This window comes from Jaculus jaculus, chromosome 2 (assembly GCF_020740685.1).
Source record: "Jaculus jaculus isolate mJacJac1 chromosome 2, mJacJac1.mat.Y.cur, whole genome shotgun sequence".
NCBI classification, from domain to species: domain Eukaryota; kingdom Metazoa; phylum Chordata; class Mammalia; order Rodentia; family Dipodidae; genus Jaculus; species Jaculus jaculus.
The window spans coordinates 136820112-136892200 of NC_059103.1; the positions used below are offsets into that span (position 1 = coordinate 136820112).

General features: G+C 40.6%; 1 protein-coding gene across 1 annotated transcript; it reads right to left on the reverse strand.

Annotated features, from left to right (window-relative positions):
* Positions 1-490: 490 nt before the first annotated feature.
* Positions 491-39942, reverse strand: Vcpip1 (valosin containing protein interacting protein 1). The gene is made up of 3 exons (XM_004653307.3): positions 36933-39942; positions 18344-18430; positions 491-6175 (listed from the first exon to the last, which is right to left on the reverse strand). The coding sequence occupies exons 1-3, from the start codon at positions 39631-39633 to the stop codon at positions 5304-5306; spliced, it is 3660 nt and encodes a 1219-aa protein (XP_004653364.2). The 5' UTR covers positions 39634-39942; the 3' UTR covers positions 491-5303.
* Positions 39943-72089: the final 32147 nt, after the last annotated feature.

A 72089-nucleotide genomic window follows, 5' to 3' on the forward strand; every position in this document is an offset into this window, starting at 1 on the left:
CAAGTTCTCTTTATTATAACATGCTTTTGTTTTGTTTTAAGGTATCTAGAAAGCATTACATGACCCAGTTGTTTAAAGAAACTGCTTCTATTCTAAATGGATCCATTTCATCTAATATTCAAGTCTGCCTTAGGGAAGAAATTAGTCCCTGTATAACTCAATTAAGGAATGTAAATTTTTTTATTTATTTGCAAGGAGAAAGAGAAAATAATGAGTGTGTCACTGCAGATGAACTCCAGATACATGCACCACATTGTGCCCTTGGCTTTACCTAGCTACTGGGGAATTGAACCCAGGCCTTCAGGCTTTACAAGCAAAAACCTTTCACCATTAAGCCACCTTTCCAGCCTTAAGGAATTTTTAAAACATTATTCTAAAAATTCCTTTGTGAAACTGGCCTACTTGTTCATGCATTATGTTAAAGTCTAATTCCAGGAAATTAAAGAATATTACTTTAAAAAGCCAATGTGGAAAAGTTGAAAAATCAGTATATATTAACTTAGTTTTATTATTGGTATGAAACTTAAAATACTGTACAGTGAGGTGTGCTGAAGAACAGTATACACTGTTATACTATTACCAATTATTCATTACTCAATTGTGGTATGTACAGCAATCACAAAATCTAAGATAATAGCGATAGCTAGTGCCTTTAGGTGATACATGTATACAATTTTACCAAGTTGCTAAAGCATTTGTTAGCATTTATAGTAAGTACACTATTCTTGTTTTTACAAGTGCTAAGCAGCATTTCCCTCCAAAAAGTAGACGACTTTCCAGTTCTTAGTACTAATTCTTAAAGTTAAATAAACCTGAAAATATTGATAATCTTTTCAATCTTTTATTGCTCTACCACAGGCATAAAGGCTCAGGAAAGAGTTTATTCTAAAGAAAAGTAGGCAATACCTTAAAATGTAAAATACTAATTAATACAAGCAGATAATATCAACTAAAACTTTTTCCTTTACTAGTTTTTCCTTTTCTTTTTACAAGAGTATAGTCAATGTGTTAATATTATACTACAAAAGCATATAGACTCCATAATTAAAAACTTCTGACTGTCAGATATACAAGTAATGGCATTTTCTCCAATAATTCAATTATTACAATTTCTATTTTAGAATAAACATTAAAAATCCCACAATTTAAATATCATTAACTATGACTTGAAAACACTTAGCATCTCAAAGAATGACAGAACTATTAACTCTGTAACTCAACATTGCTATTATTTCTTAAATACACACTTTACTATGGCATATTTTCACGAGTTGCTCTAGTTTGAAAAAATTAACTTATGTTGTGGAGAGCTTCTAGGTTATATAATTACATTAAATTATGTAACCTTGAAAAGTAGGACATATGTAGCCAACTTAGAATATGTATCTATTCCTGTTATAAAAGGTCACTTTAAATTTATGTTAAAATAAGTAGAATTTAAACCAAGGCTTTACTTTTATAAAAATCTTAAGACAGAGACCTTGCTTTGAATCATGAAATGAGAGACAAAGAGAGGGAATGAACACCATAAAACTCTCAAAATTTGCACTGCAGGACAGCACTAACTACTGGGGAGACTCAAAATTCATCAAAGTGCCAAGGATATGGGAATGTTGAGTGCTCAGCAATAAAGGAAGCATCTATATCACCCTCTCCAAGGCTCTGGGGACACTGTAGAAGTGGTGGCAAAAAGAACCCAAGAGCCAAAGAATGGGAAGGAGTGTTTTGGAATGCTCTCTTCCAGATATGAATTGGACACTGTATTCATGACCTGTCTGCAACAAGACCTGCACAATACTGAGATCATCAACATTTTGTCATGGATGATAAAGGACCAAAAAAAAAAAACCAAAAACGTAAAACATCAAAGTAAAGGGACTAGTTAGAAGGATATGGAGGACAAATGCAGGTAACAGGAAAGGGATTATGATCAAAATAGATTATGTACATGTATGAAAATTGGCAACCGAAGTTCTTTTTTTAATTGCACTGCAGTATTTTAAATTTGGGCCAGTTAAATTTACTATTGCAAAATGAGGACAAAACTGTTGATACTAGGAAATAAACACTATAATATTATTACTACATCAACAAACTGAAATATAACTAATGATAGAACGTACAAGTTTTATTTCATACCCAAAGGTTACTTCTTACTAAGGTCCTAAACAGCAGGTAACTATGTAAAACAATACTGTTACAAATTTTGCATTTAGTAGCTAACATGTGATATGTCAGTATAATTCTCAAAAGCCTGTCATTAACAGCATGAGTTAATAGCAAAGTGATCTTCCCTGAGGTAAAGAGACCATTTGTAAGAGACACTGTTAATATCCAATGAAGTTGGTCCTTGAAAACAATGGCAATAAAAACCTGTGGCTGGGAACCACAGAAACATTTCAGATTGGGATCTTAACTGCAAAGCAGAAAGCTTGATTGTAAAAAACAAACTGAAAGTCAAGGACGATACAAAGCGATCTTCAGTCAATAGCATTTGTTAAGTTTCTCAGGCCTCTTTCCTTATATTTTTCAAAAAACACTTAAAACATATTTAAGGGGAGGTGGGATAGGATGTATAGGCTTGCTCTTTAGTTCCTGAGTAACCATTCCTTTGGAGCTAATTATATTCTATCTCATAATGCTTGGCAGTGTCTTGTTTCTTTCAACCAGTATACTAAGCATATACCACCTTTAACTACATGGACTTTGGGTCATCAACTCAAACTTGGTATGAATATAGAACAGATTACTGAAGAAAAATATTTACATTACAATATTATTTCAACACTCAGTTAAAGACTACATATAGAATTGAATAGGATTGGATTATAGTTATGTTACTTCTAGAATTAAAAAGTACTTTGATTGACATTTTTAGCTTGGACTCAAAGATGCAGTGGTATCACAAATGTTTTTTTTAAACTTACAGATATATAAACAAATACAAGGATGACATTTTTAAAAAATAACCTGTTCTAAAACTTTGTGAGAATGATACCTGGCCTACCTATAAAAATTATCCCATGCAAATTTTTCAGCTGATTTAAAGTAACTTCAAGAAATTCAATCACATCTCAGAATCAAGCCTTTTATTCTTTATCAAGGGAGAACCAAACTGTTATTATATTATTTACACCCAACTAGTTTCTAAGTAGCATTGCTGTCACTAGAGACATTAATAAAGTATTGTCAGAGATTAAGCCCATCTTCGGATGTTCACATGTGCATTATAACTTACACTAAATTTAAGTATTTAACAGGGAGACATTTTCACTTTAAAGCTTTGAGATCTTGTCATTAACTAAATATACCACACCACAAGTGAAGAAGGTATCTGTTAAAGAAAGGTGATTATACAATTTACTTCAAAGCAATACATTTTGTTTGTTGAGTAACTTTCCTGTATGTAAACAACAACAAAAAAAAAATTAAAGGAAGAATGTTTCAGTGTCTGAAAATTTCAAAAATGATGCAGTGGTTAATGAAGTAACTTTTTTAAAAAATAATTTTTAGTTTAATACACAAGCAACAGTGTTAAATATATTTGGTAGTTCTCTTATGTGAAACTAGTGCACAAAATGTTCTAATTTTTTCTGCTATTTTGATTAAAAAATGCTTGAAAGTAAATTTAGAAGTAGAAGAATGGAGATAAAATATTGCAAAGTATGTGACATGATGATAAATAATAATCTAAATACATATGTGTGTATATAGATATACATTTTAAGCTCAGATACACTTGTCAAATGTCTGGATTTTCCATTCTTTCCCTATTCAATGAAATGATTCAACAAAATGGGGTAATTAACATGTGGGTTCAGTTAGACACTTTCATAGAAAGAAGACCAAAACTTCCCTTACCTAGAAAAATAATAAGTCAAATATGAACTATATCTTTTATGAACCAACAGGTAGAGATTTTTTAACACCTGATAATATACCTTCTGGTGTACAGTTTGAGAACTGCAAACAGTTCTGCATCTGTTACATGTGCAAACAGAGACAAGCTTTGAATGCTCTTAAGTAAGTGATTGTATTAATACACACTTGTCTTTATCATTCAAATTCAACTTAATTTTAGTGAACATAGGAAGAAGATGGACTGAAAAGTACATTTCCAATACACAGTTGCAGAACAGGATAAAATAGTGCAACATCAATCTCAGGATAAACACTCTGCTTTTAAGAAATAAGCACAAGAGCTACTTCTTGAGAAAACTGGCACTACAGATTTAATGAATGCATTATTTAAGCAAATGCTCAATTGCTCATGGTATGTGACAGTAAAACTTGTATTCAAACCTAAATGAAGCCAACAAATAAGGAAAATATTCTAGACTCTAAGAAAAAAGAAAACAATTTGGTTCAAAGGGTGGTTCAAAAGACACTTAGCATATACAGACTTAAATACCATTGATCAAAGTTGCAGAACAATGTAACTCACTCATAAAGATCAATTCTTAGAAATTCTCTGTGAATCTGACATACTCTAAAAATTAGAAATTAACTACTGCTACCATTATTCTTAAAATTTCTACCACAATTTCCAATCAACTTTTATGCAAGATTTAAAAGAAGTAGATGGAACTTAACTAGGCCAGGATTCAAAAAAATAATGGCAATATATATATCAACAGAGCGCACAATTGGCCATGTTGGCTCAGACCAACTAACTGAATCACACTGGCTTTATCATACTAGAATAGGTATTTCTCCCAACTTTGTTCAGATTGGGAAACTGTTATATCATTGCACTGTACTCTCAAGATATTTTTGCCAGGAACAGCTAGCTATTAATGTGTGCACTGTCAAAGAGTGTAACAAATCACTTTATGAATATTAAGATACAATTTAGTTCAAATAAATTTGAATTGGCATAAAATTTTGACACTCCAATAAATATGTAGGATGGCTATTGTGATAACATGAGCAAAATCTCATTTTGTCCCCAATTCTGGTCTTTGTAGAAACCTAACATATTAGCAAGAGAATTTTCATGTTTGAAACATTAAGACTTTCATGAAATTAAAATTACAACGAACTTCCAATAAACCACATATATAGAAAAAAAATCATTTCAACATATCTAACAACTAATTTATAGGAATTCAGAGCCAGCCTGGGCAGCAGTATATTAAAAGCTATTGCCAATCACACACTTGCTATCATGCACTGAATAACAAGATATAATCTTTGAATTATATACGTACAAGATTTTTAATGACTAATCAAGTTACGTGGCCCAGCCATCAAATATTACATATTCACAATAAACATTCGCACTTTATTAGCCTCTAATTAAATCAAGAGTGATCCATTGGCTCAATTGTGTTAGTCATCTCAGCATCTTGACTATCCATTTCTTCAGGCTCCTCCACAGAATTTTCTTTTTGTGCTTTTGACTTTGTAGCAAATGCTGCTCCCAGTGCATCTGCCACACAACTATCAGTTGTTTCTGTATTCAAATTTTCAGTGCCACCAGTTAAAGCAAAAGATTCAGGCAAGCCAGTCTGAAGGTTCCCAGGCCTCACAGAAGAACTTACAACTTCTACTTTTCTTTGAGGAAGATCAGATGGTGACTGCTCTGTACTTTGATCCCGTAAGTGCTTGTCCATTGAAGCCTGAATAGAAGAAACCATTTCCTGCAATTTTTTTCGCTGGGCCTCAACCACATCAGGATCAAGCTGCCTGCCGTCTCTCATTGTTACTACTCCAGGAGCCATTCGAATAAGCTCACTGTTACTAGGAGCAGCTGTGAATATAGGAGGCTCTGTTTTAGTGGAACTATTACTAAAATCTGTCCCTGTATTATGCTTTCTTACACCTGGAGTTTCCCTGGCTCTGGGATCAAGGTGTAGGTTACTGGATGCAGTTCCTAGAGAATGCCCCTTTCCCTGAAAGGCAGTTACATTATGAAGTTGTTCAGACTTCTTTTTCACTACTCCACCACTACCTAGTTTTAATAACCCATGTGAGGGACTCGATTCCCTACTTCTCGTAGAAGCCTCTGCTCGAACCTGACTTACAGCATCTTTAACTAAATCTTCAACATCAGGACCAATGGGGAAATGTCCAGCAGCATCCACACACAACTCCAGTCTGTCTTCAGAAGCATTATAAACAAAGGTTTTGCCAGGAAGATGTGGAAAAGTACAATGCTTGCCATCAGCCATACCTAGATAAATGGAAAAGATATTGAACATATTAAAGTTTTATTTACAGTATTAGCAAAGGTACAGCAAAAACTAATGGTTAAAATGGTAATTTCTCTCTCTCTCTCTCTCTTTTTTTTCTTTTTTGGTTTTTCAATGTAGGGTCTTGCTGTAGTCCAGGTTGACCTGGAATTCATCATGTAGTCTCAGGATGGCTTTGCATTCACAGCGATTCTCCTACCTTGGCCTCCTGAGTGCTGGGATTAGCATGCACCACCACGCCCATCCCTAAAATAGTAATTTTTCAATAGCAATGGACAGAAAATAGCCTTGAAAACAAGATTCATTATAAAATAATTTTTCTACTAAAAAAAAGAATATCACCATGAACCTTAAAGTAGTTCCCCCACCAAGTGTGTATGTGTGTGTATTTCTGTAGCAAAGTTAAGGAAGAAGCTTGAAACATTTGTACTACAAAGAAAAAAATACAGACCAATAAGAAACTGTATAAGTATTTACTAAAATTCAAAATATACTTTGAGATTAACATTGATTTCAATAGTAAGTAAAGTAGCACCTTAGTGTTACTTTCTTGACATACTTCTAGCACAGACAACTGACAAAAAGATATGCAAAACTTTAAAAGTTGCTGGAGATATATAGCTCAGTAGTAGCCTGCTTGCCTACTATGTACAAGGCCTTGTGTTCAATTCTTTTTTTTTTTTTAGTTTTTTGAGGTAGGGTCTCACTCTAGCTCAGGCTGACCTGGAATTCACTATGGAGTCTCAGGGTGGCCTCAAACTCATGGCAATCCTACTACCTCTACCTCCCGAGTACTGGGATTAAGGGCATGCACCACCACACCCAGCTTTGTGTTCAATTCTTAAGACATAGCAAAAAAAGATTTAAAGTCAGAAATTTGGTCTAAGTAATACTTCGGCCAGCTGCAGTGGTTCATGCCTATAATCCCCAGCACTCAGGGCTACAGACTGAGTTTCAGGTCAGCCTGGGTTAGAGAGACACTGCTTCAAAAAACAAAAAAAAAAAAAAAAAAAAAAAAAAGAAAGAAAAAAGGAAGAAAATAAAATAAAATTTAATTTTTAAAAAGGAAAAAGTATTTAATTCGAATTGATAATAGCAATCCCAGGAATTTGAGTATATCTTCCATGTAACTGACAATAACTTCCCTCAGTTGCTTTTTATGTGGATGGGAGTTGGGAAATGAAAGGATGAAGGTGATGGTTTTATTTCTTCTAATTTGGACTTTGAGGCTGATCTCAAACTCACTATGTAGCCCATGTGGGCCTTAAGTTCATGATCTGCTTGTCTCAGCTTTTGAGTGCTAGAATCACAGGCTGCATCACTACACCTGCCTGTTTTCTTCAAAGTTTTATGTTTCTAGTTTGAAATTATTTTAAAAATGTTAGCTATAGAACTGAGGCTAATATTTTCACCAAATGGTTTAGGATAAATTAATATCTACATGCAAAAGAATGAAGTGGCTTTTTGCAGGGAGGTGGATAGGGAAATTGAGACAAAGTCTAGAAGTCCTGGCTGGTTTTTAATTTACAGCAATGCTCTTACCTCAACCTGGAGTTAAAGGTGTGAACCACCACACACAGCTTTAAATACTAACTTTTCAAGACCATTAACTGGAGGCTATAGGTGAGCTCAGTTGGTAGAGTGCCTGCTTAGCATTCATGAGAATCTGGGTTGCCTCCTTGGCACCACATAAACCAGACATAATGGTGCTTTGTTTGTAACCTCAGCAGCTGGGAGGGGGTAGCAAGGGGATTAGGAGTTCAAGATCTTTTTTTTTTTTTTTTTTTTTTTTTTAATAACTACAAACAGGAGGCCAGCCTAAGCTACATGACAGCCTATCTCAAAAAGAAAGCTGGAAGTAGTGGAGTACACTTTTAGTCCCAGCACTGAGAAGCTGAGGTAAGAGGATCACAGTGTGGGGCTTCAGAGTGAGTTCCCAGTAAGCCTGGGCTAGAGTGAAACCCTGCCTTGAAAAAAAAAGAGTAACAATAATTAATACACACACACACACACACACACACACACAGAGAGAGAGAGAGAGAGAGAGAGAGAGATGAAAAAGGCTTGAGACAACCACAGCTGGGGACAGAAGATCCAACATCCAAGGGAGAAGAATTCAAGAAGCTGAGACAGGTCCATAGGAAAGAAAAGCTTCAGGAAAGGGAAGCCTGCCATATCAGAAGTAAAGTAAGAGTTCTACAAGTGTAATGTCACATTATGATCTGAGCACCCAGGAGTCCAGCCAGCCTGAACTACAGAATAAAACTACCTCAAAAAACATATCACAAAGTACAATGAAATAAAAGAAAATTTAAAAAGGATTCAAAAACAAAATGCTTACAGAAAAAATACAGCTGTTTATACTAAAAATAAAAATCTAAGATCACTAATCGGAGCTTCTATTTAGAGAAGCTAGAAGGAAAAAACTAAATTAAACCCAAAGCTTCTTTTTTTTTTTTAAATTTTTTTTTGGTTTTCTGAGGTAGGGTTTCACTGTAGCCCAGGCTGACCTGGAATTCACTATGGAGTCTCAGGGTGGCCTCGAACTCACGACAATCCTCCTACCTCTGCCTCCCGAGTGCTGGGATTAAAGGCGTGCGCCACCACGCCCGGCTCCAAAGCTTCTTAAAGAAAGAAAAATAAAAGCTAAAATCTGAAAATTAGAGAAAAATCTATAAGCCCAAAAGGTATCTCTTTAAAAACATCAATAAAATTGATAAACTATCAACTAGATGTGATGATTTACATTGATTGTCAACTTAGGAGGACCTAGAATCACATGTAAGGGCTCATGCAGAGTTGGTTAGCCTCTGTTTATGTCTGTGAGAGATTTTGTCTCAGCAATGAGAAGGTAACTAACATGCCAGACCAGTGAGCAAAAAGAGAAAGAGCCAAAGAGAAAGAGTGGTGGTGCATGCCTTTAATCCTAGCACTCAGGAGGCAGAGGAAGGATGATCACCATGAGTTTGAGGCCACCCTGAGACTATATAGTAAATTCCAGCTCAGCCTAAGCTAGAGCAAGACCCTACCTCAAGCCCCACCCCATGCAAAAAGAAGGAGGGAAGGAAGGAAGGGAGGAAAGAAGGGAGGTGGGGAGGGAGGTAGAGAGGGCGGAAAAAAAGAGGGAGCTACAAATTTCTAATATCATACAAAAGAGCTAAAGATTTTACTAGACATTAAAAGGAGACTAGGGGCTGAAGAGATGGTTCAGTGATTAAAGGCACATGCTTGCGTACAAAGCTTAATGTCGCAGGTTCAGTTCCCCAGTACCCACATGAAGCCTCTCTCTGTCTCTCAAAATAAAATATTTTCTAAAACCCACAAGTTATAAACTTCTAACGCATAATGGCACAGAGTAATTATTCCCATTGTAAAAAGGCATAACAATGAAAGACTGAACCAATGTAAAATCAATAACCAGCAGGTAAATATCAAACATTTGCAGTTCCAACACTGACATCTGTAACCAGTGACAAAAGTCACTGGGCTTCCAATTCCATCCCTCCAGCTGGTCTGCTCATAGCCTAGGGAAAATGCCATCCTGATCTGGCAACTTTCCTTGTAGCCATCCCTTAGTCCTGGCACCTTCTTGAATCTCCAATGAAATACATGGTTCATCTTCACAGCTCCATACAAGGCCTTACCGGGACTTCATACAAGGACTTCAACCCTGTTTCACCTTGCCACATTTCAGCAGCTTCTGGAACTGCATGCACCTCATTAACCCACTTCCCTGCATTTTTTTAATACTTCCAAAACCAGTACCAGGCAGACAGCATAGCCAAATTTGTAAATCCAAATTTGACCCTCAAGAGAAAAATACTTCACCAGTCTTTCTTAAAGCCATCTCCTTTCAAAAGAATTTGTATTCTTACTAGCTTGAGCCTTTGGTTTCACTCTCAGGGTATTTTTTCCCATTGTCCCAATGCAAAACAGTTGGCTTGGGCTAGAAGGATGGCTTAGCAGTTAACAGGCGCTTGTCTGCAAAGCCAAGGACCCAGGTTCGATTCCCCAGGAATTTGTTTGCAGTGGCTGGAGGCCCTGGTGTGCCCATGCTCTCTCTCCCCCTCTTTCTCTGTCAAATAAATAAATAAAAATAAATAAAATATTAAACAAAAAACAGTTGGCTCACTTTTAATGGTGGTAAAACTGAACAATTGCAGCTTCAGTCTAAAGCCAGTCTCTGTGCCAGTAACTTTAAACTTGCTCACATTTCTTTCTGTAGCAAACTTCGTATCTTTCATATTTTTTTGTTCTAACCCTTATAGTTTCTATCAAGCATATCCATCCATTACCTGAATTCAACTTTGCTCAAAGGGCAAAATGCAGCCAGCCTTTCTGCAAGTAGCCCAGTTCCAACCAAGTTCTACCTTTTCCATTTGAAACTTTATAAGCCAAGCCTTCACAGTCCACCATTCTCTCTGCATTTATGATTTTCAAACTCTCAACAGTCAAGTTCTACTGACAGCATTGCCATGCTTCTTCAGTCCAAAGTACCAAATCCTTCACTATTCCTCCCACAACCACATTCCAAAAGATACAAAAGCCACACAACCAGATTCATCACAGTAACCACCTCACTTCTCGGTACCAATTTTCCTGTTGCAATTACCTTCTCAGTGCTGGAACAAAAGCAGCTAATGGAAGGAAAGATTTTTTTCTATTTAAGTTTTGGTTTATAATATTGAAGAGAAGCTTCATAATGGCAGGGGAAAGCATAGCATGAACACAGGCTGGACATCATCTCTGCCAGCAGCACCAGAAGAATGAGGTGAACTCTACCAAGGGGGTGCTGGCTGTAACTCCCTATGCCCCCCCAACAACAAACCTCCTCCAGAAAGGGCCTACCACTCAAACTGCCACCATGTGGGGGACAAAGCATTCAGAACACATTCAGTTTAAGGGGATACCTCATTCTACCCATCACAATGATATACCAAACTTAAAGATGAGACAAATCATTTAAATAGCCCTATAACAATGAGATAAAAGAAATTATTTCAAAAATCTCCCAACTAAATAATGTCCAGGCCAAGATGGATTTACTAGTGAATTTCACCAGAACTTCAAGCAGGACCTAACACCAATGCTTCTCAAACTATTCCATAAAATAGAAAAGGGGTCCGATGTGGTGGTGCACACCTTTAATCCCAGCACTCGGGAAGCAGAACAAAGAGGATCACCATGAGTTAATGGCTACCCTGATACTACATAGTGAATTCCAGGTCAACGTGGGTTGCAGGTAGCTTTGTTAGGCAATTAGGGTGGCCACTAGCCCTTACTTTCCGAATGTGGGCTCTTTACCCACTCCTATTCTCCACATAATAGAGGCTTTTTTGTACTTTCTTTTCTGTTTTCTCTATGGTTTTTTGGGCCCACCATGTGAGCTCTCAAACCATGTGGGTATCATTCTCCACTCCTTGGTTCTTCATCAATAAATATAATAATTTAATAATTACCCTTCTCTGTCTTATTATATTCAAATCTTTGATTAAAATTAGATATGAACTTAGGGTTTAGGGTTCAAGGATTTTCCTGAACCCTTAGCACCCCATTATAACCATGTCTTGAAAAATAAAAAAAAAAAAGGAACACTACTAAACTCCTTTCATGAAGCCTTTTATAAAGTATTACTCTGACACACTAAAACCAGATTAAGACACAACAACAACAAAAAAAGAGAGAGTTTATAGATCAATCTTCTTCATCAACATAGATGCAAAAACTTTCAGCAAAATACTGGCAAACAGAATACAGGAACACATCAAAAAGGTGATTCACCCTGATCAGCAGAGTTTTATTCCAGAGATCCAGGGATGTCTCAACATACACAAGTCAATACATGTAATACACCATATAAATGGACTCAAGGACAAAAACACATGATCACTCTGATACAGGAAAGGCATTTGAGAAAAATCTAATATCCCTTCATATAAGAGACCCAAAGAGACTGGAAATAAAAGGAATAAATTTCAATATAATAGAAGCTATATATGACAAATCTATATTCAACACTAAACTAAATGGGTAACAGCTTGTAGCATTTCCACTAAAAATCAGGAACAAGAAAAGGGTGTCCACTTTCTCCACTTACTCAATGCAGTACTGGAAGTTTGAGCTAGAGAAATGAAAGGAGGAAGTCAGATTATGATTATTTGCAGATTATATCATTCTATACATAAAATATTCTAAAGCTCTACCAGAAAAACTGTTAGAGCTCATAAATACTTTCAGCAAAGTAAGAAGACAAAAAATTAACACACAGAAATTAGTAGACTTGCTATATAATACCAATAACAAATGTACTGAGGATGAAATCAGGGATACAATCCATTCACAATTGCTAGAAAGAAAGAAAGAGAGAGGGGGGAGGAGGAGAGAAGAGGAGAGGAGAGAGAGCGAGAAAGAAGAAAAGAGGAAGGGACAGAGGAACTTGAAATAAACCTAACAAAAGAAGTAAAGACTTCTACAATGAACATTTCAAAACACTCAACAGAGAAACTGAAGAAGATACTAGGAAATGGAAAGGCATTCCATGTTCATGAATTAGAAATATTAATGTTGTAAAAACGGCATCCTTACCAAAAGCAATATACAAATTTAAAGCAATCCTCATGAAAATTGCAATGCCATTCTTCACTAAGTAGGAAAACATACTGTGGTGGTTTGATGCAGGTGTCCCCCATAAATTTAGGCGTTCTGAATGCTAGATTCCCAGCTGATGGAGATTTGAGAATTAACACCTCCTGGTGGGAGCGGGCTTATCGGTATTATAGCCTGCTCCCTCTTACCAGTGTTTGGCACACTCTCCTGTTCCTGTTGTCCACCTGATGTTGGCCAGGAAGTGATGTCCACTCTCTGCTCAAGCCATTGTTTTCTCTGCCATCATGGAGCTTCCCCCTCAAGCCCATAAGCCAAAATAAACCTCTTTTTTTTCCCACAAGATGCTCTTAGTTGGGTGATTTCTACCAACAATGTGAACCTGAATGCAACATATACCTTAAACTCATTTAGAACTACAAATAACTTCAGATAACCAAAGCAACCCAAAGCAATAAAAATAAGGCTGGAGTTATCACCATACCTCAGTATGGGCATGTTAGGGCCACCAGGGCCTTTAGCTACTGCAAATGAATTCCAGACACATGCACCATTTTGTGCACTTGGTTTTATGTGTTCACTGGGGAATCAAACCTAGGCTGTTAAGCTTTGCAAGCAAGCACTGTTAGCCGCCAAGCCATCTCTCAAGCCCACCCTATTTGATTTTAAGGTATACTGAAGAGCCACATTTATAAGAACAGCATGGTACTGAGGCAGGCATGATAGTACACGCCTTTAATCCCAGCATTCAGGAGGCTGAGGTAGGAGGACTGCTGTGAGTTCAAGGCCACCCTGAGACTACATAGTGAATTCCTGGGCTAGAGTGAAACCCTACTTCAAAAAACAAAACAAAACAAAGAATAGCATGGTACTAGCACAAAAAAATAGATGTGTAGACCAATGAAACAGAATAGCAGATCTACATATAAACCCAGGCAGCTATAATCATCTGATTTTTGACAAAAATGCCAAGAACACTCACTAAAGAAAAAAAAAAAAACAGCTTTGACAAACAGTGCTCAGAAAACAGGATATCTGTATCTAGAAGAATGAAACAAGATGCTATGTATTTTTTTGGGCAAAAAAGTCAACTCCAAATGTATCAAAGATCTTAACATCAGACCTGAAATCTGAAACTGCTAGAGGAAAAAGTAGGGGAAACACTTACCACATAGGCATAGGCAAGGACTTTCTCAATGGAACTTCACTTGCTCAGAAAATAAGGCCATTAATCAACTACTAGACCTCATAAAATTAAAATGCTGTGTACAGCAAAGGACACTTAATCAAGCAAAGAGGCAGTCTACAGAATGGGAGAAAATTTTTGCCAGCTATACATATACAGGATCAATAATAAATCACAAAACCCAACTTAAAAAAAATGGGCTATAGAACTGAATCGAGTTCTCAAAAGAAGAAATACAACAGCTAATGATTTTTTAAAAAATATTTTTATTGGGCTGGAGAGATGGCTTAGCAGTTAAGGCACTTGCATTCAAAGCCTAAGGACCCAATTCAATTCTTCAGGTCCCACATAAGCCAGATGAACATGGTAGCACATGAGTCTGGAGTTCATTTGCAGTGGCTAAAGGCCCAGTGTACCCATTCTCTCTCTCTTTCTCTCCTCTCCCTCTGTCTGTCTCAAGTAAATAAATAAATAAAATAGGAAAAAGGTTAAAAACATATTTTGATTTGTTTGCCAACAGAGAGTTAGGCAAGAGAAAGAGAGAAAATGGACATGCCAGGGACTCCAACCACTGCAAAATAACTTCAGATGCATGCGTAACTGTGCACCTGCTTTACATGTGTACCCAGGTCATTAGGCTTTGTAGGCAAACAGGCAAACACCTTAAATGCTAAGCCATGTCTTCAGCCCCCAATAAATATTTTTAAAAATATTCAACATCGGGCTGGGGAGATGGCTTAGCGGTTAAGCGCTTGCCTGTGAAGCCTAAGGACCCCGGTTCGAGGCTCGGTTCCCCAGGTCCCACGTTAGCCAGATGCACAAGGAGGCGCATGCGTCTGGAGTTTGTTTGCAGAGGCTGGAAGCCCTGGCGCGCCCATTCTCTCTCTCTCCCCCTCTATCTGTCTTTCTCTCTGTGCCTGTCACTCTCAAATAAATAAATTTAAAAAAAAAATATTCAACGTCTCAGCCACTAGAGAAATGTAAATTAAAACTACTTTGAGATTCCATCTCACTCTAGTCAGAATGGCCATCATCCAGAAATCAAATGACAATAAATACTGGCAAGACAAAACCATGTCTATGGATGGGAATATAAACTGGTATTGCAATTATATGGTGGTTCCTGAAATAGCTAATAATAGGCTTATGAGTTATATTACTCCTGGACATATACCCTAGGGACTCTATACTTTATTATAAAGACCCTTGTTCATCAATTTTCATTGCTGCTCTATTCACAATAGCTAGGAAATGGAATCATCCTAGATGCCCATTTACTGATAATGGTTAATGAAGATGTAGTACATATATACAATAGTGCTTTTACTAAGTTTAGAGAGACTTTATTAGATTAGAGAAGGAAAGAGGAGAGACTGTGAAGAGATCCTACCCATGAGAAGGCAGGAGGGTGGTGAAGCCCCCATAATGAGTTTTATTGAAAAATGAACTTATGAAATTTACAGGAAAATTGATGGTTCTAGAAAGGATTATACTAAATAAGTAACCCAGGTTCAGAAAGTCCAACTGCATGTTCTCTCTCATATGCAGACCCTAGATTCAAATATATAGATTTGTATGTGAGTTGGAACAAGAGTCAGTAGTAGAGGCCTTAAAGCTAGAAAGGGGCAATGAGGGAGGGAGGAAAGAGAAGCAGTTAAAGAAAGGGTACAGTAAATATATAAGTACAGGGGCAGAATATTGGGGGTGGAATGGTCTAAGAGGGGATGGAGGAGAGGAGGGCATGGGAGAGTAGTTAATCAAAATTTAAGATGTTCTGAGTAAGCCATATGAAAACCTACTTCTCTAGTGAATGGAAAAAGTATATATAACTGGAGAGATGGCTCAGAGGTTAAAGGCACTTGCCTGCAAAACCTGACAGCTCAGGTTCAATTCCTGAATACCCCCATATAAAGAAAGGTGCACAAAGTGATGCATGCATGCATCTGGAGTTTGTTTGTAGTGGCAGTAGGCCCTGGTGCACCCATTCTAACAAAATAAAACAAATATTTAATGTGTGTGTGTATATATATTCATATATATAAGCTTAAAATATAAAAGAATTTGGGTAGAAGTACCCTCTGGGGCAGATAATGCTGCATCCAGAAGCCATAGATTGTTACAGAAAAATTTTAGTGCCAGAGTGGGGTACTTCCCAGTGGATTAGTGGTCAGGGAGGCCTCCAAGCCCTCCCCATGCAAAATACAGGCTACTGCCAAGGCTCTTGATGTCCCACCATAACTAGATGGTAAGACCTTATTACTGAAAACACCATTTACATCAGTTGCAGAACACTGAGAAATCAAGCTAAGAGCTAAGCTGGTAGCCTCCTCCCTCTTGACTAGCAGTCACAGTGCTGGAAATTGCTCTGCAGCCTGCTGAAGGAGAAAAGCCATTGGCAGTTTTAACCAATCAATGGACCTTGCAAGCTACACAACTGGCCTGCTAGACAAAATGTGCTCACTAGTGCAATAAATAGTAGCATGTCTGTTATGGGTTAACCAACAGCTATCAGATTGGATGTGAGGCTCACTCTATGGGAGAGAATTCATGCCTGACTTGATGCTGAAACCCTAGTTAAAAGCCTATGGCTAGGAAGGTCATAAGCTACAGGGGGTGGCACATGCATCTGGAGTTCATTTGCAGTGGTTGGAAGCCCTGGCACACCCATTCTCTCTCTCTCTCTCAGTAAATAAGTAATAAATAAATAAATAAATAAATAAATAAATAAATAAATAAATAAATAAAAAAAAAAACACCGAGTGCTGAATGGAGTGATAGCTCAGTACTATATGAGATATCTATCATATCCTCCAATGACTTAGGGACTGTAGCAGAAGAGGTGACAGAAAGAACATAAAAGCTAAAGGATGGAGGAGTGCTTTGGAATGCTATCTTTCAGATACTAAGTTATCACGTATTCATGACCTCACAGCAGCTGTAATTACCTGGACAAAACCTGCATAATACTAGGCCCATCAACAGGTTGTTGTGGATAGTGGTGGTAGAGGACAAAATAAACAAATTAAAAACAAACAAACAAACAAGCATTGAAGCCAGGCATAGTAGTGCAATGCCTTTAATCCCAGCACTGGGGTGGGGTCGGGGGGGGGGGAGGCAGAGGTAGGAGGATTGTCATGAATTTGAGGCCACCCTGAGACTATATAGTGAGTTCCAGGTCAGCCTGGGCTAGAATGAGACACTACTTCTACCCCCCCTCAAAAAATTAAAACAAGAGAGAATAGTAGGAAAAAGGGGGTTCAATGAGAGGGAGTAAGAAAGGGGGTCAAAGAAGGATGATGGGGTGATTTATGTAAATTTTTTTTTTAAATTTTTTTAATTTATTTATTTGAGAGCAACAGACACAGAGAGAAAGACAGATAGAGGGAGAGAGAGAGAATGGGCGCGCCAGGGCTTCCAGCCTCTGCAAACGAACTCCAGACGCGTGCGCCACCTTGTGCATCTGGCTAACGTGGGACCTAGGGAACCAAGCCTCGAACCGGGGTCCATAGGCTTCACAGGCGAGCGCTTAACCGCTAAGCCATCTCTCCAGCCCGATTTATGTAAATTTTAAAAATATTTATTAAAAAAACTAAAAGACTCAAAATAAAAACAAGAAAGTATAGGAAAATTTTAGTAATAATAATACAGAAAACAAAGCTAACCACATCAAGATAATTATCTTAACTAGGTAGTGATGAAGAAAAACTTGTTTGTAAATGTTACACACACTTGTGGTTGTGATCATAGGTGTAGCTCACTGGTAGAGCAACTTGCCTCACATGTAAAGTCCTTGGTTCAATCCTCAGCACTGCTAAAATAAATGTTGCCCAGATTGGCTTTGAACTCCTAGGCTCAAGCATCTGAAGTATCTTGGACTAAGTAAGTGCCACTATGCCCAGTTGGAAATGCTTTTAACAGAACAGCATTTGGGGCCTGGGGAAACAGCACAGCAGGTAAGAACACTTGCCATTCAAGCAGGAGGGCATAACTGTCTCTGAATTCAATTCCCAGCACTCATATAAACATCTGGGTGTTGCCATGCATGCCTGTAACCCCAGTCCCATGGGAAGTAGGAATAAGAGAATCTCTGGGGCTCACTCGTCAGCTAGTATGACTAAAACAGCAGCAATTCCACCTTTAGGAAACACACAGATAAATGATATGCTACCTGGTACTTTCCTCTGACTTGTGCACACATGTACACAGAATGTGCTTATCTGTACACACATGCATACACAATAGATATACCACACAACATACATATAGGCAAGACAAAAAAAACACATTATCATCTGAACTTTCTGATCTCATAATAACTTAAGTGAAAACAGTATCTAATAAGTTCAGAATTTAACTATACCCATAGTTTTCTTCATAATATTGTAGAATACGCCACCCTGCTGAAACATGTGAGGAAGTCCCTTCGCATAAGACCACACATCTTCTCCTGTAAGACAAAAACAGATACAATATAAGCAACAGACAAAACAGTGTGATCCAGAATTGCTTTAATACAGATTGGCCTAGAACAGAGAATGTAAGACAAAATTCTTCAATGAGTAAAGCAGCCAGATTATATATAGTACAGTGACACACTAGAAAATGCATGGGATATTCAGAGGGGACAGTTAAGGCCAAGTGCTGCCACAGAGGAGTGAAACCCAAGTGTTTCAAACCATGTTGCCTTTCAAGAGAAGATAGCAATGCAAAATTTTAATAATGAATTCTCTCAATTTCTCAAAATATTTTATATTTGAGGCAAAGAGAAATAGAGAAAGAATGGGTGCGCCAGAGCCTTCAGCCACTGCACACTCCAGACATGTATACCCTTTGTGTGCATATGTGACATTGCATGCTTGCATCACTGTGCATCTGGCTTGTGGGACCTGGAGATTCGAACATGAGCTCTTAGACTTCACAGGCAAGTACTTTAACCACTAAGCCACCTCTCCAGCCCTAAAAAAAATTTATTTGCAAGCAGAGAGACAAAGAGAGAATGAGAATGAATGAATATACCAGGACCAACTGGCACTGCAAAAAAACTCCAGATACATATGCTACTTTGTACATCTGGATTTACATGGGTACTGCAGAACTGAACCCAGGCCATAAGGCTTTGCAAGCAAGTGCCTTTAACTGTGAGCCATCTCTTGAGCCATGAATTCTATCAATCTTTAAATGTAGGAACTAAAAAGCATATTAAGCAAAATATTATCTGAAGAGTCAAAACACCTCAAAGAAGACTTGCTTATATAAACTCTATACAAAAACAGAAAAGATTATATGAAGATTATTTATTTGTTTATTTTATTTTTTGAGGCAGGGTCTCACTCTAGCTCAAGATGACCTGGAATTCACTGTTTTCTCAGGGTGGGCTCAAACTCTCGGCAATCCTCCCACTTCTGTCTCCCAAGTGCTGGGATTAAAACTGTGCACCACCACACCTTGCAAGATATTTATTTTTAAGTAGAATATAAAACTGTGTATTTTATACCATATGACCCAGCTATAGCACTCCTAGGCATATATCCAAAGGACTCATCTCATTTCCTTAGAAGTACGTGCTCAACCATGTTTATTGCTGCTCAATTTATAATAGCTGGGAAATGGAACCAGCCTACATGTCCCTCAACAGATGAGTGGATAATGAAGATGTGGCACATTTATACAATGGAGTTCTACTCAGCGGTAAAGAAAAATGAAGTTATAAAATTTGCAGAAAAATGGATGGACCTGGAAAGTATTATACTAAGTGAGGTAACCCAGACCCAGAAAGCCAAGCACCACATGTTCTCTCTCATATGTGGATCCTAGCTACAGATGACTGGACTTCTGTGTGAGAATGAAAATACTTAGTAGTAGAAGCCAGTAAGTTAAAAAGGAGACATAAAGGGTAGAGAAAGGAAGGGAGGAGGATACTTAATAGGTTGATATTGTATATATGTAATTACAATGATTGTAATGGGGAGGTAATATGATGGAGAATGGAATTTCAAATGGGAAAGTGTGGGGGTGGGGAGGGAGGGAATTACCATGGGATATATTTTATAATCATGGAAAATGTTAATAAAAATTAAAAAAAAACTGTGTATTTTATACTTATGTTAAAAGTGAGTAAAAATAAACAGAATGGGAAGAAAAATAAATAGGCAGGCTGAATATAAGTAATTAATGTTATTTCTTTTGTTTTTTTGAGGCAAGGTCTCATTCTAGTCCAGGAAACTTGAAACTCACTCTATAGCCCATGCTGTACTTGAACTCATGGTGATACTCTGAGCTCAGTCTCCCTAGTTAGGGGATAACAAGCATCAGCCAGCAGAGTGGAAATGTTGCCCCCCCCCACATACCTTATTCTAAAGTTTTTTTAATGTTTTATTTATTTATTTGAGAAAGAGAGAGAGAGAGAGAGAGAGAGAATGGTTGTTCCAGGGCCTTTGGCCACTGCAAACAAACTCCAGACGCATGCACCCCCTTGTGCACCTGGCTAACGTGAGTCCTGGGGAATAAATAGGACCTGGGTGCTTTGGCTTTGCAGGCAAATACCTTAATTGCTAAGCCATCTCTCCAGCCCAACAGTTGACTTTTTTTAAATAGAAGTTTAAGGGGGAAATGGTCTCTTATAGATATTCAAAATAACCTTTACAATACTAAAAGCTATCCATTAGCAAACTATTACTTCACACAAAAAAATTAAGAAGTTTCAAATAAAAACCTAAGAATTACCATGAGATATTATTTACAATTATGGAAGCTGCCAATTAAAAAAAAAGCTGATACAGATGATTGGGCTTCGGTGTGAGAAGGAAAAAACTCAGTAGAAGAGGCCAGTAAGTTAAAAAGGAGATATAAAGGGAAGAGAAAGGAAGGGAAGAGGGTACTTAATAGGTTGGTATTATATATATGCAAGTAGAAGAATAGATTAACGGGGATGAAAAGGCCCAAAGTAAAGTTAGGGCAAGAGATTGAGTAAAGGAAAGGTGGAGGGAGGGCTAATCAAAATCTAAGAGTATGCAAATAAATCATATGGAATTCTCCAGTTTCAGACAATGGAACACTCAGGAGCCATAGATAGTTGTTAGAAAATTTTCAGTGCCAGGGATGGGATACCTCCAGTGAGTTGTTGGCCAGGGAGGTCCCTGATGTCCCCAAAACATTATAGGCCATTGCCAAGGCCCTTGGTTTCCCACCAGGAATAGATGGTAAGACCCTTTGCTGAAGACTTCACATACTTGGGCTGCAAGGCCACTGAAAAATCCTGCTGGAACTGAGCTGATAACCTCCTCCATGTAGACCAGCTGACAGAAAGCTGGAAGAAGCCATTCTACATGTAGTTCAGTGGGAGAAAGAGAAAACCACCAGTGAAGATACTTAACAGTGGACACTGAAAGCCTTATAATTGGCCAGCCAGACCAAATAAGCCAACGGGTGCAACAGTGGCACACCTGTCATGGTGGAAACCAACTGCCCTCCAATTGGACTGGAGGCCCACTCCATGGGGTAAACACATCCCTGATACTGAAAACTTAAAACAGGGGTAGTCATGAGCCCTAGGGGTATAACATCTGCTGATGTCTTGAAAAATGTATACAGTATGCTTATTAAACTGCCCAGTAAGCACTTCTCTTAATATTTATACCCTTATATTAATGCTACTCTCACTTTAGGTAGAAAATCTTCTCTTTTCAGATGGCAGTGACTTTGGGATGACTCAGAAGGTTTCACAGTGCTGGAAAGAAGTGGCTGAAGTACTGAGTAACATCTTGATCACACCTTCCAAGACTCAGGGTCTAATGCGGAAGAGGTGGCAGAAAGAATATAAGAGCCAATCAATGTTCTCCCTCCAGACATAAAATGGCCTGGATATCCATAACCTCATAGAGCCTGACACTACCTACACAAGACCATCATAAGAGGAGGAAAAGACCATGACATTAAAATAAAAGAGAGACTGATTGAGATGGGGAGGAGATATGATGGAGAATGGAATTCCAAAAGGGAAAGTGTGGGGGGAGGGTATTACCATGGGATACATGGGATATCTTTTATAATCATGGAAAATGTTAATAAAATTGAGGAAAAAAATAAAATAAATAAAAATTTAAAAAATAAATTTTAAAAAGCTGAGAATCATAGAGTTGGGTGTGGCTTACTGATAGAACACATGCTTCACATGTATAAGTCCCTGAGTACAATTCTAGCACCAAAAGAAGAAAAAAGAAAAAAGGGGATATAGAAAAGAAGGGTAATCAAAATTAAGGATGTTATGAATAAACCACATGGAAACCTACTTCTTCACTAGCTAAAAATTATACATGTTAAAAAAGAGAGTTTGAACAGAAATACCCTGTGGGGCAAGATAATACTGCGCCAAGAAGCCATAGATTGTTATAAGAATCTTTCAGTGTCAAGTGTGGGAAACCAATCAGTGAGTTGTTGGTCAGGGAGGGCCCTGATGCCCACCCCCAAACAATACAGACTACTGCTAAGATTCTCGGTTGCCCACCAGAACCAGATGGAAAATCCTATTGCTGAAGAGGCCACATGCTTGAGGGGCAGATCACTGAGAAATCAAACTGGAAGCCTTCTCCCTGTTGTCTAGCTGTCATAATGCTAGAAATAACTATGCACCCTGTTGGGGAAGAAAAGTCATCAACAATCATGTACCCTGCAAGCTTCAGAGCTGGCCAGCCAGGCCAATGGGCCAAACAGTGCAGTGGTGGGATATCTGTTATAGAGGAAACCACTTGTTTTCAATTGGATTTGAGACGCATTCCAAGAAAGAAATTCCTGCCTGGTACTGAAAACCTAATCAAAACCCCTATGGTCCTGCTAGGTGTGGTAGCACACGCCTTTACTCCCAGCACTTTTGGGAAGCAGAGGTAGGAGAACTGCAGTGAGTTTGAGGTTAGCCTGAGACTACATAGTGATTTCCAGGTCAGCCTTGGCTAGAGCTAACCTTGAAAAAAAAAAAAAAAAAACCTTATGGCTGTGAAGGTCATAAGCCCTATTACTATAAGGAACTATTACTGTTGTTTAGCTAAATAAATATGTTATGCTCCCCAAACTGCCCTCTAAATATTTATGTGTATACCCATGTACTAATGCTACTCTCATTTTTTATTAGGGAAGCTTCTCTTTCAGACTACTAAAAAGACCCAAAACTCATCAAAGTGCTAAGAGGAAGAGGCAGAGGGGGATTCAGCACTAAGTAAAATATCTCTATCACACCCTCCAAGGCTCAAGGACCATTGGTTACAATACTGTCTTCCAGACACAAAGTGGCTATGGCATTCATAACCTCATAGTGGCTGACACTGCCTACACAAGACCTGCATAATGGGAGAGGAAAAAAAAATACAATAGAAAGAGACTAGTTGGGAAGAAAAAGGGATTCACTGGAGGAGGGATGGTGGGAAGGAGAGTGGCAGGACAGGATCATGATCATAGTAAATTGCATATATGTATAAAGGTTGTCAAGAAAAAGTAAAAAAGACAGGTTGAAGAGATGGCTGAGGTTAGGGCATGTAGCAGACAGCTTCTAGGTTGCTGAGATAAACTTCCAAACCAGGCACACACATTAATGGAAGAAGGGATACTTATTGAAGCTTACCAATCCAGGAAAAGTTCCATAATGGTAGAAGAAGTTGGCCCCCTCTTAAAGTACCAAGCACAGAGAGAAAAAAACCACAAGCCAAAACCCAAAAGGCACACCACAAACACACACATCTCAGGAACTCTAGGCACTGTTTATATCTTTGCATATCTTTAGACTGGAATTGCAAATCCACCAAATCTTAGGGCTAGACCCTACCTCCTCCAACCAGGTAGCTGAAGTCCAAGAAGTTTTTGTTGTTGTTGTGGTTTGTTTGTTTTCGAGGTAGGATCTCACTGTAGTCCAGGCTGACCTGGAATTCACTCTGTATTCTCAGGGTGGCCTCGAACTCATGGCAATCCGCCTACCTCTCCCTCCCAAGTGCTGGGATTAAAGGCGTGTACCACCACACCCGGCCTGAAGTCCAACAAGTTTTAATAAACTCCTGAATCTACTGGGGGACATCTATTCCAACTACAACAGTGCACTTGCTTGCAAAACCTGATGGCCTAGGCTTGAGCCTCTACACCCATGTAAAGCCAGATGCACAAAGTGGCACATGCACCAGGAGTTCTTTTGCAGTGGCAAGAGGCCCTGGTGCACCCATTCTTTCTCTTCTCTCTCCCCTTGCAAATAAATAAAAATATTCTTAACACAGCTTTTAAAAATATTTCTTGGGCTGGAGAGATGGCTTAGTGGTTAAGCGCTTGCCTGTGAAGTCTAATGACCCCGGTTCAAGGCTCGATTCTCCAGGACCCACGTTAGCCAGATGCACAAGGGGGCACACACGTCTGGAGTTCGTTTGCACTGGCTGGAAGCCCTGGCGTGCCCATTCTCTCTTTCTCTCTCTCTCTCTTTCTCTCTCTGCCTTTCTGTCTCTGTCACTCTCAAATAAATAAGTAAAAACAAACAAAAAAAATTTTAAAAAGTATTTCTTGACAGCTTTTTAAAAATACTTATTATACTTATTTATGAGGTGGTAGGAGGAAAAGTCACACCAAGACCTCTTGCCATTGTAGACAAACTCCAAATGTATGTACCACTTTGTACATCTGGCCTTATGTGGGTGCTGAGGAATTGAACACCAGCTGTTTGAGGCTTTGTAAGCAAGTGCCTTTAACATCTGAGCCATCTCCCCAGCCTTTAAATATTTTATTTACTTTGAGAAAGCAGAAAGAGGCAGATAGAGAGAATGGGTGTGTCAGGGCCTTCAGCTACTACAAATTAATTCAGATGCATGTGCTACTTTGTGCAGCTAGCTTACATGGGTACTGGGGAATCGAACCTGGGTCATTAGTCTTCAGGCAAAGGCCTTAACTCCTAAGCCATATCTTCCATTCTTCTCCAGCCTTTAGAATCATTTTTTTTTTTTTTTGGTGCATTCATGTGCCTATGCAAGTATGCGTAGGCCAGAGATTGATGTCAAATATCTTACTTGATTGCTGTCTTATTTTACTGAGGCAAGATTTCTCACTTGAGCCCAGAGCACACTGACTCAGTTAGTTAGCCAGCTTGCCCTGGATATCCCTTGTCTCTGCCTCTTAACCAATGGGATTAAAGGTGGTTGTTATGCCCACTCAGTATCTACATGGATGCCAGGGATCTGAACTCCAGCCATGATGTTTTCATGTCAAGTGCTTTACCAAATGACTGAGCCTTTACCCCAGCCCTAAAAAAGTTCCTCTTAGGCTGGAGAGATAGCTTAGCAGTTAAAAGTGTATGCTTGTGAAGCCTAAGGACCCAGGTTCGATTCTCCAGGACCCACGTAAGCCAGATGCACAAGAGGCACATGCGTCTAGAGTTTGTCTGCAGTGGCTATAGGCCATGGCCTGCCTATTCTCTCTCTATTGCTCTTTTTATTTCTCTTTCTCTCTCTGACTGCAAATAAATAATGTTTTTAAAGTTCCTCTTAAACATATTTTTCAGGGCTGCAGAGATGGCTCAGAAGTTAAAGGAGCTTGCTTGCAAGGCCTGACAGCCTGGGTTAGATTCCCCAGTACCTATGTAAAGCCAGATGTACAAAGTGATGTATGGGTCTGGAGTTTGCACTGGCAGAAGGCCCTCATGAACCCATACCTCTCTGTCTGCTTCTTTCTGTTTCTTCTCAAATAAGTAAATAAAAATATTTTTTAAAACCATTATTTGAACCAGGCATGGTGGCATATGCCTTTAATTCCAGAACTCAGGAAGCAGAGGTAGGAGGATTGCTGTGAGTTCAAGGCCACCCTGAGACTACAGAGTGAGTTCCAGGTTAGCATGGGCTAGACTGAGACTCTACCTTGAAAAACCAAAAGAAGAAGAAAAAAATTATTATTATTGGTGGAATTAAAGGCATGTGTCACCATGCCCAGCTCAAATAAATAAAGTTTTAAAATATTTTTAAAAATCAACAATTACTTATCAAATAGAAAGAACACTAGGTAAGTGAAAAGAAAAGCTTCTGTAATACCACTGCCATAGATAAGCATTGTTCCAGTAGGAAAACTGAAGGCCACAGGAAGAAGAACTCATAGAAAACAGAATGTGAAGTTATTTATGGTGGTGCAGATTTTTCTATGTTTATGCACAGAGTACACACTGACTAGAAGTATGTTACTGTTGATGAAGAAAAACTGAATAATAAACTAAAGCTAGAGAAAACAGAAAAATGTGCATTAACATAGTATTTGTTAGAAGCTTCGCCGTATTATTCCTATTCTTTTAAGACTGCTCTCTGGGGACGGGGAGATAGCTCAGTTTAAAAGCATTTGTCATGCAAGCATAGGTACCTGAGTTTGAACCCCAGAACCCACATAAATCCAGATATTGTAGTGCAAGTGTCTGTAATCTCTATATGCCTACAGCAAGAAGGAAAGTGGAAACAGGAAAATGGAAGCTCATGAGCCAGCTGGACTGGCAAATGCAACAGTGAATGAGAGACCCTGCCTCAAACAAGGTGGAAGGTGAAGATCAATGCCCAAAGTTGTTCTGCATACCAGTTCTGTGGCACATGAACACCAGCAATCACACCCACGGACACATACACATACACCAAAGAAAAGCTTGCTTCCAAATGAAATGGTATATAAGTCATTTGTTCTTTGTTTTTGGTAGCATTAGTTATATATTATAGATTATAATTTTCTTCTTTTTCTCTTTTTGTGTATGTGTACACTTATGGGCACCTATGTGTATTCTGGTGTGCACACATAGGTGTGTATGCATGTGAAGGCCACAGGTTAACATTTCTTCATTTTATTTTTTTTTTAAATATTTTTATTGGGGCTGGAGAGATGGCTTGGCAGTTAAGGCGTTTGCCCGCAAGCCAAAGGATCTGGGTACGTTGGCAGTGGCTGGATGCCCTGCTGTGCCCATTCTTATCCTCTCTCTCTCCCTCCCACCTTTCCTCTTTCCCTCTTTCTCTCTCTCAAATAAACAAATAATACTCAAGTAAATAAATAAATAAATCATATTTATTTGCAAGTAGAAAGACGAGAGAAAGAGAACATGAGAATGAGAATGAATAGGCACTCTGGGGCCTCTAGCCACTATAAATGAGCTCCAGCTGCATGTGCCACTTTGTGTACCTGGCTTTATGTAGGTTCTAGGGAATCAAACCCAGGTCATCAGGCTTTGCAAACCGGTGCCTTTAACCACTGAACCATCTTTTCAGTCCTCCACCTTATTTTTTGAGATAGTCTTTCCCTAAACCTAGAGTTCACTGTGCTAGACAAGCCCAGTGATCCTCCTGTCTCTTACTCCCAAATACCAAGATCACAGGTATGTACTGAAGAACTCAGCTTTTCTATCAGTACCAGGGATCTGAACTCAGGTCCTCATGCTCACATGGTACAAGCACTTTACTCACTGAGCCATCTTTCCAACTCCTTCTATTTTTTTTTTATTTTTTTTTTATGATTCCCCAGTACCCACACAAAGCCAGATATACAAAGTGGCACATATATCTGGAGTTCATTTGCAGCAGCTACAGACCCTGATATGCCCATTCTCTCTGTCTATCTGTCTGTCTCTCTCTCTCTCTTTGTTGCACATAAATAAATAAATTTACTTTATCAATAGTTAAAACTATTTCTAAGAAATCATGCCTGGGGGTTGGAGAGATGATTGCTCAGTGGTTAAAGGAGCTGGCTTACAAAACTCTGTCTAGGTTCAATTCCCAGGCACACACAGAAGCCAACTGTAAAGTGATGTAGGTATCTGTGATCTCAATATGTCTGCTATGATGGGAGGTGGGGCAGGAGACTCTAAAGCTCACAGTCCAGCTAGTATGATATTTCTTTGCAGTCTGATAGTTCATTTATAACAGCAAAAGATCCTGTCTCAAAGATAAAACAAGACACCTTGAATCTGTCATCTGAGCTACACACACACATGCATACATACATAAACAAACAACTCCAGTTTGGTTTTAAAAAAAAAGAAACCATGCCTGAGAGTCAAGGAGATGGCTCAGTGTATAAATTAAGTGCTTGCCACACAAGCATGAGTGGCTGAGTTTGCATACCCCCAGAACCCACATAAAGCCAGGAAGAACAATGTACATCTATAACTCCAGTGTATCTACAGCAACACAGGGACAGGAGAATCTCAGAAGTTCGTGTGCCAGTTACCCTGGCAAATGCATCAGTGAACAACAAGAGAGAGACCCTGTCTCAAACAAGATGGGAAGACAAGGCCTAACACTTAAAGTTGACCTCTGATTGCCACACATTCACTGTGGCATGTGTGTAAATAAATAAATAAATAAGAAAGAAAGAAACCATACCTGGGGTTCCCTAGTCTTATACTCAATCCCTTAAGTACATCCAACAATACAGCTTTTACTGTCACCATAAGCACTAAAGGGTACACATGCAACAAACCCAATTATGTATAAATGCTTATTCATATACACACATGAGCCTGAAAAGATATATTCCAGTCTACTAATAATGACTTTTTTCCAGGGGAGTGCAAAATGTTAAGAGCTATCATACCATACTGTATACATATTAGAATTTATTAAAAATTTTTTACCAGGCGTGGTGGCGCACACCTTTAATCCTAGCACTCGGGAGGCAGAGGTAGGAGGATCGCCATGAGTTCAAGGCCACCCTGAGACTAGAGTTAATTCCAGGTCAGCCTGTACCAGAGTGAGACCCTACCTCAAAAAAAAAAAAAAAAAATTTTCTTTTTTAAATTATAATTGAAAAAGTAAAATGTATCTAATGGCTGAACCATCATACAAAGGAATATAATCAAACTTTAACTTAATTTTCACAGTATAATTATATAAAGTCATTTGTGAGCCTGGGCTAGAGCAAGACCCTACCTCAAAATCCCCCCCCCCATACATCCTATTATGAAATGGGAAGGGCTGCAGGGATGGCTTAGCACTTAAGGCGTTTGCCTGCAAAGCCAAAGGACCAGGTTCAATTCCCCAGGACCCATGATAGCTAGATGCACAAGGGGTGGGGGGGGGCGCATACATCTGGAGTTTGTCTGTGGTGGCTGGAGGCCCTAGCGTGCTCATTCTCATTCTCTCTCTCTCTCTCCCCGCTTTCTCTGTCAAATAAGTAAAAATAAAATTATATATATATATATATGTGAAAAAAAAAATAAATGGGAAGTGGAGACAGGACAATCCTCCACAAGCTCCAAGGGCAACTTACCTGGAGAATGTCTCAAACAAGGTGGCAAGCAAGGACCAATACCTGAGGTTGTCCTCTGACCTCCACACATACAATGCATATATGCACCTGTACTAGCACACATGAACATATACATACACACCAAAAAATTATTTTAAAATTTTTAAAGAAAAATGAATCAGCCTAGTGTTCATGGTAGATCATATACCACTGTGGTGGTATGAGTATAAAATGTCCTCCATAGATTCATGTACTTACCTCCTCTGCTGGTGGTGCTGTTCTGAAAAGTTTTAGAACCTTTAGGAGCTACAGCCTTGCTAGAGAAGTATGCCACTGGAGGCGGGCCTTGAGATGTTATGACCCACCACATCTCTCGCTCTCCCTCTCTCTCCCCCTCCCCCTTCCTCCATGCTGATGTGATTCTGGCTGTCTGCTCCTGCCATGCTTTCCCCTCCATAATAGTCTTCCTGTCAAAACTATAAGCCAGGAGGTAATATGATGGAGAATGGAATTTCAAAGGAGAAAGTGTGGGAGGGGAGGAGGGAGGGAATTACCATGGGATATTTTTTTATAATCATGGAAAATGCTAATAAAAAAAAATAGTAAGCCAAAAAAATACCCTTTCTTCCCTTAAGCTGTCTCTGGTCAGGTATTTTGTTCCAGCAATGAGAAACTGATGCAACCACCTATACTATCTAGCACAAAACAAAACACAAATAACTGTTCTACAAAGAATTTTAGAAACAAAGTTTTCGTAGGCAGACATGGATTAATTCAAGTATTATGTGAATAATGAAGATAGGGGCTAAGGATGTAGCTTAGTTAATAGAGTGTTTGCCTAACATCCATGAAGCTCTGGGTTCAATTATCAGGACTGCATAAACCAGACATGGTAATTCAGGCCTGCAATCTCAGCACTTACTTGAGTGGTGGAGGAAGAAAAATCAGTTCAAGGCCAGCCTCAGTTACATGACAGTTTACTGCCAAACTATGCTAGACAAGATCTTGCCTCAAAAAATAAAATTAAGTTTAAAAATGAAGATGGGTGTTAAGGAGATGGCTCAGCAGGTAAGGATGTTTGCTGCAAGCACAAGGAACTGAGACTGTCTGAATTTGACTCCCCAGAACCCATAAAAACATCTGGGCATGGCCACACATGCCTGCAACTCCAGTCCTGTGTGGAGCAGAGACTTAATGGGGCTCATCAAAACTGCAGTTGCACATTCAGAAAGGGATTCACTCAGTCTCTAGGAAATACATGGAAATACATGGATGAGCAACAGAAGACACCTAGTATTCTCCTCTGGCATTCATGTACCTGCATGTACATTTGCACATACATGTGCATATACCCCCCCACACACACACACCAACACCATATGACCATACCACACAAACTATACATGTTAAAAAAAAGTAACTTGGGATAAAATGTACTAAAACTCCTACGAAATACTATAGGAAAAGCATTACATTTTATTCTACCACATGATTCAAAGTGACTATAACTAGTTCCATGAATATTCAGCACTCAGCAGAGGACTGATATGCATACTTACTGTTTTGTTGATATAGACAGCACAAATTCTATTTAGTGAATACTGTATTTGAAAGCAAAAGAAGGCAATGTCCTGAGTTCAATACCAGCACCACAAAAAAAAAAAAAAAAATCTCCAAAGAGCTCTTTCTCTGCCTAGTCTCCATGATGTAAATTATTCTGCTTGGCTATGCCCTTCCTGCCACAATGAACTGAACCCTCTGAAACAAAATAAAACAAAACAAAATAAAAAACCTCAAAAGGAAAAAGAGAGCTGGAGAGATGGTTTAGCAGTTATGGCACTTGCCTGCAAAGCCTAAGGACCCATATTCAACTCTCCAGATCACACATACGCCAGTCAGACGCATAAGGTAATGCAAACGCACAAGGTCGCACATGCATACAAGGTGGCACATCTGGAGTTCGACTACAGTGGCTGGTGGCTCTAACATGCCAATTCTGTCTCTCTCACTCACACTCTCTCACATAAATTTAAAAAAAAAGGAAAAACACAGGTTTCTAGCTATTACAGTTAATTTCACAAAGATATACAATCTCCATATATATATGTACGTATGATTGATGCAATATCTACATACCTAATTTGACATTTAATCAAATGAGAAGTTTTCTAAAATGCTGTTAGCAATATCTGAGATATTTATAATTTATTTTTATTTTTATTGTTTGGTTTTTTTGAGGTAGGGTCTCACTCTAGCCCAGGCTGACCTGGAATTCACTATGGAGTTTCAGGGTGGCCTCGAACTTGCGGCAATCCTACCTCTGCCTCCCAGTGCTGGGATTAAAGGCATGTGCCAGCATGCCCGGTAATATTTATGATTTTTATGTTTACATTTAGAAAGGAAAGCTGGCAATGTTTTGATGAAAGATGTAAAAGTAGGAGACTCCATTAGATATCTTCATGTAAGTATACAAAGAGCAAGAACTGTTTCTCATTCACCTTTGTACCTCCAACACAGTCTCAAACTCATGGCATACATTCATTTTGATGAAGTAATCTGTGTTCATTCATTCAGCAAGAATTTACTTGGTGCCTACAATGTGTCACACCTATACTACATGATAAAATATTCATTAGTAGCTAGGCGTGGTAGCACATGCCTTTAATCCCAGCACTCAAGAGGCAGAAGTAGGAGGATCGCCATGAGTTTGAGGCTATCCTGAGACTACAGTGAGACTGTACCTTAAAAGCCCCTCCCCCAAAAAAAGACATTCAATAGTAAATCAAAGAGGCTATAGTCTCTGCTTTTATGGATTTTGTAATCTAATGCAAGGGTCAAACAAATTAATAAGACTGTAAAACTGATAATAATAGGTGTTATAAGGAGGATGAATAAAATACAATAATATAGGGGACCTACTTAGAATGGTAAGCAAAGGTCTCTAAATTCAAAGAAGGTAGTATTAAAGCTAAACAAATGAGAAGTATACGCCTTGATAAGCTTTCTAATTAATATAAAGGCAGCTTAGTACAGCAATTCACAGTAAAATACCTGCATTTTGAAATTTTCTAAGTAAGCTTTGTCATTTTCTGATATTTTCTTGTTTTTGTTTTGTTTTGTTCTTTCTATAATTTGAGAGTGAGAGAGGCAGAGAGAGAAAATGAACATGCTGAGGCCTTCAGCCGCTTCAAATGAACTCCAGACGCATGTGCCACTTTGTGCATCTGGCTTTATGTGCGTACTGGGGAATCAAACCTGGGTCCTCTGGCTTTGCAGGCAACCACCTTAACTGCTAAGCCACCTCTCCAGCCCTATTGTTTGATATTTTCTAAGTAAGTCCTTTCAACAATCTAAACATCAGTAATTCTTGAACACTCTTTACATCTAGTTGCAAGTAGATAACTTACTCAAAATTGATATAATTTTATTTTAAACTTTTATTTGTGTGGGTACGCAGATGTACACGTGTATATGTGTTTGTGTATGCCAGTGGGAGAGCCATGGCATATGCATGGAGGTCAGAGAACAACTTTTGGGTCTGTCCTAATCATCCCACCTCTAAGACAGGTTTTTCGCCATCTTCCTCTGCTTTTATCACTTTATCCAGTAAATTCTCCTGTCTCAGGGGATATGATGGAAAATGGAGTTTCAAAGGGGAAAGTGGGGGCAGGGAGGGTATTACCATGGAGTATTTTTTATAATCATGAAAGTTGTTAATAAAAAAAAATTTGAAAAAAAAATTCTCCTGTCTCCACCTCCCATCTTGCAGTCAGAGTGCTGGGATTACAGAAGCCTGCCTTTATCTATCTACTGAGCTATCTTTCTAAGCCCAAAACTGGTTTTTACAAAACATCACTTTTTTTTTTTCCCTTTTTGAGGTAGGGTTTCACTCTAGCCCAGGCTGACCTGGAATTCACTATGTAGTCTCAGGGCAGCCTCGAACTCACAGTGATCCTCCTACCTCTTCCTCCCGAGTGCTGGGATTAAAGGCGTGCACCACCACGCCTGGCTCAAAACATCACTTTTGAAGAATATCTTACACATAATAAATGTGAACAGACTCAAAGGAAAGAATATTAGTATTTTATATTTATTTATTTGAGAGATAGCAAGCCCAAGAATGAGTAAACCAGGGCTCCCTACCACTGCAAATGAACTCAAGGTACATGTGCCTCTTTGTGTATCTGGGTTTAAATGGGTACTAGGGTACCCAGGCCATCAGGTTTTGCAAGCAAGCACCTTTAACCACTGAGCAATCTCTCCAGTCCAAGAAAAATAGTATTTCAGAGGGCCAACATTAGTGCTTTGTTAGCTTGTTTTGCTTTTTTGTTGTAATTTTTTTGAGATAGGGTCTTGCTATATAGCTCAGGCTAAACAACTCCCAATCCTCCTACTTCAGCTTTGTAAGTGCTAACAGTGCTGAATTCCAGATGGGTACGACCATGCCAGGCTTGTCTTAATGCTTGCTACAAGGCAAAAAGTCTCTCAAATGCTACTACTTTAAATTTGGCATTTTGGGGGCTGGAGAGATGCCTCAGAGGTTAAAAGCGCTTGCTCACAAAGCCTTAAAGATCTGGGTTCAATTCCCTAATACCCACATAAAGCCAGAAGCACAAACTGGTATATGTATCTGGAGTTCATGTGCAGCAGTAAGAGGCCATGAAACATCTATTCATTCATTCATTCATTCATTCTTGTAAATAAAAATATCTTTTAAAAAGAAAAAAAAAAAGACTGGGGAAATGGTTAGCAGTTAAGACATTTGCCTGCAAAGCCTAAAGACCCCAATTCGATTCCTAGGACCCACGTAAGCCAGATACACACAGGGGCACATAAGTCTGGAGTTTGTTTGCAGTGGCTAAAGGCCCTGGCATGCCCATTCTCTCTTTTCTTCTGTCTCTTCCTCTCTCTTGCTCTCTCAAATAAATCAATAATATAAAAAAAGAAAAAATACTTTAAAAAATTAAATTTGGTAAAGTTTACACTCACATTTTGTGTTGATAATGAGAAAATAAGATATATATCCACATTTTTCTTTTTCGAGGTAGGGTTTCACTCTAGTTCTGGAATTCACTATGTAGTCTCAGGGTGGCCTTGAACTCATGGCGATCCTCCTACCTCTGCCTACCACACTCAGCCCTATAGCCATATTTTTAAAAATGTGGATTATGATGTGGTGGCTCACACCTTTAATCCTAGCACTCGGGAGGCAGAGGTAGGAGGATCGCTGTGAGTTCAAGGCCAGTCTGTGACACAGTAAATTCCAGGTCAGCGTGGGCTATAGAGCAAGACCCTACCTCAAAAAATAAAATGAAATAAACTTTTTTTTTTTAAATGTGGATTGTGAATAACAACATAAATAGCAGAGGTGAAGAGGGAAAGGATCAGAACAGTAAGACTGTTCTGGGGAACTCATTACAAGAAATAGTATAGTTCTCAGAAAAATCAGACCCAGGAAACTCAAACTCAAAAAAAGTAACTATAGTATTTTACTAGTTGTTATTATACAAGATACTAACATACTGAGCAAAAAGACTACAGATCATAATACAAACCATGCCAATGTATTAATCTACAATGGAGAACAAAGCCTTCCAAATGAATGTAATCCTTATCTGCACTCTCACTCATACATTAAAATTATTACCAGTAAGTTAAATGAATAAGATTAAATGCTTGAGGAATATGGAAGCAGGTTAGAGGCCATAGCCAGAACTAATACATTCCTACCCCTCAGCAAAGATCAGGATGCCAGAATTATCATGAACCCTAGGTGATGTATTTCTCCTTTGTACAGCAGTGTATAAACATTGCCAAATTGTTTTCCAGACTCTTTTTCAATGTTCAGTGCTGACTATCCATTCCATTTCTGCAGATATAATCTTTCTTTAGGTGTGTTAAAGTCATATGCTGAATTTAATTTTTAAAAAACTTTAAAGTACCCAATACCTGCTGGCCAGTATTCTAAATAGTGAATATACAAGGTTAGAGAAGATATGAGGTATTCTTCATCTTCTTTTTAGGAAGACATTCTCTTCCTGTTTTGTTTAAACTTATTTATTTATTATTTAAATATTTTACTTATTTATTTATTGGGGCAGGGAGAGAGAATGGGCATGCCAGGGCCTCTAGCCACTGCAAATGAATTCCAGATGCATTTAACTTATGTGGGTACTGAGGAACTGAACCTGAGTCCTTGAGCTTCACAGGCTAGCGCGTTAACCACTAAGGCATCTCTCCAGCCCCCTTTCCTGTTTTTGAACTGGGAAATTGTCAGTCTTAAAATGACTTCTGCATCTAGTTTTATACATTCTGTGAGGATGTTATTTAATTTTCAGAGTTCTAGGAATATGTTAACATCGCTTTTACATATCAACTGCAAGGGTTATTTTGTATAGAACCAACTGAAGTACTAGGCTGTTAGCAATTTGCCTGAAATCACTAATAAGCAATAGAGCCAAGATGCAAACTGTAGGCCTTTCTGACTCCAAAGATCACACAATCCTTCCTCTCTTTCATGAAGTCTCTACAAAACCAAGTCTCAAAAATATGTGAAGTGCCTAGGACAGTTTCTGACATATCCTTCAATTCAATTACTAGCTCTGCCAAGGTAAAATCAACAATATTAAGTTATAAATGTATGCCACATTTTGAGATATCCAATTAACTACTAGGCTTCCAAACTTAATAAGGCAATAATAATATTCATTATGGTAGATCAAGGCCCAATTCAATGTTATTTCGTAGTTTTATAAAATAGAATCAAAAGCTAGATCACCTTTCTAATTAAGCGCTCCACTTTTAGCAAAATTAAGACCCTCCTAATATCTAACATATTTAATTTTTAATTCATAGTTTAGTTGACACTGACATACAAAAAAAGATTAAGTAAATAATGTAAAAAGTACACCACTGAGCAGTGTCCCAAATCATCTAAAGGTTAAAAATACATCTGTGGTGGATAATATATTTTCCTGTAATTAATATGGACTATTAAAAATACTTAGCTGGGTGTGGTGCCGCATAGCTTTAATCCCAGCACAGGGGAGGCAGAAGTAGGTGGACTGCCTGCGAATTACTGGGCTACAGTGAGACCCTACCTCGAAAAACCAAAAAGTAAAATAAAATAAATAAAAAAGAAATACCTCCTAGTCTCAGTATCATCTTTACCTGTCTCATGGGTTATTAACAGTTCAATAGATGGCAAAGAGTCAGAGCAATGAAATTACTTAAACACAAATCCTGCTACACACATAAGAAAAACATGACTTGGGAAAGAAGAACAGGAAATGGAGGAGATAGACTATTAGATGAGAATGCAATGAGACTATAAACACTAGAAACTGCAATTCATCAGGCAGGAAGTCCTGAAATCACATGACAGGCATGATAGGCAAGAATATAAAATTAAAACAAAACAGGAGCAAGTTGACTGGCAGAATTCAGTGGGAAAAAATAAAAAGGCTTTAAATAGATATGAGTCTGTTTTGTAAAAAGAGGATTTTTAGGAAATGAGATTTTTAAAAAATGTATATGATGAAAGCTAGGAACTACTTTCACTTTGTAGTCATGTTCTCCTAATAATCACTCAATAAGTACATTAATATCTGTCAAAACACTAAATAATTTTCTCCTAAAGCATCTAATCAATTTTCCCCCAGAAACAGAAAAATTGGGTATATTATACTCACAATTAAGATATACCATCAGAGTTAAATTGATCTTACCCATCAATGTTGCTAAAAGACACAAGGAGTACATCTCTTTGTCAGCTTGCTCTTGAAGTTCCTTAGATGACAATTTGCCAGTAACAGCAATCTCTTCTTGTTTCACAGAGTGGGATGAGTGTACTGCAGCAGACTGACCACCTTCTGCTTTGCCTTTTAGAATCTCTATTGTAATTCTGTCACCGTGCTGTAAAGAAACTGGCTCCTTTTCCATTCCTGCCTGGGGTGGCATTAACTCTTTAGGAGGAAAGCCATATCGAATACACTGTAAATATGGAGGAATGTTGAACTCTCTGGCTATACTTTCCTGAAGCTCAAAAAAGGTCGTTGAAGACTTGAGGGTAACCATGGACTGTCGTCCATCATTGGTTGTTATTCGAATCTTCTTCTCCTTAGAAGTTGTAGGTGAATAGGGAGCCTTGGTAGGGGTAGCAGGTGCAGATGATGGGCCATCACGAATGGTACTGGGAGAAACAGTTCTGGGCTGCCCTTTTTGTTCTTGTTTTAACTTCTCCGTTTTCCGTTTCTGCATTGCACTGGCCTGCTCTGTAATATTCTGTTGGATAGTCCTTTCAGTTTTACTCATGTTTAATTCTTCCTTGTGCAAAGTTTTTGTTTTCTGTCCAGTAAGAATGATTTTAGTTGGCAGCTGAGACTCTGATTCTTGTCCTTGCACATCTCCAACTCTTTGGGCATGAGCACCATCTATATTTACAGGAGTATAATCATCAGGATTCTTTTTGGCAGTCTGATGCAATATTGTGTGGACAACTTTCTGAACCAGAATCTCACTCCCAAATTCACCTGGAAAGTGCTTGGTAACAAGTTTCATTGCAACATCATAAACATTACTATTCAAAGATGGATCACTTTCATACTGGAACCAATATACTGTTTCTCTCACCACTCTTCCTCCCCATTCCAAAGTGATAGGGAAAGCTTCTGGTAGATTATCATATTCTTTACCATCCCAAAAGTGTTTGAATCCACAACCACATTTGCCACCAGTGGACCTAGAATTAGTTCTGTCTCCATCCAAATACACAATAGATCCATCTCCTCTGACCCTTCGCACGGATGTGCCATGGCACCAATTACAAGCTGTTAGATTACTCAATCCGTAGTCTGGTACCAGAACATCTTTCACTGAATCATATGAGCAAACCAAATTGTTCAAGGGAAAGCTGTAATTTTTGTCAGACCTCAGCTGTCCATGAGTACTTTTTGCCAGGTTATACAGTTTCCCTCCTGGAGCCAACCATTCTGGAGGAACATGAAGTTCAGAAAGGGCACCACAAAGCAAACATTTGTGAAGGCGATTATCCATTACTGCCTTTTTAGCAGCTGCTGTAACTTCCTCGGGCTGAACTCCTATCACCCCAGTCCTTCTGTAGAAATACTGATGCACATCAGCAACTAAGCTAGGATGGATACCATGTTTGTCCATAAAGACTTCTTCCATAGCGGCAACCAGCCTAAGTAAGTATTTATCTTGCAAACTTCTGTCTCCACCAATAACACAACCGCCATCCTCTTCAAGTTTGATGTACTTTTTAATAAGGTCCTGAGGCACACCCCACGCTTTAGGAAGCAAGTTCATAGGCAGTTTGGGCAAAGCAGCCCCTTTAATGCCAACCAAAGGGATATAATGGTTTCTACCAGAGCTACTCCACGCAATACAAATGGGCTTGTTCAAGTGCCCATCTCTCCCAGTGCATTTCTCTGCAGGTATGAGCCCAGGTAGAAAGGTGGCTGAATAATCACCAGAGCTTCTCATGCCACTGAGGGAATCTAAGAGAATTATGGGACGATGTAACACATTAGCAAGGCCAAATATGTGAATGTTCCTTAGGCCCAAGGGGACGCCTTCGGGTGGCACAAACAGAGGGTCACACTCATTGATAATGTCCTCCCACTCTGCAGCATCAATGAAGTCATGAAACAGGGCTTGATACTGGGCCAGGTGCTGCTGAAAGTGCTGTTTAAGATTCTCTCTCAGGGCATGCCAAAAGAGCTCTCGGCCTACCAGAGCCCGAGACACGGCGTGCACCAGACAGTGTCCATCCCCATCCACATGCACGGGAATGAGGCATTCCTGACTTTTATTGGCCCTCTTGATATCCTCAAGGGTGTCATGCAAATATAAGAGGCTCCCGGAGCGGTCCTTGCCGTAGCCCACCGTGTTCACGTGCTCTGGTTCGATGAGGAAGGCTCGATCACCCAGCAAAGCGCAATCGAACAGTTCGCCCTGGTTCATGTCCCGGAGAAGCTTGGCCCGGCCCGTCTGTTTGTCCATTCCGTAGCGTGCCAATATGGGCGACAACAATTTGCAGTGGTAGTTGGAGAGGCCCATCACCTTCACGAGCTCCGTGTTCTTCTTGGGCGCCCCCGTCACCCCGAGGAGCGCGTTCCGCAGCAGGTTGTGCAGCACCACGTCCGGGTCGGTCACCTCCTCCACCCCGAGCAGCTGTTGCTGCTCGTGCCGCTGTCCGCACTCGGTGCACTCGATGCTGACGGAGCCGGAGGCCGGGAAGAAGAGACGCGCCTGGCACTTGGGATCCGGGCAGCTCCCGGAAAGGATCCTCCGGTCTCTGCGTTTGGAGAGGCCCCCCGGAGTAGCCGCCGCCGCCGACGACGACGAAGCGTGCGGAGCCTCCGGGGGAGGCGACGGCGGCGGCGGCAGCGGCGGCGGCTGAGACATGGCTCTCGGGGCTGGCTCCGAGTCCCAAGCGACCCTCAAAGGCTCATAGCCCAGCACCCGCACCGGCCCCAACGGGTCGCGCCCAGGCCCCGGGCGAAAGCACTTTTCTCTCCCTACCAGCTCCTCCTCGGCGAAGGCGGAAGCGCCCGACGTTGTCTGTCTTCGTACTTCTCCACGGCCGGAGCCGTTGCCCCGAACGTAACGGCCACCACCCCAGCGGGCACTCACACTCACTCCCTCTCTCTCCCTCTCTCTCTCTCTCTCACTCTCGCTCGCTCGCTCTCTCGCTCTCTCCCTCACACACGGACATACACGCCCTCACCGACACTGCGCAGGCGCGCGCCGCGCTCAGCCCTCTGGGAAATAGAGTCTTCCGGCTCCTCGTCGGCCAGCGCAGCGCCGGGAACCGGCGTCTACAAAGAACTGTCGGTACCGAGATGCCCAGCGGCTCGGCTCCGGCGGAGAGCTGGAAGAGGAAAGACCTCCGAAGTGGGGTGGGGTGGGGTGGGGTGGGGAGGGAGGAGGCGAAAGGAAGATGGAGGGTCGCGGAGCATGCCGGAAGTTGTAGTTTTTATTCCTTCCCCCCCCCCCCACTCCCCCACCTCCCACTCCCCTGCCCGCCCTCCCCACTCTACGGGCCCAAGCGGAGGAACCCGAGAGACCACATTTCCCAGGATGCCATGCAGTGTGTCCAGCCTCACTTCCCGCTTGGGCACTGGGGAGGATGCTTGATGGGAACAGTTAAAAAGAACGACTTTGTTGTAGTTAAGCCTGAAGTTCACGGCTACTGAAAGGGGAGGGGAATGGAAAGGCTTTCAGTGAAGAAGGTATAGTAATAAATAAGTAAATTAATGTCCAGTGACATGGCGGGCTGGGAAATAGAATGAAATGGTATAGTCCAAGTTAGCGGTCCTTAGAAGAAGGGGGAGAGGGACTACAGTAAGACAGATTTTTTTTTTAGCATATTGATTTTTCAAACATTCTCATGAAATTGGTAGTTTAGTCTTTATGTTATGAATAAGAGTTAACTCTGACATCATTTTTAAATTTTTTTTATTTATTTTGAGCGCAACAGAGGCAGATAAGAGAATAGGCACCCCAGGGCCTCCAGCCGGTACAACCAAACTCCAGACGCATGCGCCCCCTTGTGCAGCTGGCTTGCGTGGGTCCTGGGGAATCGAACCGGAGTCCTTAGGCTTTGCGGGTAAAGGCCTTAACCGCTAAGCCATTTCCCCAGCCCAACACCATTTTTATTATCACCCATCTAGCTAGGAACAGAACTGGGCTTCAAGATATTCCTTATTATTCCTTATACAGCCACATCATAGTTATCTGCTTATTTAAAGAGAATTAGCAAGAAGTGAGTGTAAACTGGTGATCAGTGGTACATTTTGGCTTAGACGTGTTTTCTTGGTTGGGCCACTAACAATTTTTTGTTTGTATTTTCAAAGTAGGGTGTCACTCTAGCCCAGGCTGACCTGGAATTCACTCTGTAGCCCAAGCTGGCCTACAACACATAGCGATCCTTCTACCTCTGCCTCTCTAATACTGGGATTAAAGGTGTGCGCCACCACGTCTGGCTCTAACAATTTTTTTGTTTATTTTGTTTTTGTTTTTCGAGGTAGGGTCTCACTTTAGCCCGAACTGACCTGGAATTCACTATGTAGTCTCAAGGTGACCTCGAACTTATGGCAATCCTCCTACCTCTGCCTCTCCAGCACTAGGTAAAGGCGTGTTGCCACCATGCCCAGGAACTTTTTTAATGTAAACATTTTCGGCTGTGGCCAGCACTTTTTAAGATATCACATCAGGTCATACCGGTCTGGCCCCCTTCTGAAAGAATCTTGTGTTTTCCCTATCAGGCAATAAGTAGGACAGTAACTGTTATTTTCAAGAGGAGCTTAGAGCACTTGAGAAACTGATGCAGGATGTTGATAAATTCAAGGCCAGCCTGGGCTACAAAGTAACACTATAACAGACAAAAATGGAAAGAATGAAAAGTAAAAAGAGGACTTTTATGAACCACAGTTGTAGAAAATCCAAGAAAAAAAGATTGGCAGTGTTTATCACTGTGTTTAAAGATGAGAGGAGTTAAATACAGAGCTATGAATTGTCCTCTATTCATAAATTATTCTCTCACTTTAGCAATCAACAGAATTAAATGGAAGGCTTGCTATGTCACAGAATGTTGGACTCCACCCCAGAATAAGTGTGTCTGGGGTGAGCCTGAGAATTTGCATTTCTAGTGGTGGTCCTCTGGTAGTGCTGCTGAACCAAGGATAACTCTTGAGAATTACTGCTTGCCAGGCTGTAAGGACACTTTTAGACAATACCTGTTTCTCTTTCTGTCTTTTAAAATACTAATACCATCGCTTGTTATAGAATATTTAAAAGATAAGTTTAAAAGGAAAAATTACCTGCTATCAACTACATATTATGATTATTAACATTGATTGATCATTCAAGCTTTTTATTTCTAAACACATATACTATTTACTTTTTTTTTTTTTTAAGAGTCTCATGTATTCCTGGCTGGCCTTGAACCTGATATATATCTAAGGCTGACCTTGAACTTCTCATGCTCCTGCCTCCACATAGCCAGTGTTAGGATTGCAGGCATGCACCATCATGCTCAGTTTATACATTGCTAGAGATCAAACCCATTGCTTAATGTGTGCTAGGCAAGCACTCTACCAACCTATCTACATACCCAGCCCATAATAGCATGTACTTTTTTAAGAAGCCAAAATCATATCATTATAATAATAGCTATTAACACCTATTTAGCATCTACAATGAATAAGTATCTTTCCATGTATTTACTTAACTTTATGATAAGTACTGTTCTGAGTGTGCCCATTTTGGAAGCAGTCCTTGATTGCTCCCATTCTAGGAATGAAGAAATTGAGCAACAAGAGGTTAAATGCCTGGCTCAGGGTCTGATTGCTTGTAGGTGGCACAAGAGCTAAACCAAAGCTATCTGTTGCCAAAACCTGAAAACTTAATTGCTCTATTATTCTGACTCGTCCACTATACATTTTGGTTTTAACCTGAATTGTTTAATCACATTGTATACAGTCTTGATACCATTAAACATTTTTGTTCAGCAGTTTAAATGAAGCTTTTTTCTGTTAATTTTAAACATGAAAATAATATAAAAATACTATTGCATTTAACAGATATAAATTTTTCAACTGTTTTATTTCAGAATTTTATCCTTTGAAAAATATAGATTTAGCTGGGCATGGTGGTGCATGCCTTTAATCCCAGCACTGGGGAGGCAGAGGTAGGTGGGTCATCTTGAGTTTGAGGCCACTCTGAGACTACATAGTTCCAGGTCAGCCTGGGCCAGAGTGAGAGCCTACCTCAAAAAAAACAAAAAAAAAAAAGAGAGAGAGAGTTATAGATTTAGCCAGTGTGGTGACAGATGCCTTTAGTCCCAGCACTTGGGAGATAGAAGTAGGAGGATCACCCTGAGTTTGAGGCTACCCTGAGACTACATAGTGAATTACAGGTCAGCCTGGGCTACAGTGAAACTATGCATTGAAAACAGACAAACAAACAAAAATTACAGATTTATGACAGGCATGGTGGCATTCATCTTTAAACCCAGCACTCAGGAAACTAAGGTAAGAGGATTGCCATGAGTTTGAGGCCAGTCTAAACTACAGAGTGAGTTTCAGTCAGCCTGGAGAGTGAGACCTTTCCTTGAAATTAAAAAAAGTTACAGATTTAACATCTGCTGGTGTCTGGCTAAATGTATATGCTATACTCACCAAACTGCCTGGTAAGCACTTCTCTTAATGTTCATACCTGTATATTAACGCTACTCTCACTTGGTTAAAGAAGCTTCTCTTTTCAGATAGCAGTGACCTTGGGATGACTCAGAAGGCACCATGGTGCAGAGAAGTGAGAGAGGAGTGCTCAGCACTGAAATATCTCTATCATATCTTCCAAGGCTCAGAGTCCATTGCGGAAGAGGTGGTGGAAAGAATGTAAGAGCCAAAGGAAAAGTAGGACTCCTTACAACATACTCCTCCAGATTCAAAATGGCCTGGATATCCATGACCTCACAGTGCCTGACACTACCTATACAAGACCATCATAATAGGAGGAAAAGATCATAGCATCAAAATAAAAGACCTGGGTGTGGTATTACATGCCTTTAATCCCAGCACTTGGGAGGCAGAGAGGTACGAGAATTGCAGTGAGTTCAGGGCCACCCTAAGACTACTGAGTGAATTCCAGGTCAGCCCGAGCTCATCTCAGCTGATGCTGGCCTCAAACTCATGATGATCCTCCTTCTCTGCCTCCTGAGTGCTGGGATTAAAAGTATATGCCACCACACCCAGCTTAGACTACATTTTTTAAAATTTTTTTGTTGTTGTTTATTTATTTATTTGAGAGCAACAGACAGAGAGAGAAAGAGGCAAACAGACAGAGAGAGAGAGGGAATGGGCGCACCAGGGCCTCCAGCCACTGCAAACAAACTCCAGACACGTGCGCTCCCTTGTGCATCTGGCTAACATGGGTCCTGGGGAGTTGAGCCTCGAACCGGGGTCCTTAGGCTTCACAGGCAAGCGCTTAACTGCTAAGCCATCTCTCCAGCCCTTAGACTTCATTTTTGAAGTTTCATTTTACATAAAACAAAATTATACCTTGTAGAGGCATTGGGAATATAAGTTAGCATAGCTGCCTTCTAGAATTAAGCCTTGTGAATTTCAAAGGAAGTCACCATTTCCCTTAATAGAACAAAAAGATCATTTGAACTTGGCAAAGAGGAAGAATTTCTATGTGGTGAACACCTGGGTAATTACCATTGCCATTATCATGCCATCCCAGTGGGTGCTGCCCCCATCCAGCCCAGATGAGAGATAAAACTCTTTCCTCACAAAACTTTTATTGATTACTTGGTGATAAAGGTAGTAAACACAGGTAGTAACATAAATACAAGAAATGCAACTTGCATGGCTCACTCAGTTTTCAAGCTGTTTGGACTACCTTTATAGTACAAAGGTCAAATCCCATCACCATGACAGTACAGATCTGGATCTGCTTTAAAAATTATTCCCAGAGGCTGGAGAGATGGCTCAGCACTTAAAGGTATTTGCTTGCTAAGATTGACAGCCTGGATTCAATTCCCCAGTACCCACAGCCAGATGCACGAAGTGGCACATGCATCTGGAGTTTGCTGTGGCCTTGGTGTACCCATTCATATTCTTTCTCTTTCCTTGCAAATCTTTTTAAAAAATAATAAAATGATTCCCATGGGGCTGGAGATATAGCTCAGTAGTAGAGCATGTGATTAACATGTACAAAGTCCTAGGTTCAAGCCCAGCACTCAAAATAGTAATAAGTCCTAAAATCTCAGTTGAGCTCCTGGCTGTTATGAGCTGTAGAGAATGGGAACTGACTGAATGGGAATTTTTTTTTGAAAGCTGGAAATATTTATCTCATTTTTGATTATTTATATATTTGTCAAAACTTGGACTGGAGAGATGGCTTAGCAGTTAAGGCACTTGCCTGGAAAGCTGAAGGACCCAGGTTCTATTCCCCAGGACCCATGTAAGCCAGATTTACAAGGTGACACATGCACAATACAGTGAATACAGACAAATAGTATGCTATATATTTTAAAAGGTGAAATGGGGCTTGAGAGATGACTTAGCGGTTAAGCGCTTGCCTGTGAAGCCTAAGGGCCCCAGTTCAAGGCTCAGCTCCCCAGGACTCACGTTAGCCAGATACACAAGGGGCGCACACATCTGGAATTTGTTTGCAGAGGCTGGAGGCCCTGGCGTGCCCACTCTCTCTCTCTCTCTCTCTCTCTCTCTCTGTGCCTCTTTCTCTGTCTGTCACTGTCAAATAAATAAATAAAAATAAAATATTTTTTAAAAAAGTAAAAGGTGAAATGAAGGGGCTGGAGAGATTGCTTAGTGGTTAAGGCTCTTGCCTACAAAGCCTAAGGACCCATGTTCAACTCCCCAGATCCCACATAAGCCAGACACACAAGATGACACATGCACAAAGGAAGGCAGCACAAAGGAATGCAGTCAAGTTCAGTTACAATGGCTATGTCTCTCTCTCTCTCTCTCTCTCTCTCTCTCTCTCTCTCTCTCTCTCTGTCTCATGAAAAGGGCTGGTCTGTTGGGCTCACCTCAAAAAGGTGAAATAAAGTATTTGGAATATTTAAATTAGCATAAAGAAATGAGTAGTTTTTTTTTAAAGGTATTGGTTTCATTTATCAATCTTGTAAGGGACAGTGTAGGGGCAGGGACTGGTGAGGGCCAAACCACTGCCTGTGGGTTCCCATCGAGAGAGAGCGCTGTCTTGGGGATCCACATCCCAGAAGAACCCACGAGGGGCTAGAAAGAGAGGCCCAGAGGGAAGTTGGGGACAGGTTCTTTATCACTCACTCAGTGGCCACACTAGGATCCTTTCTATCCTCCACTTGTCTCAGTGTGAGTTTTTTTTTTGTTTTGTTTTTTTTAGTGACAGCTGAGGAGCTAGCACAGCCAGCAAAGTGCTTGCTTCACAAGTGCGAGGAGCTGAGTTCATTCCCCAGTACCAACATAAAGTGCGGCATGCCCTTATAATCCTAGTGCGGGGAGCCAGGGGGAGGGTAGGGCAGGCATATCCCTGAAACTCACTGGCCAGCTAGTGTAGCCTAATTGGTGAGCTCCAGACCAATCAGAGAAGCGACCCTGTCTCAGAAAGAGGTTGACAGTGTACTAGGAAGTGACACCTGCACTTAACTTCTGGCCTCTACACATATACCCACATACATACAAATGTGCAGACACATGTATTCACCACACACTAAAAGTTAATTAACAAGCAATACTCAAGGAGATAAGATATGTTTACCCTGCTGAAAATATTGTATAATGAATACATATGCCCAAACATCACATAATGCGTTGGTTACTTCATCATTATGACAAAATATGTGTCAAAAGCAACTTAAGGGAAGGTGTTGGAGTCATCTCCTTGATAGGACAAACACCCAACTAGACACAGCTTCTGGGAGGAAAGGGGTTTATCTCTGGCTTTCAGAGTCCAGGGGAACACCATCCGTGGTGGGAGAAGCTGGCTCACTACTGTAGATCCAAGCAGAAAAACAGCTGCAGCAAGAAGACACCAACACCAGCAAGCATGAACCCACTGAGCTCCAACTACCCTGAGCACCTAGGAGAGCTAAACTGAAGAACAGGCCCTCAAACTCACCGTAGGACTGGACTCTGATCCGCCCCCATGACACATCTCCCTTGTAGCAGGGATCTGCCTGCTAGGGGCTCAAGTAGAAGTTTAATCAAAACATAACTGAGTTGATGGGACCATACATTCAAAGTACCACAGAGAGTTTATAGTCCATCATGGTGGGAAGTCACACTGGAGAAGCAGGAGGCAATTTGTCGCCTTGTGTCCATAGTTAAGAAGCAGATAGATGACAGCTGGTACAAACTTCACTTCCTTTTTATTCAGCCCCTGTCCCTAGCCTATGGGATGAGTGCCTGCCACATTTTGGTATGGAGGAAGGTTTTTCTCTCCTTAGTTAAGCTTTTATGAAAACATCCTCATAGGGCTGCAGAGATGGCTTAGCAGTTAAGGTGCTTGCCTGCAAAGCCAAAGGACCCAGGTTCGATGCCCTAGTACCCTCATAAGCCAGGTGGCACATGCATCTGGAGTTCATTTGCAGTGGCTAGAGGCCCTGGTGCACCCATTCTCTCCCTCTATCTGCCTCCAGGAAAATAGAAAAAGAAAAAAAAAATTCTTACACATACTCCAATACACCAGTGGTGTGTTTCCATGGTGATTCTAAATCCAGTCAAGTTGACAAGATTAACCACCACACATGTTATTCCATAAATATGTACCATTTTTATGTATCAGTTAAAATGAAAAATAAAAGTTCCAGAGGTAGGAATTGTACCTTCAATCTGTCTAAATATGCCTTCTGTTTTCCAAGAGCCTACAGAGTCATCACTACTACACATAGGACCCTATATGCTTAGACCCCTGGTTAGTTCTCTAACATTTCTGTGGCTCAGATGCTTTTGTTGTACTGGATTCCTTTTTTGGCCTCAAATACCTCAAGTGATGTCCTGTCTCAGGGCCTTTGTATTTGCTGTTCTGCCTAGCAAACTTTTTCCACATAAATTCATGGAGGCCTTCATTCCAGACTCTGCTCCACTGAAATGTTTTTCCTCACCAATCTCTCAAACAGTAATTCCTTCCTTTTTTCTATTCCCTCATTAGATCCCATGTAAGCCAGACACAAAGGTGATGCAAGCACAAGGTCACACATGAACACTAGGTGGTGCAAGCATCTGGGGTTCAATTTCAGTGGCTGAGCCCCGGCACGCCATTCCTCACCACCCCCAAACTCGCTTTCTCTCTAAAAAAAAAAAAAAAAAGGAATTGCAGCTGGGTGTGGTGGCATACACCCTGAGACTACATAGTGAATTCCAGGTTAGCCTGGGCTAGAGTGCAACCCTACCTTAAAAAAAAAAAAAAAAAGAAATGGAAATTGCATAAAACATATACATATTTTTGCAACAACTTAGTTGCATTCATTGAAAAGTATGCAAGGAATTGTCCTTTTACTCCCAGGAACTGTTATATTTTTTAAGATTTCAAATATTCAAAAATGTTAACCTTATTTTATTTTTTAAGTTTTATTTCTTTGAAAGAGAGGGGCAAAGAGGCAGACAGAGAGAGGGAGTATGGGCACTCCTAGGGCCTCCTGCCACTGCAAATGAACTTCACATATATGTACCACTTAGTGCATCTGCCTAAACAGGTACCTTTAGCCACTGAGCCATCTCTCCAGCTCCTAACTTTAAAGTCACAAAACTATTGTACAAAGTCATTGGCTGATACTCAAGTACAATTGACATTCTAACATTTTATGGCAGCAGGGTTTTTTATTAAAATGTAGTGTTGTTATCTCAAGCTTGCAGTAAAGGACCTAGAAGTTACTAATACAAAATATTTCTTCACATAGGTATTATTTGCAATGATGTTATTATACACAGATACATTTAGTATAGAAACAGATCTCAGGTTTAATCCCCTTTTTTTTTTTTTAATTTGTGGTACTGGAAATTGAACCTTAAGGGTTTTATGAATGCTAGATAAGCACTCTACCACAGAGTTTTACCTCCAGCTCTATTTTTACTTTTTTGTTTTGTTTTGTGTCTAAATTGCCTAAACTGGTGTGAAACTCACTCTATAGTGCAGGCAGACCTCAAGCTTGTATCCTCCATCTTCAGCCTCCCTGGTAGCTGGGTTTACAGGCCTGTGTCCCCAGACACAGCCATTTGTTATTGAAATGTTTTGTTTTGTGGAGACAAGGTCTCACTATGTGGCCCTACTGCCATCTTTAACTTTCTATCCCAGGCTGGCCTTAAACTCACAATCCTCCTTCCTCATGAGTTCTGGAATTACAGGTGTTTAACATCATTAATCCCAGCACTTGAGAGGCTGAGGCTGAGGCAGGAGGATCACTGTGAGTTCAAGGCCAGCCTAAGATGAATTCCAGGTCAGCCTGGGCTACAGTGAGACCCTACCTCAAAAAAAATCTTAATATTCATAAGCTTAACATTTTATAACTCAAATTAGCATTAATTTAAATTAGTGAGTCCTAGCTGGGCATGGTGGCGCATGCCTTTAATCCCAGCACTCAGGAGGCAGAGGTAGGAGGATCACCATGAGTTCAAGGCCACCCTGAGACAACAGAGTTAATTTCAGGTCAGCCTGGACCAGAGTGAGACCCTATCTCGAAAACCAAAAAAATTTTTTTAAATAAATAAATAAATAAGTGAGTCCAAGTAACCAATTTCATTGGAATGGGAAAATTCTTATCATTGCCTGAAGGACACCTTTGGCGTGAAAGAAAAGAAGGGCTAGTTACTTGCAGTCCTGGAGAGATGGCTTAGCTGTTAAAGGTGTTTGCTTGCAAATTCTGACAGCCCCGATTCAGTTCCCCAGCCACCCGCATAAAAAGCAGGATATGAAAAGTGAGACAGGCATTAGTTTGCAGCAGCACCAAACCCTGATGCATGCACACAGTATAAATAACTACTTTAAAAAAGGAATTTACTTAAACATATGTATCTTCGGTCTAGTAGCCATCTTGAGTTTTTGTAGGAGAGTTTAATCTCCCTCCCTCCCTCCCTCCCTCCCTCTCCCTCTCTCCCTCTCTCTCTCTCTCTCTCTCTCTCTCTTTCTGAACCAGCTGGCTCTGTTCTATAAGCAGTCTTAATTCCTTCCTTTTATATGACATTACAATCAGAACAAGAGATACTTCACATCTTTTTGTATCTATAGTTGCATAAGAGATATTTTAAAGTTTTTTTGTTGTTTATTTTTATTTATTTATTTGAGAAAGAGAGAGGAAAAAAAAGAGAAAGAGGGAGAGAGAATGGGCACACCAGGGCCTCCAGCCACTGCAAATGAACTCCAGATGCATGCGCCCCCTTGTGCATCTGGCTTATGTGGGTCCTGGGAATCAAGCCTCAAACCAGGATCCTTAAGCTTCACAGGCAAGTGCTTAACTGCTAAACCATCTCTCCAGCCCAAGAGATGTTACTTGTTAAAAGATTTATTTATTAGAGACAGAGAGGGAGAGAGAGAAGAGAGAGAAAGAGAGAGAGAATAGGTACGGCAGGGCCTTCAGCCACTGCAAAGGAACTCCAGACACATGCACCACCATGTGCATCTGGTTTTCATGGGTCCTGGAGAATTGAACCTGGGTCCTTAGGCTACATATGCATGCACCTTAACCACTAAGCCATCTCTCCAGCCCCCAAGAGATATTTTAATGGGTAAGAGCAAAAGTATTAGTAAGCTTGCATATATTTTTAACCCTGTGGATTCTTTATTACATCCATTTTTTCATATTATTCTAACATGTAAGTATAACATAATGATATGTCAGAATTTAAATCCAATACAATCTGTAGGTAGGTTTTTATTTTGGTGGCAGCAGTTTAGTGTATGCAGTTATGTACTAGGTGTCACTAGATCATATCAAAGCATGCTTCAAATGGAGTATCAGTAAAACTGTGGTAAAATGACAAGGATAGTAAGTACAACCTTCACAAAGACACCTCACACAGCATTTTCCTATTCAAATACTAATTTCCACATAGCATTTGTCAGGGTCTATTCCACAATTCTACAAATATTAATAAACATCACATTGAGGGAAAAATTCTGTAGTCAAATGAAGAATAAATTAGTTTGATGATTTTTCCACTGTAAGACTGCTCTGAGACTTTCTTGCTAATGACATTTTGACTTCCCAGAGGTTATGTGATGGCTCCAGAATGTCTAAAGAGAAGAGTCTGTTAAGTGTCTGCTTGCGAAGCCAGCATGGTGACTCATGCCTATAATCCCAACAACACTCAGGAGACTGGGGAGGAGGATCTTGAGCTCCAGGCCAACCTGGGCTACATGAGGATACCTTGTCTCAAAAAAACCTTTTATTTTTGGTTTTTTTTTTTTTTGAGGTAGGATTTCACTCTAGCCTAGGCTAACCTGGAATTTACTCTGTAGCATTAGGCTGGCTTCAAATTCACAGTGATTCTACTACCTCTGCCTCCCAAGAGCTGGGATTAAAGGTGAATACCACCATGCCAGACCCTCAAAATATTTTAATATATATATTTTTAATTTTCTATTTATTTATTTGAGGGAGGGAGAGAAAGGAAGAAACAGATAGGGAATGAAAAGAATTTTTAAAATAATAATGGGCTTGCTTTGGACAGATGACACTAGGCTGTCTTGCAGTTACATTTGCTCATTTGGCATATTGTTCGATTTAGGATGTATATTTGATGTTGATCTGAAGATGCTGGGGGTTGGGAGCAGAGAGTTGATGGCGCTCACAGATGGATAGCAGCTCCTGGTTGAGAAACAGAGATCCTGAGTTGGAGGGATGACTTGCAGTTAAGGCATTTGCCTGCAAAGCCAAAGGACCCAGGTTCAGTTCCCCAGGACCCATGTTAGCAAGATGCACAAAGGGGTGCATGTGTCTGGAGTTCATTTGCAGTGGCTGGAGGCCCTGGTGTGCCCATTCTCTGTCTCCCCCTCTCTCTGTCAAATAAATAAATGAAAATGTTTAAAAAAAAAAAAAAGGAAAGAAAGAAAGAAAGAGGGGCTGGAGAGATGGCTTAGCGGTTAAGCGCTTGCCTGTGAAGCCTAAGGACCCCGGTTCGAGGCTCGATTCCCCAGGACCCACGTTAGCCAGATGCACAAGGGGGCGCAGGCATCTGGAGTTTGTTTGCAGAGGCTGGAAGCCCTGGCGTGCCCATTCTCTCTCTCTCTATCTGCCTCTTTCTCTCTGTCTGTCGTTCTCAAGTTAATAAATAAAATAACCAAAAATTTAAAAAAAGAAAGAAAGAAAGAAGGGGAGAGAGATCCTGTCTCAAGGAAAAAAAATATGTTAGTCGAGCATGGTGGCACATATCTTTAATCCCAGCATGGGAGGCAGAGGTAGGAGGATCGCCATGAGTTCCTGACCACTCTGAGACTACATAATGAATTCCAGGTCAGGCTGAGCTAGAGTGAAACCCTTCCTCGACCCCCCCCCAAAAAAAATATTATATAGATAGATAGATAGATAGATAGATAGATGATAGATAGATAGATAGATAGATAGATAGATAGATAGATAGATAGATAAGCGATAAGAAAAGGACACCTTACCCACCTTTCTCCTCTGGCCTCCACACACACGCACATGAGATGTACACACCCACATGCATATATCACCACACTGCACACATACATGCATACAAAAAAAGCAAATGAAAAGCTCTTTTTTCCTTTCTGAAATTGCTATGCTTGGAGATTCTTTCCTTCCAATGGATCTACCTTCACAAGCATTTTATTCATTTTGGAGACAGACAGGAAGGGCTAGCTGAGTAGAGAGCAGGTGTGGATGATTGGTTTTCTAAACAGAGGGTTGGTTCTGTGTGTGGTGATTAGAAGCACTGCTTCTGGAGACTAGCCATCTAGATTGAGTCCTGGCTGTATATTTACTAGCTGTTTGAACTTGGGCAAGCTTGTTTGTCCTGTCTGTGCCTCAGTACCTTCATTTACAAAATGAAGGTGTTCATTGATGAGGTTGTGGTGAGGATTCAATTAGTTAATGCGTGAAAAGTGCTTAAAACAGAGCCTGAAATGTGGTAAAGGCTCAGCCACAAGGCATGACTGGTACTGTTGTTAGATACATGTGCAGCGGTGGGAGAGGGGAAGAAAAATCACTTATGAACACTCGCTATGTGTCATGGACCCAAATACTTTTCCCATTTGGTGTCTATGAATTAATTTTGGTTTTGTTTTGGGTTTTTGTTTGTTTGTTTGGTTGGTTGGTTGGTTTTGTGTATGTGTTTTGGTTTGGGTTCTTTTTCTTTTTTCTTCTTCTTTCATTTCTTTTGAAACCAGATTATTTTAGTGTTTCAGTTTCTTTTTTTTTTTTTTTTTTTCTTTCGAGATGGGGCCCTGGACTATCCTTCAATTTACTATATAGCTGAGGCTGGTCTTGAACTCCTAATCTTTCTACCTTTACCTCCCAAGTGCTGGGATTATAGGATTTTATCATTCCCTTGTTAAACAAACAAGGAAACTAAAGTCAAGGAGGTTACATGCTGAAAAGTAGAATGACTCACTAGTCAAATTTCTAGGACTAAGGTCAAATACTAAAAGTTTCCAGGCCAGAAGACAGCAAAAGGCTAATTAATAGGATGGGAAACAGCTGGGCATGGTGGTGCATGCCCATCATCCCAGCACCCAACAGACTGAAGTAGTAGGGCTCAGGATAGGGGCTTGAAGACAAGTGGGGCTTTACGATGAGATCTATTCCAAAAGCAACAAACAAACAAAAAATAATATATAAAAAAAGTGGCATACACCTTTAATCCTAGCACTTGGGAGGCAGATGTAAGGGGATCAATCAATGCGAGTTTGAGGCCAGCCTGGGCTAGAGTAAGACCCTACCTCAATAAATCAATAAATGAAAGAGCTGGGAAGCAGCCTATAAAGGGCTACCACTCCAGAACCAGGGCAGAGTTTTAAGACCCAGGATGAAATAGGTGCCCAATCTGGTATCAGAAAGTTGTGCTTTGAAAATCCAACTGTTTTAAATGTTGGTGGTAAGGAGGTTGTTTGCTTGCTTGTTATCTTGTTTTGTTTTGTGTTTGAGATAGAAACGCAGGTAGTCCAAGCTGGCCTTGACCTCCCTGTATAGTTGAGGATGACATTGCACTCCTGATCTCCCTTACTTAACCTTCTGAGAGATGGGATCACAGGTATGCACCGCTATGCCCCATTTATGTAGTGTGGGGAATCAAACCTAGGGCTTCCTACATGCTAGGCAAATATAGTACCCACTGAGCCACATCACCAGCCCTAAATGCTGGGTTTTTGTTTTGTTTTGTTTGTTTTTGGTTTTTCAAGGTAGGGTCTCACTCTAGCTCAGGCTGATCTGGAATTCACTATGTAGTCTCAGGGTAGCCTCAAACTCATGGCGAACCTCCTACCTCTGCCTCCCAAGTGCTGGGATTAAAGGCGTGTGCCACCACTAAATGCTGTTTTTGTGTTGTGAAATTTTTCTTACTTTGTTCTTTGATATGTGCTTAAATTATTCTGAACAAATTTATCCTGTTTGGATCTGGAGGGAGCACAAAATTGATAAAGAGGGGTCTTTAGCTATTTTCTGATAACTTCTAGGGAGAATACCTCTGTTAGAAAGTAGATATACTGGGATGCACATCCCAACAGCCCAAGAGAGAAAAGTAATTTCAGGGAGGAAAATATTTATACCAGGGGACTAGGTAGTCTCTAACCTTGGGAGATTTTGAACGTGTCCTAGAGAATAGCCTTCCACATACTCATCTGTCCAACATGACTCACTTCCAGTGGCCCTGAGTCAGTGAAACTCCTCAGTGTTCGGGTTTTGCGTCATAAAACATGATATGAAGAGAGCCTGGACTTTGGAGTCAGAGACACCTGAGGTAAACTTAGCTTTGTCACTTAGTGGATGTGTAATCTGAGGCAAGTTAACTGCTCTGAGCTTCCTTGGCCGGAATAAAAACGGAATAAATGAAAACCTTCCAGAAATAGAATAAAAGTGAAAGGAGGCAGCAAAAATGAAAAGCCACCTGCACACTTTGACACTGAAGGCCCTTCTCCCTGTTGGACTGTGGGCTTGGAACAAGCATCTGGCCTTCTCTTTGTTTTTACATGCCCCTATCTCTACTACAGTGATTGGTTTGCAGTCAGCAGAATAAATGCCTACTGAACAACCCTAGCACACATGTATAGGGACTGAACAAAGGGCAGACATATTTGAGAAGGCTTTTTTCAACTTCTGTCCTTGTTTTGCAGTGCTGGGAAATGAACCTAGGGCCTCATGAATGCTAATGTAAGTGTTATGCCACTGAGCTATATTTCTAGTCCAAAATTTGCTTAATGTTTATTAACCTATATATGCTGTCACAGAAGGATGAATAATCTGCCATTGATGCCAGGTGAGAGCTAAAGAGCTGGGCAGGTTGTTCCTGCGCTGGCACCCTCTGCCTGGAAAGCGCTGTGGAGGAGCCAGTGCCAGGGGGCCTTGTCGCCATTACCCACAGATACCCTCTGGGTGGTGAGTTGCAGCCCTCCCTAACCCCCTCCTCTTCTAACCCTAGAGGGCCCTTTTAAAAGCTTGTTATTGACAACTTCCATAAGAATAGGCAATATACTATGATCAATATTCCTCCCCACCTCCATCATTCCCCTTCCTAAATCTGCCCTCCACTGAATCCCTTCTTCCTTCCAATTAGTGTCTCTTATTTTTTTTTTTTTTTCCGAGGTAAGGTCTCACTCTGGCTCCGGCTGACCTGGAATTCACTATTTAGTCTCAGGGTGGCCTCGAACTCTTGGCAATCCTCTTACCTCTGCCTCCCAAGTGCTCTCTCTTCTATTTTGATGTCATCATCTTTTCTTTATTATGCAGGTATTGTGTAAGTAGTCTCAGCCACTGTGAGGTCATGAATATCAAGTCTACTTTGTGTCCGGAAAACAGTATTGTAAACAGTCCTACCTTTCCTATGGCTCTTACATTCTTTCCACTACTTCTTCCACAATGGTCCCTGATCCTTGGAGGGTGTGATAGAGATGTCTCCATGCTGAACACACCACTGTCACATCTTCTCAGCACTATGGTGAGTTTTGAATCACCTCAGTGGTCACTGCCATCTGAAAAGAGAAGCTTCTCTAAAAAACAGTGAGCTGGGCATGGTGGCACATGCCTTTAATCCCAGCACTCGGGAGGCAGAGTTGGGAGGGTCACCATGAATTCAAGGCCACTCTGAGAGTACATAGTGAATTCCAGGTCACACTAGACTAAGACCCCACTTCACAACCTCCCCCCCAACAAAAAAAAAAAAAGAACAACAGTGAGAGTAGCACTAGTATATTGACATAAAAATAAGTGTTGAGAGGTTGAGAGGGCAGTTTGGTGGGCATAATGTATGCATTTACCTAGACAATAGTAGTAGTCTCTCCTTTACACCTATGACCTCCCTAGCCATAGGCTTCTAACTAGATGCTCAGTGCCAGGCAGGGATTCCCTTCCATGAAGTGGGTCTTTAGTCCAATCAGAAAGCAGTTGGAGCTGGAGAGATTGCTTAGTGGTTAAGGCACTTGCCTACAAAACCAAAAGACCTAGGTCTGACTCCCCAGGACCCACGTAAGCCAGATACACAAGGCGGCACATGCATCTTGAGTTCATTTGCAATGGTTGCAGGCCCTGGTGTGCCCATTTTATCTTTCTCAAATAAATACAAATAAAATAAATTCTTTAAAAAAAAAAAAAAGAGTTGGTTTGCCCCACAACAGACACATGTCACCATTATACCAGTTGGCACATTTGGCCTGGGTGGCCAGCTGTAAGGCTTACAGGGTTCAGTTCACTGCTGGTTAAGACCATTGATGACTTATCTTCCCCAATAGCATACTTACTACCTAGCTTTTTCCAGCATCCTGACAGCTAGCCAACAGGGAGGAGGTTTTCAGCTCAGCTCCAGCTTGATTTCTCAGAGTTCTGCAGCCCAAGCATCTGGAGTCTTCAGCAACAGGGTCTTACCATCTACTTCTGGTGGGCAACCAAGAGCCTTGGCAGATAGCTTGTAATGTTTGGGGGACATCAGGGACCTCTCTGGCCAACAACTCACTGGAAGATATCCTCCCATGGGTCCTTTTAGGAACAGTTTGTTGCACTATTTTTCTTCTTATATTATAAAACATTTAATATTTAAAACATAAAGGGCTGGAGAGATGCTTGGTGGTTAAAAGCACTTGCCTACAAAGCCTAATTATCTGGGTTTGATTCCCCAGTATTCACATAAAACCAGATGCATAATATGGTGCATGCCTCTGGAGTTCCTTTGCAGAAGCAGCAGTAGGAGGCCCTGGGGTCCCCTTTCTCTCTATCTCTCTCTCCTCTCCTTTCCTTTTTTAAAATTATTTTAACTTATTTATTTGACAGAGAAAGAGGGAGAGAGAAAGAATGGGCATGCCAGGGTCTCCAGCCCCTGCAAACAAATTCCAGACTCGTGTGCCACCTTGTACATCTGGCTTACATGGGTACTGGGGAGTTGAATCTCCATCCTTAGGCTTCACAGGCAAGTGCCTTAACCACTAAGCCATCTCTCCAGCCCTCTGGGTTTTTGTTTGTTTGTTTGGTGGTTGGTTGGTTGGTTTTGGTTTTTTGAGGTAGGGCCTCACTCTAACCCAGGCTGACCTGTAATTCACTATGCAGTCTCAGGATAGCCTCAAACTCATGGCATTCCCCCTACCTCTGCCTCCTAAATGCTGGGAGTAAATGTGTGTGCCACCACACCCAGCTCCTTTCTCAAATAAATAAATACTTTTGAAAAGCAACAAAGATAATATGGCATTCATTTACTCACAATTGAGATTGCCATGAATAATTTCACTTTTTACATTTTTACTTAAGGGCTGGACCTACAGGGGCCCTAGGTTCGATCCCAAGTACCATGATGTGGTGTGTGTGTGTCGGGGGTGAGGTGGGGTTACTGTGTTTGCACCAGGAGTAGTGGCTCGTGCCTATAATCCTTGTATTCAGGAGACTGGGGCATGAGGATCCTTGAGAATTTGAGGCCAGCTTTACCTACATAGTGAATTCTAGGAGAGCTTGAAGTAGTGAGTAAGACTGTCTCAATAAAGAAATTAGTTGGGTATGGTGGTGGCATGCACCTTTAATCCCAGCACATGGGAGGCAGAGGTAGAAGGATTGTTGTGAGCTCCAGGCCAACCTGAGACTACATAGTGAATTCCAGAACAGCCTAGTCTACAGCAAGATCCTATCTCGAAAAACCAGAAGAAAAAAAAATTAATTAATAACTAATTTTTACTTAATTTCAGACTTTTAGAAAAATTGAAAGAATATGACAAGAAAATCTTATGTGCCCTTTATAGTTCCCCATGTTTTTATTTTCCTCTGTTTGCTTTATACTTGTCTTTCTGTATTGCAATTAGATTTTTTTTCAGAACCAGTTAGTTTACAGATTAATGTCTTTAGTACTCCAGTACTTATTTCTTCAAACAAAGACATTCTCTTATATAGCTATAGATCCATTTTTAAAATCTAGGTAGCTAACATTGATTAAAGAATTTTCTAACCTATATAGTGTTAATATTTCATCAGTTGTCCAAATATTTACTAAAACTAGAAAATCCTAGGTTTTGCATGACATCCCGTTCTGCCTTTTACTCTGAATACTTCCTCAGTCTGCCTTTATCTTTTATGACATTGACTTTGTTATGGTGGTTATTCTTTTAAGCAAAGATTCACTACTTGCTAAGGCTGGTCTTGAACTGGCAATTCTTCTGTCTGCTGAATGCATGGATTGCAGCCATATACCACAGTGCCTAGTGTGATGTTAACACTTGTTATAATGCCAACCAGCAGTTATTTCAGTTATTTATTTATTGGTTTTCTGAGGTAAGGTCTCATTCTGTCCCAGGCTGACCTGGAATTCACTACATAGTCTCAGGGTGGCCTTGAATCCATGGAGATCCTCTTCCCTCTACCTCCCAAGTGCTGGGATTAAAAGCTTGTGTCACCATGCCCAGCTTATTTCAGTTATTTTTGTAGAAAGTCTCCTACTTTAGATCTTTCTCTCTTTGTTTTCTGTCTCTGTCTCTTTTTCTTTTTCTTTTCTTTTCTTTTTTTTATAAACATTTTAGTAAACAACTTTACCTTTTGAGGCTGGAAAGATGGTTAAGCACCTAAGGATGCTTCCTTTCAAAGCCTGCTGGCCCAGGTCCAATGACCAGACCATCCAGGTAAAACCAGTAGGCAAAAAGTAACGCAAGCATCTGGAGATTGTTTGCAAGAGACCCTGGTGTGCCGTTACACATCCATACATACACACATGTGTAAAGAATTCTTTTAATTTTTTACTTCTTTATTTGTTCCCTTCTCTCCCTGCATTTTATTTTTGTTGTCTTACATGACTTTGTCCATCTACTCCGTGTGATTAATCAGTGTTAAATTTTTAAAAAATATTTTATTTTTATTTATTTATTTGAGAGAAAGAGAGAAACAGAGAGAGAGAGAATGGGCATGCCAGGGCCTCTTAGCCACTGCAGATGACTCTAGACATGTGCACCACCTTGTGCATCTAGTTTACATGGGTCCTGGGGAATCAAACCTAGGTCTTTTGGCTTTGCAGGCAAGCACCTAAAGCACTAAACCATATCTCCAGCCCAGTGCTGAAATTTTAATTTTATTTTAAATTCTTCTTTTTTAAACTTTTATTTATTTACTTGAGAGAAACAGAGAGAATGGGCATGCCAGAGCCTCTAACCACTGCAAACAAACTTCCAGATGCATGTGCCCCCTTGTGCATCTGGCTTACATGGGTCCTGGGGGAATCAAACCTGGGTCCTTTGGCTTTGCAGGCAAACACCTTAATTGCTAAGTCATCCCTCCAGCCCATATTTTTTTTATTTTTTATAGACAACTTCCATAATTATAGACAGTAAACCATGGTAATTCCCTCCCCCTCCTCAACTCTCTCCTTCACAACTCCAATCTCCACTATATCCCCTCCCCTTCTCAATCAGTCTCTTATTTTGATGTCATCATCTTTTCCTGCTATTATGAGGATCTTGTGTAGGTAGTTCCAGGTTCTGTGAAGTCATGGATATCCAGGCCACTTGTGTCTGGAAGAGTGTATTGTAAGGAATCTTTCGCTTGTTTTAGCTCTTATATTTTTTCCACCACCTGTTCTGCAATGGACCCTGAGCCTTGGAAGGTGTGATAGAGATGTTTCAGTGCTGAGCACTCCTCTGTCACTTCTTCTCAGCACCATCCTGAGTCATCCCAAGGTCACTGCCATCTGAAAAGAGAAGCTTCTCTAACCAAAAGTGAGAGTAGCATTAATATATGGGTATGAACATTAAGAGAAGTGCTTGCTGGGCAGTTAGGTGAGCACAGTATATACATTTAGCCAGACACCAGCAGACATTACACCCGTAGGGCTCATGACTTCCCTGTCAAAGGTTTTCAGTTTCAGGCATGTATTCCTTCCTGAATAGGTTGAGATTATTCTGACATTCCATGCTTCTGAGGAAGAATGTGTGCTCTTTAATTCTGTACTGAACAGAGAGAGGGAAAGAAGTTGCAACCAGTGCATCATGCATCATAGATGTCATGTGATGTTGAATTTGAAAATAATAGTATGGATGTGTAATTCAGCAGCTCACATTTATTAACTGTCTTGTTTGAATTTTATGTTTGAGTTCTCAGTCTTAGAGAACTATGTTGAAGCCTCCCTGTGGCTGTGAACTTTTGCACATCTCCTTCCACTGGGGCTTCCAGGTCTATTGCTTGTATCCTGTCCACTGACCCACCCCCTTAGTGAGGGCTGTGCTTCCTGCACTGCCAAGAGCTAAGGTGTACATTAGGGCACTGTCTGATCTGAAGCAGCATGAGAGGAACCTGGAAATGAATGAATTCAGACACATAGAGAACCACACTGGAGCTAAGTTTTGTTTAGCAGCCCAGTTACCACTTACTGTGATACTTCTTTCAAATGTCCTTTGTTTCCTCAGCCATATTTCTTCTTAAACTTAAGCCAAATTTTTAGATAATGTTTACTAAATTTTTTCAACATTAAAAAAATATTTATCTATTTGCATTATTTATCTACTTGAGAATGGGCATGTCAGGTCCTCTAGCCCTTGCAAACAAGCTCCAGATGTATGTGCCACTTTGTGAATGTGGCTTACATGGGTACTGGAGAATTGAACTCAAGTCCTTAGGTTTTGCAGGCAAGCACCTTAACCAATGAGCCATCTCTCTGGCCTTCAATATTTTTGAACTACATTTCAGTCATCTCATGACACTTACAGGATTGGAAGCTTAGAGAAATATTTCTTAGTGATTCAATGAAATTGAATATTGTTGGCTGTACTGCAGTAAACAAAGCACACATGGAGATTTCAGATGGAAAAACAGGCATGAAGCAAACAAATGAACACATTGTAAATGCTAAGAGGAAAGAGCTAGATTCTGTAAAAGAGAAAACAATGGATAGAGGAGGGTGTTCCAAGAGAACACTCTGACCAGCACTGAGAAGGTCATGGGCCAGGCCAGATCTTACCACTGAAGATCGAAAATAAAAATGGTTAGGGGCTGGGGAGATGGCTCAGGAATTGAAAACACTTGCTTTAAAGACACAAGTCTGGGCTGGAGGGATGGCTTAGTGATTAAGGTGTTTGCCTGCAAAGCCAAAGGACCCAGGTTCGATTCCCCAGGACCCACATTAGCCAGATGTACAAGGGGGTGCACGCGTCTAGAGTTTGTTTGCAGTGGCTGGAGGCCCTGGCACACCCATTCTCTCTCTCCCTCTTTCTCTGACAAATAAATAAATTAATTAATTAAATTAAATATTAAAGACACAAGTCTGCTAGCCTGGATCTAATTCCCCAGAACCATGTAATATTGGATACAAAATGGCTCATGCATTTATAATCCCACAGCACCTACAAACAATGGGAGGCGGAGCCAGGAGAATAGAAAGCTCACAGGCCAGCTAGACTAACATTCATTTGTTTACAGTCTGACAGGAGTCTCTGTCTCAAAGAAGGTGAAGCACAAGCTGATATAGTGGTGGCATATCTGTTATGGGGGAAATCAACTGCTCTCTGAGGACCACTTCACCAGAGGGAATTCATGACTGACAGTGAAAGGCTAATCAAAAGCCTATGGCTGGGGAAGTTATAAACCCTAGGGAGGAAACTACCACTGTTGTCTGGCTAACAGGATATTTATTATGCCCATCCTATTATGCCTTATAAATGCTTATGTTTGTATCCATATATTAATGCTACTCTCACTGTTGGTTAGAGAAGCTTCTCTTTTCTGATGATGGTGACCACTGGAGAGACTCAAAACTCACCAAAGTGCTGAGAAGTGACAGTGGAGTGTTCAGCATGGAAAGATCTCTATCACACCCTCCAAGGCTCAGGGCCCATTGTGAAAGAGGTGGTGGAAAAAATGTAAGGGCCAAAAGAAAGGAGGAATGCTTTGCAATGCTGTCTTCCGGACACAAACTGGCCTGAGTAATCGTGACCTCATGGTGGCTAAGACCTGCAGAATATAAGGGGAAACAAATGGTAATGTCAGAAGAGAAAAGAGATGGGGCTGAGGAGATGGATCAGCGGTTAAAGATGCTTGTTTGCGAAATAGAAGAGAGGCTAATTGGAAAGAAGAGATTCAGTGGAGGGGGCATTCAGGAGGAGGAAAAGGGAGGTGTTAGGGGAGGAGATAAGGATCATGGTATATTGTCTACATGTCCAGAGATTGTCAATAAAAGGTGTTTTTTTTTTTTAGCCAGGTGTTGTAGCGCACATCTTTGATCCCAGAACTTGGGGAGACAGAGGTAAGATGATTGCTGTGAGTTTAAGGCCGGCCTGAGACTATAGAGTGAGTTCTGGACAAGAGTGAGACCCTACTCCAGAACCCTTCCCCAACCCCCGCAAAAAAGAAGGTGGAGCATAGACTTCTTGAAGTTGTTCTCTGACCTCCACACAAGTGCAATGCTACACTCAATTATATAAACACACAAATAATTTTTTAAAATATTTATTTAGAGAGGCAGATAGAGAGAATGGGCATGCCTGGGCCTCTGGCAACTGCAAATGAACTCCAGACACATGCACCACCTTTTGCATCTGGCTTTACGTGAGTACTGGGGAATTAAACCTGGGTCCTTGGGCTTTGCAGACAAGTGTCTTAACCACTGAGCCATCTCTTCAGCCCCCACAAATAAATTTTTTTAAAGAAAAAGTCTAGCATGTTTTAAAACCGTTTTATTTTAAAATATTCAAATTTCTGTGGTGGTTTGAATGTCAAAAGCCCTCCCTAGGCTCATGCTTTGAATACTTGGTCCCCAGCTGGTGGCACTGTTCAGAAAGGTTTTGGAACCTTGAGGAGGCGAAACCTTGTTGGAGGGAGCGTGTCAGGCCTCACTTCCTGCTCTCTTTCTTTGCTTCCTGATTGCTGAGGGAATGTGACCCCACTTCCTGCTCAAGGCTGCCATGCCTTCCTCACCATGATGAAAACCTGGAAACTATGAGGCAAATTAAACCTTTGTCTTTCTGTAAGTTACTTCTGGTCAGGTATTCATGCACAAGAAAGTGATGGGTATAACCTCAACCACTTTGATCCAAGTAATTATGAGGTTTGCTGGAATTTTGTTTCCCTACTATTTTTGTTTTTTCTTTGTTAAAAAGAGGATCCAAATATCATGTAATTTTATCCTTTGATCTGTCAACTGCCACCTCTACAGCATGAATACTTTCTTATACTCAAAGCCATATATCTAATACCAATTCTATAACCAAATATTTTGATTTTTCTCAAAAGTGGCCATTTATAATTTGTTTATTCAGTTAGATACAAAATAAGATCTTAGATCTTTTGACTCTCTTTTGATCAACAGAACTTCTTTCTCTCAAAATTTATGTTATTGACTCATAGAAACTGAATTGTCATATAAAATGTCTCAACACCAGCCAGGAGTGGTGGCCCATGCCTTTAGTCTCAGCACTGAGGAGGCAGAGGTAGGAGGTTCGCAGTGAGTTTTAGGCTACTCTGAGACTACATAATGAATTCCAGATTGGCTTGGGCTACAGTGAGACCCTACCGTAGACCTCAAAAACAAAATACAAACAAAGAAAAAAAAGATAAAATGTCTCAATATGTCTTAATAAAAATTCTCAATTTTAAAAAAAAGGACAAAATACGGAGTTTGAGGTTTAACTTGAAAGTTCCAATAAATAAGTCAGACCATCAATGTGGAATGTCCTTTGAAGTATCTTGGCATAGAAGATAGACCAGTTCACCATAAAACTCACCACATTTGGCAGACATACTCAAGCTATGTAATAAAAATGTGCTCAATGTTTTAATTTTTTTGAAGAGGGCATTTGTTTTAATGGTTACCAAGGAGACGAAATGAGATATGTGTCAAGGCCTTCACACAGTAGTAAACTTGTTTAAGTGATCCTGAAGCTTCTGTACATTATTACCACCTTTGGAAATGAAGAATTAATTTTTTGAGACTGAGTCTCATGTACCTCAAGCTAGTTTTAAACCCTAAGGGTGAACTTGCACTTCTGGTCCTCCTACCTCTACCTCCCAAGAGCTGGGATTCTGCGCAGGCATGTGTTATCAGTCACCATACCTAGTTTATGTACTGCTAGGGACCTAGCGGCAGGCTTGGACGTGCCAAGCAAGCACTCTGCCCACTGAGCTGTATCTCCAGCCCTAGGGTTTGAACATAATCCTCCCGGCTTTTCAGGCTCTTGACTTGCTTGCTTATTGTGATTTGTCAACTGTTGTTAAATTAATAGAATCTGAAAATAGCACAGAGTTTCTGAAACAGTTTTAAAGCAAGGTAGCTTGTAACCTTAGTTTTCTTTACTTTTGAAATTGGAAAATTAAAAATAGTTGAACTAGAGGAAACAGCAGTAAAATCCAAGTCAGTTTCCACTTTAAAGCTGTACAGAAGCAGTGTACCAATAAGTGACCAAACAAGCATGTGTTTTTTACCTCAGTGTTTGTCTTCCCTATGAAGAAAGATGTGGTTACTTTTCTGTAACTAGCCTCTGTTGCCAATGGAGCATGGAGATACCTTTAGTAACTAGAATCAGATCACTGGGTTTGAGCTTGGTTGCTTCAGCATATTGTAATGTAATGAATATTACTACAAATTTAAGGTACAAGAATTTAAAATATAGATCTTTTCTTTTGTTGTTGTTTTGAGGTAGGGTCTCACTCTAGCCCAGACTGACCTGGAATTCACTATGGAGTCTCAGGGTGGCCTTGAAATCATGGTGATCCTCCCATCTCTGCCTCCCGAGTGCTGGGATTAAAGGCGTGCGCCACCACACCTGGCTTGATCTAATTTTTTGCAAGCATGGTTATGTGTGGTGTGTGTGCATGTGTTTTGCTTGTATGTAGATGGACACACATGTATGTATGCATGCATATGTGTATGTGGAGGCCAGAGATTAGAGTCAGGTGTGTTGAGTTGTTCGCACCTTATTTTTTGAGACAGTCTCTTACTGAATCTAGAGCTCACTGGTTCAGCTAGACTACCCAGTAATCCCTAGAGATCTGCCTGTCTCCATCTCCACACTGCTGATGTTATAAGCATGTGCCACTATGCCTGGCATTTTTAATTATTTTTTTCTTGAGTGAGAAACAGAGAGAAAGAAAAGTGGGGAGAGAGAGATAGAGAATGGGCACACAAGGGCTTTTCAGCCTCTGTAAACAAACTCCAGAGACATGTGCCCCCTTGTGGCGCATGTGCAACATTGCACACTTGTGTCACCTTGTGCATCTGGCTTATGTGGGACCTGGAGATTCAAACATGCATCTTAGGCTTCACAGGCAAGTGCCTTAACTGCTAAGCCATCTCTCCAGCTCTATGCCAGACATTTTTACATGGATGCTGGGGATCTGAACTCGGGTTCTCATGCTTGCATGATAAGCACTTTACCCACTGAGTCCCTTTCCTGCCCCATAATACTATTTTACTTACTGGTCTGATGATTCAAAGCAAGGGTATAATTTCAAATCATGCAGAAGCCCTATTCCAGAGAACAGGTTGTCTTCCATTGTATTATGCTGAACAAATTCTGGACTAAATCTTGGCTTTACCATTTCTTGTGTTGGATGACACAAGAGAAATCATTTAAATGTTCTGAGTCATAGTCTTTCATGTAAAATGGCTACATCTTACCTACTTATATAGAGAGTTTAAGGATAATGTTGCACTCAGGTTCACATTGCTAGCAGAAAACAGCCAACCAGAGCAGCTTATGGGGGAAAGAAAGTTCATTTTGACTTACAGACTAGAGGGACGCTCCATGATGGCAGGGGAAATGATGGCATAAGCAGAGGGTGGGCATCATCTCCTGGCCAATATCAGGTGGACAGCAGCAACTGGCAAGAGGAAGCTGGTTATAACACCCATAAGCCTGCCCCCAACAATGCACTGCCTCCAGGACAATTTAATTTCCAAATTGCCATTGCTGGGGACATGGCATTCAGGATACCAATGTTTCTAGGGGACACCTGAATCAAACAACCACATTCTGCCCCTGGACCCGATAAACTGATAACCATACATGATGTAAAATGTAATGCATTCATCCAACTTTAAAAGTCCCCATAGTTTTTATCAATCCAAATAATGTTAAAACATCCTCATAGTCCAAGGTCTTTTAACTGAGCCATAATACCAAAAACAAAAACAAACAAACAAAAAACAGCCTCAAAAAAACCTATAATGGCACAGAATAAACACACACTGCAAAAAATGGCACTGGGTATAGGAAAGAAATATTCAACCAATAAAAGATTTAAAACAACCAGGGCAGGGGCTGAAGAGATGGCTTAGTGGTTAAGGCACTTGCCTGCAAAGCCAAAGGACCTAGGTTCAATTCCCCAGGACCCACATAAGCCAGATACACAAGGTGACACATGTGTCTGGAGTTCATTTGCAGTGGGTGGAGGTCCTGGTGCACCTATTCTCTCTCTAACTACCTCTCTCACTCTCTTGCTTTCAAATAAATAAATAAAATAAAACATTAAAAAAAAAAAAAACAAGGCAGCTGGGTGTGGTGGCACTCAGGAGGCAGAGGTAGGAGGATCACTGTGAGTTCAAGGCCACCCTTAGACTGCATAGTTAATTCCAGGTCTGCCTGGACCAGAGTGAGACCCTATCTTGAAAAAACAAAAAACAAACAAACAAAAAACCCAGGGCAGGCAGGAAGAACTACTCTTAATGTTCATACCCATATATTAATGCTACTCTTACTTTTGGTAGAGTACCTTCTCTTTTCAGATAGCAGTGACCTTGGGATGACTCAGAAAGCATCATGATGCTGGGAAGAAGTGACAGAGGAGTGCTCAGCACTGCAATATCTCTATCACACCTTCCAAGGCCCAGGGTCCATTGTGGAAGAGGTGGCAGAAAGAATGTAAGAGCCAAAGGAAGGATATGACTCCTTACAACGTGTTCCTCCAGACACAAAATGACCTGGGTATCCATGACCTCGCAGTGCCTGACTATCTACACAAGACCATCATAAAAGGAGGTAAAAGATCATGACATCAAAATAAAAGAGAGAGCCGGGCGTGGTGGCGCACACCTTTAATCCCAGCACTCGGGAGGCAGAGGTAGGAGGATCGCTGAGAGTTCAAGCCCATCCTGAGACTACAGAGTGAATTTCAGGTCAGCCTGAGCCAGAGTGAGACCCTACCTTGAAAATAAATAAATAAATAAAAAATAAAAGAGAGACTGATTGAGAGGGGGAGGGGATATGATGGAGAATATAGTTTCAAAGGGGAAAGTGGGAAGGGGGAGGGCATTACCATGGGATATTGTTTACAATCATGGAAGTTGTGAAAGGCTCAAGAATTCAGAAGCCCAGAAATACTATCACGCTCCAAAGGGAGCTTAAGCGGGCCCCTGCATACCTCAAACTCCAGGCTTTACTCTGTTGAAAGCAAGTAAAGAATCCCTCTTCTCATTATATCAGAGCCCGCTCCTAATATAAAACTAGGTAAAAAGGGCATGAGATAGCCCTCAAGGATGGGAAATGAGTAATAAAGTGAACCACTTATTTGGTTTCTGTAAATAGCCTGCACCATAAGCCTTAATAGCCCACACTGTAAGCCTTAGTAGCCTGCACCATAAGCTGTAGCAGCCTGCCTCAGACCACCAAGGTCATAGGAGACTGATACCACACTCTGCTACCCCCACCCAAGGACCTGTGCAAATGCTAACCTCCAAGGTCATAGGAGACTGATACCACACTCTGCTACTCCCACCCAAGGACCTGCACAAATGCTGACCACCAAGGTCATAAGAGACTGATTGGTCCACGAGGGGCTTGAACAAATTAAACTAATTGGCTTAGAAACTATGGAGTGGCACAAACTGACTGGCTCGCACCCCGCGGGCTCCTGATATTAAAAAATGATTGGTCTAATGCACAGGCTTTGTTAGAAACCCTATAAAAACTGTCCCGTTCCTGCATTCGGGGCTCTGCAGTCCTCTACCCCTGTGCGGTGTATGACTGTGGGCCCCAGCGCGCTTGGAATAAAATCCTCTTGCAGTTTGCATCAAGACCGCTTCTCGTGAGTGATTTGGGGTGTCGCCATATCCGGGCAGAGCATGGGGTCCTCGTTTTGGGGGTCTTACAGTTGTTAATAAAAAATTAATTAATTAAAAAAATAAAAACAAACAGGGCAGGACTGGAGGGATGGCTTAGCGGTTAAGACACTTTCCTGCAAAGCCAAAGGACCCAGGTTCAATTCCCTAGGACCCACATTAGCCAGATGCACAAGGGGGCACATGCATCTGGAGTTCATTTGCAGTGGCTGGAGGCCCTGGCGCACCTGTTCTCTCCCTCTCTCTCTCTCTCTCTCTTTCTCCCCCCCTTTCTCTGTCAAATAAATATACAAATAAAAATTTTATAAAAAGAAATGCCACTCATTAATTAAAAAAAAAACAGAGAAAACATCATATTCTGTAGTTCCAAGTACAACAACTCTAGCCAGTGACAAATCTCCAAGTTTGATAATTCTAACCAGCAACAAGTCTCTGGAGTTCCAATTCCGACCCTCCAGCTAGGCTACTCACAATCCTGGAAAACTTCATCTGGGGCAGGCAGCTTTCCTTAGCAGCCATCTCCTGGTCCTGGCATCTCCACTGGGTCTCCACTGCAACCCGCAGTCCATCCTCAGGGCTCCATCAGGTCTCCATGCAGGCATCAAGCAAACCTGCTTCACACTGCCCATGGCTGTTTCCAGAACACAAGACCATGTTGCAAATTCAATGACCCTTTCTTTCCTGCATGTCTTATACTCCATAATACCAGATAGGGTGCCAATTTGTTAAGACAGTGGGGAATAAAGCAGACTTTGAGGAACAGGACACTCCTTGAGCATTCAGGCTTCTTCAAAAAGATTCTGCATTCTTCCTGTCATTTCAGTGCACGTCAGGTGGCCCAATCTCAACGGGTGTGATCTCTCATACAATTGCAGCCGAACAGGCAAAGTTTTGGCCCCAAAATTTTCCTTCTTTCTTTCTTTCTTTCTTTCTTTCTTTCTTTCTTTCTTTCTTTCTTTCTTTTTTTCTTGTTTTTTTAAGGTAGGGTCTCACTCTAGCTCAGGCTGACCTGGAATTCACTATGCATTCTCAGGGTGTCTTCGAACTCTCAGCGATATTTCTTTCTTTTATTATTATTATTTATTTAGTATTGAGGTATGGTTTCAGTCTAGCCCAAGCAGACCTGGAATTCACTATGTAGTCTCAGGGTGGCTTTGAACTCATAGTGATCCTCCTACCTCTACCTCCCAAGTGCTGGGATTAAAGGCATGTGCCACCATGTCCAGCCAAAGAGTTCATTTCTGTGCTATGTTCCTCTGCTCACACCAGTCCATTTCTATGCAATGAAACCCTGCACAAGTTCTCAGGACACAGACAAAACAGCAAGCCTCTCACACAAACTGTTTCTAGCCCAATCCAAGCAAAGTTCTTTCTTACCCTCATCAGCCAAACCTCACAGTCCATAGTTCTTACTGCATCAGGTCTTTCAGCTCTGACCAGAATAGTCTATCAAGCTGTACTTACAGCACTGCAAGTCATCTCTTAGGCCAAGGTTTCAAATCCTTCCACATTCCTCTTGAAAATCAGGTTCAAAAGGCCCAACAAAACCACAGTCAGGTTTCAAGCAGTAATGACACCACTTCTCAGTATCAACTTTACTGTTGCAGTCAGGCTGACATTGCTGGCAGAAAATACCTCACCAAAAGCAGCTTGTGGGGGAAAAAAGGGTTTATTTTGGCTTACAGACTCAAGGGGAAGCTCCATGATAGCAGAGGAAAATGATGTTGTGAGCAGAGGGTGGACATCACCTCCTGGCCAATATCAGACAGACAACATCAGCAGGAGAGTGTGCCAAAAACTGGCAAGAGGAAGCTGGTTATAATACCCATAATCCTGCCTCCAACAATACACTGCCTCCAGGAGGGCTTAATTCCCAAATTGCCATCAGTTGGGGACATGGCATTCACAACACCTAAGTTTATGGGGGACACCTGAATCAAACCACCACAAGTAATAAAGGAGACAGTGAATTTAAAGTGTGGTTTAGGTAATTCTGGGCATATCTGTTAGATCAAGTCCTACACTAGCAGGTATGCTGTAGTTACACATTTATTTTGAGGTGAGATAGAGAGTTGGAACAATGCTTGAGTCTTCTATCAGCCAGCCACATGACTTCAGCCACCCTCGCTCAACCCTTTTAACAGATAATTACATCGAGAATTGGACAGACACTAGCCGTAAATATGCCTGGAACCCTGATGTGATGTCAGGGATGGATTTGGTAATCACTGTATGACCCTCGGTCCTCATTAATAATTAGTCTCTCCCATAAATACCATTCCCCAAGCTCTTTGGTGTTATCATATCTACCTTGTATTCCATTTGTACAAATATATACTCTTGGGGGCTGGAGAGATGGCTCAGCAGTTAAAAATGCTTTCTTACAAATATATAACCTTCCACTAAAATTTAGGTATCTTGAGAGCAGTAGTTACATTTAATTATCTTTCTAATTTCTTGTGCTTATATTAGAAATTTTCTTAATTCATTTTTTAACTTTTTGTTGTTTGTTTGAGATAGGGTCTTATTCTAGCTCAGGCTGACCTGGAACTTACTCTGTAAACCCAGGCTGACCTTGAACTCATGGAAATCCTCCTACTTCTGCCTCATGAGTGCTGAGATTAAAGGGGTGTATCACCATGCCCAAAGATTAGAATCTTTTTTGTTTGTTTGTTTGTTTTTTCAAGGTAGGGTCTTACTCTAGTCCAGACTGGCCTGTAATTCACTATGTAGTCTCAGTGTAGCCTTGAATTCTTAGCAATCCTCCTACCTCTGCCTACCAAGTGCTGGGATTAAAGGTGTTCACTGCCATGCCTGGCTCAAGATTAGAACTTTTTAATTTGACAAGAAATTGATAAATGTTCCTTTAATTGAGTTGGCACCAGAATGGACAAAAAAAATCATGGATGTTTTCTACCATGTAGTCATTATAGAACAAAGAGTTATGGTATATTGAGCAACTATGTCAGAAACTATACATATACTGCTTATCACAAAGAATTAGAGCCTCACAACATTGCTCTTCATAGATGAGAAAACAAGCTTGGAGAGGTAATGCAATTACCCTAAAATCACAATAGCTAGTAAATTAATTTAGAATTAATCTCCTATTTTGACTTAAACATTACTCAATACTGAATCACCAATGAAGATTTCAAGTAAATACTAGAAAACCTCTGATAAATTATAGGAATTGGGGGCTGGAGAGATGGCTTAGCGGTTAAGTGCTTACCTGTGAAGCCTAAGGACCCCGGTTCGAGGCTCGATTCCCCAGGACCCACGTTAGCCAGATGCACAAGAGGGCGCACACATCTGGAGTACGTTTGCAGTGGCTGGAGGCCCTGGCGTGCCCATTCTCTCTCTCTCTCTCTCTGTTGCTCTCAAATAAGTAAATAAAAATTAAAAAACAATTATAGGAATTGGGCTGGAGAGATGGTTTAGCGGTTAAGTGCTTGTCTGTGAAGCCTAAGTACCCAATTTGAGGCTTGATTCCTCAGGACCCACGGTAGCCAGATGCACAAGGCAATACATGCATTTGGAGTTCATTTGCAGTGGCTGGAGACCCTGATGCACCCATTCTCTCTCTCTCTTTTTCTCTCTCTGCCTCTTTCTCTGTCTGTCTATTGCTCTCATATAAATAAATATAAATAAAAATAAATAAAAAATAAAATTATAAGAATT

Coding starts and splice junctions, on each gene's coding strand:
- Vcpip1 (XM_004653307.3), bottom strand. CDS start 39,633: ATGTCTCAGCCGCCGCCGCTGCCGCCGCCGCCGTCGCCTCCCCCGGAG. Junction 18,431..36,932: donor TCTTTTAGCAACATTGATGG/GTAAGATCAATT, acceptor TTTGTCTTACAG/GAGAAGATGTGTGGTCTTAT. Junction 6,176..18,343: donor TATTATGAAGAAAACTATGG/GTATAGTTAAAT, acceptor CCATTTATCTAG/GTATGGCTGATGGCAAGCAT.